Source organism: Columba livia, chromosome 1, assembly GCF_036013475.1.
Source record: "Columba livia isolate bColLiv1 breed racing homer chromosome 1, bColLiv1.pat.W.v2, whole genome shotgun sequence".
Lineage (NCBI taxonomy): Eukaryota > Metazoa > Chordata > Aves > Columbiformes > Columbidae > Columba > Columba livia.
Window position 1 is genome coordinate 92,559,274 of NC_088602.1, and position 72,089 is coordinate 92,631,362.

The following is a 72,089-nucleotide window of genomic DNA, read 5'->3' on the forward strand; positions in this document are numbered from 1 at the left end:
CCTGACCCTCTGGCACATTGTGGCCCATTGGTACCTCTTGTGCTGCAGCTGCAGAATTCTTGTCCCTGCAATCTGGAAGTGGTGAGCAACAAAACCACCTGCTGCTCAGTCCTTCTGTGGGACAAGGAGAAAAGGCTTTCTGTATTTGTAAACTAACCCAGATATCAAAGGCAAGTGTGAGCCACATCACTTGTACTTTCTTCAATAGAAGTGATCCCACAAGGCCCTGAATATTAGATAGTTGCTGGGGCTATGTAACAACTTGTTTGTAGCTTCATAAACTGAAGGGCAATATCATTCCTTGGTTAGTACATATAGGTAATCTTTCTTCTCTGATCACAACTAAGCAGAAGGAAATTAAATCCTGCAGTTTAGGAACAGAAGGTACAGAAAAGTCAGCCTAAGAGTGGTTTTACACCACCTGGAAACAGCATTTTCTGTCAGGTTCCTCTCTGCTTTAACACACGTTTCATGGGAAAAAAAACAGAAGAGTGTGGGCTGACTCAGAGGACGTGAATATCAGACAGGGCACTCAGCATCTGAAAAGCCTTGAAGCAAAGGTACAAGCACCTGCTTAGGGAAAACTGGTAAGACACTGTCATGCTAGGCAGCCTTTGGCACAGCCTCTCAGCTGCCAGCAGCCATGGCTGCAGCTGGCACTCCTTGCACAGCACCACTTATTATTAGGCAAATCCTTATGTCTTGCTGAAATTAGAGACAGTAGTGATCTATGTGAATTAAGAACACATTAAAACAACCGAGGCCATTTCCTAACCAAAAATACACAAAGAAAACCAAAACCAGAGGTAGCACTGAATAACTCTGGATGGAAACCCCTGCTTTGCCATGGTGCTGGGCCCATTTGTTCAGTACCCCACAATACCTCTGAATCATAAATGCATTGAAAATGAGAAGACCGTGACCCCAGATTTTTTGACTACTTTTGCAGCTCGTCCTGAGTTCAGATCCGTCCCATATAGGATATCACACCGTGCCTGTCCCTACTGCACCTGAGCACCAGCTGCTGTGCTAGCAGCATAACAGTGCACAAGAAAGCCCAGTTTTACCAAAAATCAGTAGCTAATTCTCTTCTCTTTCAAATAAAATCAACTCTTGTTTAATACCTACCTGGAATTAGTGCCCTAGGTTCCATGCAGACAGCAACACGTGGGGATCAGAAGCTGGCCATGCTGGCCTGGGGGAAGCAGCTTGCCTGCACATGTGGGGTTGAACTAAACCTGCTGTGGGCTAGAGGTTATGCAAAATCAATTAATTGGCACTTAAATCCTTACCTCAGAGCAGGGCCTGCAACACGGAGGTGAGAAGGAGAGCACTGAAACAAAGCTTAACACACAGGGCGGGGGCTGCTCCGTTCTTCAAGGCAACTCTTTCTCTTCCTTATCAATATCACGTGTTAACTGCAACTTCCTTGCAGCAGAGGCCTCATCTCTCGCCTACCTAGAAAACATCTCACAGAGTTTAGGCATGATGTAATTAGAGGCAATGATTATAATAATTAATTGATTTTGAAGTTATCATCTATCTTCCATGCACTGAACGAATGACAGAAACAGAGCCTCCCAGAAGTGCCAGAGGCTGTATCTCCACCTAATGAAGTTGCTAAAAGGGAACCTCAAATGCATGCTGGAAGAGATTAATTGTGGTAGGTTGGCTGTCAGCACTCCAATCAAACTTTTGTTATCTGTTATTTGGAGACATGAGCCCAAGGCTACTGAGAAAGGCAGAGCTGGAGAACATATGAGCTAATGGCTCATGCAGCTAGTAGTCAAAGGCAGTGATGGGGAGAATAATATTGAAGTGTAGCCCAAGGGCTTCATATTGGTCCACTGAAATAAATGCCTTGATGAGTCACAGTATGTATACTGCAAGCCTTAAAACCCAGCCCCTCAGCTTATTGTCCATTTTTTGTGTGTGCATGTGCAGACATAAAAGAAAGAGACAGAGATATATGAGATGTGTGAGTTTAGCAGAAAGTTCACAAGGAACCAGCACTCTGAAGTTCAGAAGACCAGCTGACACTTGTCATCGTGAAAGGCATGCCCACATAATCTGATGGCTTTCTAAGAGCAGTGAAACATTTTTGTCCTACACCATCAGCTCCTAGACTGGCAAGAAAGGGAGAATCTGCTACCATCTCTGAAGAAGGGAACTGCTGGGCAATAAAAGCTCTGCCCTGCTTCCACCATCTATAGAATTTCCATCTGTAAGAAATTCTGGCAAACCCAAACCAAAGTTGTGTGTGCAGGGAATGCAAACAGTGCCTGTCTGCAGGGCCCACCATCCATGCATGGATGCTGTGGGTCAGCGGGCAAGATGCTGCCTGTGGCGAGCTGCCCACCATCCTCACCAGCCCTACCACTCACTCAGGGCCCTCTCTCTGTGCTCCTCCTCTTCACCTGGGTTTTTTTCTGTCTATGTTTATACACATACACATTTTAGATGTGCACACCTGGTCATTTTCTCCACACACTGCCTATTTTCGCTACTTCAGGCATTTCTTTTCCTCCTAGGCAAACAAGCCTTCCCAGCTTTTTAACTTCCTCCCACTCAAAACAATGGGCTAGACAGAGAGTGAAACTGTTCCTCCTTAAATCAGGCTGTCATGCATTCCACTTGCTTTAAATAAGGGACTATTGCTAAACTCAGAATTTTCATTCTTCCTCGGTCAACAAGCAAGGCTGAAGCCCATGCTCGTTCTCAATTGGGGCTTAAAAAGCAAGCTCTGTTGCCTGTACTGTGAGAAAACATACTCAGTCGCAGCCCAGGGGTGAAAACACTACAAGCACATGGTGAGGTGAACTTAATTGCAACACTTGTAGAAGGGTTGGACTTCATTACCAAGGTGTTTTACCAAATAACTCTGCTCTCCTGCTTTTACACATTCCTGACTGAACCTGTGCATTCTCATTATTGCAGAGCAAATGTCCTTAGAGAATTAGTTGCCTTTAAATTAAAAGCTGATAGCTAAAAATCCAGACAAAAACATTTTGGAAGACCTAGTCTTACTACAGGAGAGCAGTTCCTTCATTGAAATCCCCCGTTGCCACAAAAGTCACAGGGTTTTGAAAAAGTTGTCATGGCAGAAGTACCAGCATTGTCAATACATTTGAACTCTGTTAGCTTCCTGGCAAAACAGCCCAAGCAGGAGTGTGCTACCTTCGGCTCAGCCCCCAATGCCTTTTGCAGGTACATCCCAACCCAGCAAACTCCAAGGACTCCTTGTTGCTGACTGCTGTCCATCCCTCTGTCACACACAAATGAAGATGCTCAAATGAGAGATGACAAATGCCCCATCTTACTACAAGTGAGATCCATGTGCCAAGCAGCAGGTCTGTTTAATTTAGAAAACTGTATATTGTTATAACAAACATTTTCCCCAGGCAGTTGCATTACTTGTCCATGCCATTCATAATGCAGTGATTAAGAGATTTACTAATTTTAAGCCTAGTTTGTTTGTTCCACACTAGCAAATGGAAAATGTGAATTCCTGTTGTTCATCTCTTGCGCCAGATATAGTACATAATTCCTTTTGTTTGGAAAGTTCAGTTTCCAAACACCAACCATTACTCAAACCTTATTAATGCAACAAGTTTACCATCCAAATAGTTTCCAGTAGATCTCACCATGAGGGTGTTTTTTTCTGGTGTTATGACCAGCTACACTCATGCCATAAAGTTCCACTTGGCATCAACTTTTATCCAAAATGTTTTTTTTCTTTTTTAAAAAAAGTGGGATTCTTGTCTGTTTTAACCACCAGTGATTTGCTACCTGTGAGCATCATGGGAACACTCTAGTCAGCCAGAATCACTGGAAACTGCTCAAATGTGATAGCATCTTAGTCTTGGTTATTTTATGTGAACCAAAAGTATTTGGTTTGGGTACTGCAGATCATTGCAGGCTGAATCTGCAGCTGCCTGTCCTGTCCTATGCTACCCCAACAGCCTCTCAGCTTCTCTGGAAGGTTTTCCTCCATTGTACATTGATAGGAAAAAACAAAGTGATTTGGGTTTCCCTCTGGTGAATATTTGGAAACCACCATACACCCCCCAACACACAGGGCAGACCAGGCTGCCCCTGAGGCTGTGTGTCATGGGCTGCCTGTGGCCACCTCGCTTCCAGTTCTGGCTGCAGGTGACTCTCACCAGCTAAGCCCCCACGGTCCATCTTGGAGACTTAGTACCATCATCATAACGCAAACAGGGGTGGGTGGCCTTGTGAGTGTACTTGCTGCTCCTGGCCCAGCAGCAGAAGCAGCAGGTCTCACCCAGCAACGCCAAGAAGAAGAAATCAGATATTTGCTGTGCATTACGCCTCGCTGTCTATGTTCAATTAGTACCCCTGCTGCAGCATCAGGAATAGCGAGGGGCTTACCATGACAACGGCTGGGAGGTGGATGAGTACTAGAATCTTTTGCATAGATGCTGCTGTTTGCTTCAAACTCTCCTCCACTCAGCTCTGCTCTAGCAAACCTGATCTTTACTATATTTAGTGTTTCTCATAATTTACAAAATGTAATAATGCTTCTGATGGCAAATTAATTAAACATGTTGACAGCCATGATTTAATTGTTGGAGAAAAGACAACCTCTTGAAAAAAAATGCCAAAAGGAAAAATGTACTTTAAAGCTTTCTAGGACAAAGCAGTCTCATGAAAACAATACCCAGGGAGGTGTCACAGCCCCAGGCCTGACAGTGTTCAAGAAGAGACTGGACAATGCCCTCAAACACATGATGTGAACTGTGGGGTTGTCATACGCAGGGACAGGAGTTGGACTCGATGACCCTTGTGGGTCCCTTCCAGCTCAGGACATTCTACGATTCTAATATTTCTGCTTGCTCTGTCACACCCAATTTCATCCCAAGTTCAAAATTAACCACTCATATTCCCATGGTTTGTTTTCTTTTGAATCTCACCCAGAAAAGTCATGCACACAATTATATCAACAGGTGTTTGTGATCTGAATGCTGCTGCATCACTCTAGTGAATAAAACAGGACATAAAAGTAACAAGAAACAAAACTCAGATTGACCCAGTTCTTCTGACAAAAATGACAGAGCAAGTAACTCTCTGACATATGGAAAAACAACCAAGATATCAACCTTTTCTTTTTTTAATCAAAGCTTTAATTAAAAGCTGCAACATCCAAATCCTCAAGTAGGAGCAGAGTCCCCTTCGGCAGCAGCAACACCAGCAGGTCTCAGTGACACAGTGCACCTTCACAGTTATGAATGGCAGATTCATGGCCAGGGAAACCTGTTCTGCCTCCTCTCCAGTGTACACAGGACTTCAGATAGGAAAGAGTGGAGAGGCAGCTGAACTGAACTACTCAATATCTGGAAAGACTATATAGGTCTTACACCATTTGCTTATGGTAATGACGTTATTGCCAAGACCAAATACATGCACTAATGAGGCTGCAGATGCTCTCTTTGCAATAAGAACTGCACGTCTGAGATGGCTGGTGATGATGACAGAACCTCATCCTTCAACATCTTCCACCACAGGCTGGGTCAAACTGGTGTATGTTCATTCAAGTGCTGAGTCAATACAGTCCCAAGAGCTGCTGCAGTTCTGCCTGAGCACTTTCACGTGGCTTAGTCCTCCCGTTTAGAGGTTTCCTTTCTGCTGCGTGACCATCATCAGACTTTTACAGATTATAAAAATACATTTAAAGAGCGGGTGTTTATGTGGGTTTCATTTATGAGTTGCTGCAGCCAGCACAGGCACAGCGAGAGCTACTTTGCTGCCAGTAGGCACGACTCCTATGGAAACAAAGGTCACGACAAGGTAAGGGAAGCTGTCAAGCAAGGGCACAGAGCACGATTTAACTTTCTGAGCAAAGACAAACATTTTTGCTCTCTTTGTGCATGCGGAACTCCAGGCAGGACACCAGGGACTTAAGTACCTCTAAACAACAGCAAGGGCCCTTACACAAACTGATCCAGCAGTCTGCAAATACAAAAAACTGATGTTTTTTTCTCCAAAACCTTGAGCTGGGTACCTGTGCCACCTGCCACACAGGGCTTGTCTCCCTCAGCAAACACCCACCGGCCAGCCCCTGGGCACCAGGCAGCCTGCAGGCTGGCACCTTGACACTCTTCTTTGTAGAGCACCTAATGCCAGTCAGATGTGTCAAAACAAAGCTTTGTTTTTTTTACTTTCAAGGTGGGTCAGAATTTACCTACCTTCCCAAACAGCGATCAGCCAACAAAGCAAGTTGCATTCAGAGAAAGGTAAGTGCAAATATTTGGGTTTTTTTCCAGCTGAAAAGGGGAAAAACTGATTTTCCCCAACCTCTCCCAACTCCACCTAGAGCAAACCAAACACAAAAGCTTTCTGTTTAGTCTTCAAAGTAAAAATCCCCTGGCATTTCATTTTGTTTGATAATACGCTGTTAACTGAGGTTAAAACTGTGAAAATATGTCAATTTAGAACACAAAGACTCTGAGCATTCATCTACCAAAATTTCTGTGGTGGCACATGCACTGAGACGTCTCTTCTGCTCCATTTTCTGCATCAACAAATAATTTTTTAAAAAAGGAAAAAAAACCCAAAGATATGGGATAATTCCCATTAAGATGCTCCCAATACACTCCTTCACCTGGGAGTCAGGACATTGCAGGCAAAGATGAAAAGGAGGAAATAAATTCTGTGGCTCAAACCCTGAGCCTTTGAAGTGCTAAGAAACAAAGGAAATGGATTTTCCCTGGCTGGAAAAAAAAGTCTTCGGGTGAAATTATCCAAATACCTTTTTAATAGTCATAGAATTGGATTTTGCACATGGGAATGGCAAGGAGTAGCACTTTGCAGCTTCGAATCTGCAAGTTACAATTAAAAGGCTTTCAAGCAGTCAAGTTCAGCTTTCACTACCAGAAAAACTTTTGTCAGCACCTGTGATTGTGGCTTCTAGTTGTCAGAGCTTGATGGCTGCTGGGTTAAAAATGCTAGCTGGGGAATCTGAACCTGCCAGGGGCCTGACAAAGTGTACAAACTGTCCCACTCCCTCTCACCTCCCCAAGGGGAAAGTTACATGCTCGTTTAGGAGACAATGGAAAATTTGTGAGCAGCTGTTTGTGCTTGAGGATCCATCCGCTGCACCACATAGAGCTTTAACACCCTTTTTGAGACAGACAACATGGGTGTGTGATTTGCTGATAAGGGAAATGCTCACAAGAGGCTGGATGCTCACACGCTTGCAGGTTTGGACTTCACCCAAATGAAAAGGCTGGCCTAAGCTGGAGCCAGCATGTTGTGGTGCCAAGACGGCTAATTCAACATGATTCAACAGTAGATGAGCTCAGAGGTTCAATGCAGTCAGTTTTCCGATGTGTTTATGGGCCTCTTGTAGTGCCCTGAAATAGTTCTGGGTTGGACAGACTGGGACATAGAGCTAGAAAAGAATTCAGACCTCTGTGACCTTGTACACACATGAAAAAGTCATCCTACGTTTTCTACCAAATGCTTTAAAAGCCTCACCATTGAAAAATATCTTTTTTACCTGTAACAGATATTTTTTAACCAATTGTTACAGAAGTAGTAGGATAAACAAAATTTGCTTTCTTATGAATCACCACTCTGCAATTGGATTTTTTAGTGCTTAAAAAACCCCCATAAAATAGCAGAAGCATTTCGGGAAGGCAGGACAACACTTGTGTGCATTTCCCTCCCTCATTTTGCTTCTGAGCTCCACAATGATTTTCTGGTCTCTGATAAATAAAATGTCTCTTTATTCCTTTGCCCTCATTAGAGGCACTAGCAGGCATCTCTCATGCATCCAGCTATTTATCATCTTCTCATGGAAGTCCCATGTACCTGGCCAGACAACCAGATCACCTACAGTATAAGCTTTCCACATGGTTCCTGTCTGAAGCCCTCTTTGTGGAGTTTGTTTGTGGAGTTAGTAAAGAATTTGATGCACCATCTGGCAGTGAGTTATCAAGTGGAGCATGGGGAAATTGAGATATTTGGAAGCAAAATAGCATCTGCAGATAGCAAGCAGTTTCATAGCTGGCCAAGCCACAGTCTAATCAGCAGAAGTCTGCTATTTCCAGACCCTGGTTCAGTGATTCTGCAACATCAGCTGAGGAAGCACTAGTTTTCAAGATGACTGCAGACTGTGCTGCTGTTCAGGTTGACTAACGGTAGGAAAACAGCAACCTTCTCGCTTCCCACTCACCCCAGGCAACGGGTGACAGCTCCGCTAGCATGTCCTCAGGCGATAACGAGTTACCCTGTGGGTAAGAGAGCAGATACATCTCTTCAGTGCATTTCTTTTCCTGCCAGCAGTCAGCATCTATTTAGGTGCACAAGTAATTCTGCATGATGCAGCTGGCCGGGTGAAGGTACCTACTGCTGAGGAAATGAACAGCACTGGCATCTCCTGCCTACAATGTCCCTTCTACCACTCACCACCACCTCATCCCACCCAGCCCACAGAGGAGGCACAACTTCTCAGAATTTAGATCAATTCTCATCTGCTCTAGGGTGTAAGAAATTAATTTCCAGTAGGACTTAATTTTTCAAGTGTTCTCTTAAGCAGCAATGAGAGCTTCCTCAACACTAGGGAGCTCAGTGCCAAGCCATAGACTGAGGCTGTTTCTATCCACACCTCACCTCAATGACAACTTCTTTCTGGCCTCCTCAGTGTCTTTTGTCACATGCCTGGGTGTCTAAGTCCTCTCTGTTCACACTGTAGCTCGACATTTCTTGAGACAGAAACCTTCGTGAGCTCGGCATTTGCAAAACACATGCGTCATCATGAACTTTGGTGAACAATTAATCACAGCTTTTAACCTGAGCAGTTGTTGTTCCTCCTCCTCACAGCCCACACATCTGCCACAGCCCTCAGCAACCCTGATATCTGGTGACCAACATACCCTTAAAACAACACAGCAACACCTTGCTTCTCTATTGACATTTTCTGACATAGAAACTGGGCTGTGTGTAAAAAGAGTCCCAAGATGGCAACACATTGAATGTATAAGGGAGGCAAGGGCCAAAAGAATTTTGGAAACCTTTGCGAACAGAAGGAAACTACATGGCATGTGGATGAGTTAATTCATTGCCATGCTCTATGGAGAGGAAACATTGGGTATTTACTACTAACCAGCACAATACTCCCCAAAAATGGTGTTAGTTCCTTCCCTGGATGGTTCCACAGGCTGACTTAAGCATGGAAAGTTCTTGCTAAGTGTCTCTCCCACACAACACAATTTGGCAAAGTGATTAACAGCAGAATGCAACACACCTTTTTAGTCTCGTTAGGGTGGTGAGGCACTAGAACAGGCTGCCCAGAGCAGCTGTGGTCACCCCATCCCTGGAAGTGTTCAAGTACAGGTTGGATGGGGCTTCGAGCAACCTGGTCTAGTGGAAGGTGTCCCTGCCCATGGCAGAGGAGTTGGACTAGATGATCTTTAAGTTTCCTTCCAACTCAAACCATTCTGTGATTCTAAACATTTTGACTACTAAACCACTCCCCTTTGTCAGCAGTGAGCTATTAGAACTGCTCCTCAACAAGTATGTACTGGAACACTGTACTATGCTCAGGAAGCTTTTTGACCTACCTACAGGAGTTATATTAGAGCAGCACCAGCCTATAATTAAGGTTGTGTCAAAGTTTCCATTCTATAATACTGCCCTGGAAAGAGAGAGTATTCACAGCTGAAGATACCTAGAAAACTCACCAAATTGCATGGGGCTGTTGTTCAGTATTTTTTTTAGTGTTTTTTAAAAATAATATAAGTTATTTAGTACATTCAAGACTTCAAACTTAATACTTAGCTGTGACTCACACAAATGAATTCGAGACCTTACTGCCAGGTACAACAGCCTCATGTCCCTTCTTGAAGATATCCTAAAGCTTAAACTGCATTATTTTCATGAGCCTGTAGTTTTTCATCTTGCCTTTCCTCAAGACATCTAAGGCAGTAGAAGTCTTCACTCTACTAGTGAAGGACTACTAGTCCTCCAGCATAATTAGGTTATCTTTTCCCTGCTTATGGTGAGCACAATGCATCTAAGGAGACTTCCTTATGGTGCAGCAACACCAGTCCTTCAGATTATGAGCTCATCTCTATAGAACAGATCATGAGCATACATGTACCTGCTGTCAGACTGAATTGAGTATCCTCCTGAAAGCAAAAAAAAATAACCTCCCAGAAAATGCTTAAGTCCTTAGCTTTAAAAATAATCTAAGAAGTTACATTTGCTTGTACTTTTAAAAATAATACAATAGTTGTGCTTGGGTGAACCTTGAAATGCGGTGATCCTGATCAGCAGCACCGTGAGTGGTAAGGCCACTAGACCTGTCCACTTGGTTTGAGTTCAAACGGATGAAGGAAGGTCGCTGAAATACAGATGTGCAACTGCAGCATAAGAAAGCAGAGGCTTACTCTCTGTGAACTTCAAAACTTAGGGGCAGGGTAGGGAGTTGAGAGGTACCTGGTGCTGCGTGAGGAACCCAGTGATGTGAAGCATGTGTTTTGGGATAGGAGGGTGCAGTGCCAGGGGCACAGGTCCAGCTGCTAGATCAGAACTGTTATTACAAACAGGGTCAGTGTGATGGTCCCTACAGCAGTAGTGTTGCCTGTGGGTATGAAGAACCTGGAGGACTGCTGCGTGTACCATGAGAAGGCATATGTGGGGGCAAATGAGGAGCAGTGGGAGGGGAAATCTGAGCCGAGCTTGTGCTGATGTCCATGTTTTGGATCCTTCCTACACACAGACTCCTCATCCCACACTCAGGAATCTCTTTTGCTTCTCCTTTTCCTAAGGAGCTCATGCAGGCCTGACACAAGTCAAGGAACCAGGGCCAGCATCCAGTGGCCTCACACTCCAAGCAGCAAGGTGACCCTCTCCTGACCAGGAACAACAACTGTAGTTGCTGCTGGCCATCCTGGTTAGGACACAGGCAGAAGTGAGAGTGACAGACGCCAGTGGGTGACCTGAGATGCCTAACACTTGGCCACCCTGCTGGCTAGCCCACACAGGGGAAATGACAGTGACAGAGTCCCCGGTGTGGTCTGCTGAGGCCATCTTCTCATCCAGGAACCACAGACTATACAGAGGGACAGTGTGTCAGCTGTGCTCACCCCTTTCCCTGCACACAGCCTTGCAGTTCTTGAAGTGGCTTGGACCATGGACGAGGTCACAGATCACAGACAAGACATCATACATCTCAAGTAAAAGACACCAGTGACAGCTTCTGTGTTCACTCTCCCTCCCAGTTTCGCAGTTCCAAATCAGTTCACCTGCTCCTAGCATTTCCTTTTGTCCTCCACCTGCCTCCCACCACCTTTTCCATTACAGCATGCTCCCCCTCTTCCGCCTGTCTCAGTCTGACTGCTGCTTGCTCTTCCTAAAAGTCTCGACATCGGAAATTTCATGAAAAAAACAACCTTTGGAGCAATGGACTTCAGTATACAAAAACTCATCTCAGAGGCCTTTTACACCTCTTTGAATTAAATCCTGTGCATGGCTGAGGAAAAACAAGCCTGATCCTTTCCATCTTTAGTGTATGTCAAGACAGCTTGGGCAGCTACCTCATTTCAGACAGAGCCACCTTACAAAGACTGGAAAAGCAACTACAGGCAAGACTTTTCCCTGCACCTTCCCCCACCGCTCCCCCTTCCTATATAGGAGAAGTAAAAGTCCTTCCAGGTGTCCTTCATCGCAAACTAGCCTATTTGCCTTCAGCAAGAATGCTGCATGTTATGACATGCAATAGTTTTGACCTTCAGTATCAGACAAGGAAGATACTGCAATTCCCTCTCACAAGAGCTATATTTAGCATGTGTATTCTCTTTGCATACTTTCCCTCCTTTGAAAGAGGTACAGAGTACATGCAGAGCATCTAAAATGTAATGTGAAAAAATAATTATTTGGCTGAAGAGAAATTTCCTCGCAACCTTTGGAGTTCACTGGCTGGCTGCTTCTGCAGTTCAAGAGATCAGAAACTGCATTTTTTAGAAACATTAAAACAGGACATAAGATACCAGAGGGACATTGAGAAGATACTAGCAGACACTGAGAGATCTGATGCTTTCTAGAGAAATAAATGCATGCAAAATGTCCTCACATTTGCTTTGGTAAAATGCCATCTGACTGCTGGCTTGAGCAGGGGATTAATCAAATCAGGTGGGAGTGCCCCGGCATAGGACAGAGAAGGGCTTCGGCACCTGAACCATTTCAGTCACTGCCAGGTCCAAGAAGTTTCTCAGCACCTTGCTGCTTCAAGCCATATGAGGCCAGCATGATTCAACTTCATCTCACAGAACTGACAAAAACCTTAAGTGGAAAACGAGGTACAAAAGGCTGTGCAACTGCTTTTTATGTCAAGTCTTCTATTTCCTCAGCTCAAATAACATCAATAAATTGATCATTACTTATCATAACAAAGGCTCAATCCAACATGTTTCAGCTCCAGAGCTAAAATAATGCCACACTGCTGTGCAAGTCACTTCATGCAGCTGGCCCTCTTTGTATTAATCTAACAGTAACTCACATTAATAAATGCTTTTGTATTAACCGATCTGTTTAACTCAAACACACCCAGTAAACTAGCATCACTTTATTTAGTGGCCACAAAGAGCTGGGCACTCGAACTTTACCTTTTATATTTATAACCAGACAGTTTTCACTTCGTGTGTCCCATGTGCCCCTTTAAAGCAAGGCATTTTAAAAAGGAAAGCTGACAAAAATATTTCAAAGATTCTCTCATAATACTTTTCTAATGCCTGTGTAACACGAGCAATTTCTACTCTCACACAGCACAAAGCCAGGCCAGGGCAGCTGGTAGAGCGAATGATAATGTGATACAAACAGAACGACATCCCAGATAGTTTCTATCCTCTGGCACAAAACCATACCCCACTTTTAACAGGTAGCTTCACTGCTGGTTACACTTCCTTTGCACTGGTGCTCTTACACGTGAGAGTTAGAGTAACATGAGTTTGAAAAGCTACGTTATACAGACATCTGCAAAATTACATGCATTAGCCTTCACTGCAAGCCTGCAATGCATGCCAGCCTTTTATAACTTGCTTTTCCTGCTATATGAGCATCGCAGTGATGACTTTTTTTCAGTGATAAAAAACTTCTCTCCACTGAGACGCTACACCCCAGTATGAACAGCCCACACACCAAATGCTTTTATCATTTGGATTAACCCCATGTTACAGCATGCATATGCTTGCTTGCAAACAGGGATACCCAGACAGAGATGTACAAAGTTACTTAACTCCTGGAGGCAACCTTGCTGTGAAACATATTCCACATGCTTTTCAGAGGTTATAAAGCACAAACTGCACAAACAGAAACAAAAGTCTTTTAACACCTGTACTGCATCCTTGTGGCCATCTAACAAGTTGAGATGTGAAACTAACTGCTAGCTGGCTTCCAGTAGCTAACCTGACTGGAAAAATCCAGATTTCTTAGCAAGCTGATTCAAACACCTTGCACGTGAGAACCTTTGCTTATGAGTGATATCAATGAAATCAAGCAGAGCACAGTGCGTGCACTGCGACTTACTACTAAAATGACTCATGATTACCTTTAAAATGTACTTTGCTTCAAGATTTCCTACACACCACAGGTATGTTTCAAATCAACTATATCCAAAGAGATCAGAGACAAGGAATACCTTGCTTTCATAATCTAATAGTGAAATGACTTTTTCTTCCACATCTGCTATTGCAATAGGAGGTTGAGTTTTGAGTTTTCAGTTTTATTCAGTTGTATGCAATGACATTGCTTGATATTTAGCTCCACCTACGGGCGTCTCCACATACCTCCTTCAATTCATTGAACATAGTTATGCGTTAAGACTTTAATCACGCAAGACTCCACTATCTTCCACGCCCAAAGAAAAAAAATAAGAAGATGCACAATTCTGTTGAGAACTGCATTCAAGTTAGAATGTAAGTTATTGTTCAAATCATACAGCACACGAATTGGTTAATGGAAAGGAATGAGGGGAAAAAAGCAACCCAGAAAACTGCATCATAGAAATGAAAAAAGTTCAGGATCTCTTTTTAGAGAAAATACAAGTTTACTTCCTTATTTTCCAAGGTACTCCCTACCGATTAACTCTTTTAAATCAAGCTCTAGTATGCTAAGCAGTGAGTTTTGATGTTTTTTAAAAAAGTCAAAATTCTGACAGCTTTCTTAAATAAAAGCTGACCTGCAACACACAACCTAATTCAGGATCTTTAGTTTATACAACTTCTTCAGATCTCCTAAAACAGCCTGATATGAATTAGTAACTCACTGAGAACCATATATAATTTCATTTGCAGACTGATTCACAAAATAAAAGCATAGAAATCTATAGATCTTAAAAGCCAAGTTCCACTGAAAGTTAGCCAAAAACTTGTAACACTGTAACAAGAAATAGCCAGTTGCTATGAGCTGGTCATCTTCTATTTATTAGAGTTTTCGAATAGTACAGATCACATTTCATGAGGAAAAACTACTTTATTTCATTTTTCTGGGCAAGAGAGAGACATTGTAAGGGAACAACACTAAGCTGACTTCACCAAAATCTATTTAAAAGCCTGGTGGTTTCAAAGATGCATTTCAAAGCTTCAGAAAAACTACTACAGAGAAGGTTGAAAAGATTTTGAGAATCAAGGGACATAAACATGTGATGTAAGGGGGAAGGGAAAGTTCCAATAGGATTTTGGCAGAGACCACAGTATAAACTTTCAATCAGTAACATGCAGATGCAGAAAGCTAAAGGGGCAGCTCCAGAACATGCCTAGATCTCGCAGCACCCCTAGACACCCCCAAAAGCACAACATTCCCACAAAGAAAATTTGAATGAAATAATGATGATGTCTACCTGAATTATCCTAAAGGACCTCTTTAGCATTTTTATAGACTTGATATTGGAGTAACTCCAAATATTCAGTCAGTCAAAAGACATAGTGTTCAGTGGCACAAAAAGACTCAGACACTGATGTATTTTCTACCTCTTCCTCCAGACTTCTGCAGTACCTCAGTAAGCCCTATTCTGTAAAACCTTTAATTCAAATAGTGAGCCTCCAGATATGAAATTGAACAAAACGGATTGGGAAACAATGGAGTTGTGAGTAAAACTCTGGCTGCCCACTGAAATCCTCAGTATCAAACACAAGCACTCTGAAATATGAATAGTCTATCCTGACTAACAAGCATAAGCTGAAAAGCAATTGATCAGCGATACACATTAAAAAGAGACATACAAGTTAAACTCCTGCCAGTAGTCTATGGCTCTTTGTACATTTGTTTACGTTTAAATGAACTTGTCCTCACTGGACTCGGGAAGTGGTAGAGTAGGACAGACAGCAGCAAAAATTCCATGGAGTTGGACAAAGGGAGACAGCAAGCCAGCATGGCACTCAAGAGAGTCTGACTTGTTCCCAGGCCTACAGAAGTATTGAAGGTATGGCAAATACACCCATCGAGATAGGGAAGTGATTATGGTATGGCCAGAGCTACAGATGCATGGCATCAGAAGAGAGTACAACAATCTGCACCAGCAAAATAAATAAAGGATAAGCATGCATAAACGACAGGAGGAGACACACAACACAGCAAACAGAAAACCAGAGAAAATTTCATTAGGATTAATAAAGAATACGACACCTTGGGCATTAGGTGAATATAAGGGAAGTTCTTAGTTGCATTTAAAAGTTTCATTCGAGTGGATGTGCTAGTAATGAAATGGCAAAGAAATTAATTCCTGGCACAAGTTCAACAGCAAGAGAGCACGCACACACTCAGCATAGGTAGTTCCACACAGTCAAAAGTAAAAGACAAAGGACCTTCTTGGTAGATGGCACACAATGAACTTCAATATGTAGGAAGAGAGAACAAAAAAAAAAAAGTGGAAGAAATATTTGAAGATGGTACAAAGATACAAACCCCCAAAATCCCATCCAAACAAATTCACAGTCTATGAAAAGGATTGATACTATGAAGTACAAGCTCTAAAGAGATAATCACCACAAAGAGCAAAGTCGTTATTGACAGACTCCAGGTCTAGCAGCAAGAGCAGCACCAGACTGACATCTACTGACAAATGTCCCACCAGTGCTCCCCCCATGCTGTGCTACCAGCATACAAGACCTTTGCAAAGCCTTTGTAAAGCTTGTGACAGAGCTCTGAAGTCACAGACACTGAGCTGTGCTTATCCTTGGATAAGAGGAAAAAGAAGACCTAGAAAATGCTTGTAAACCTCAGACTCTCAGTCTCTTGGAAATATGGAATAACATTTTGTGTCAGAAGGGCACGATGGGAGCAGGAAGCAGTATTAGGAAGAACTGGTGCTTCTTAAGTTGGTCTTTGAGAGGCAGAAAGTCCAAAACAGAACAAGTGACCGGACTAAAAGAATAGGTAACAGGACTAACAGAAGTGACAATCACAGAATCACAGAATGTTAGGGATTGGAAGGGACGTCAAAACATGCCACTTGATGTCTGTCTCTTCCTTCACCTGTTCAACCTTTCATACTTTAACACTCATCATTTTATGTCTTTTCATACCTCAGCTGGAATGCACCACAATGAAAACCAATTGCCAGTTACTTAAAACAAACCAACAAAACAAGAACCACCAACCAAAAAAAACCACAAACGCAGCAAGATGACAGAAGTTATAATTTTAGGTATATAAATACAGACCAGGTAAGTGACAAAAAGTTTCATGTGTGACAGTCATTACTTTATCAAGGGAAATTTTGGCAGGGAAGATAAATCTGGTCCTGCCAGATCCATCCTGTCACCTAATCACCAATCAAGCCACCTTTGCAATGCAGAGTATCCTGGGGGATGTCTTTTCTTTGTTATTAGTGGTTGCTTTGTTTTCTTCTTTTTAGACATCCAAACATGAATTCTTAAAAGCACTCAGCAGGTATAATTTTCTGCAAAATGTTTCTGTTGGGCCAGCCAGGATAAAAACAAAGATGACAGAGGAAGAGCAACAACTGAACCCAAGACCTAGTAAATGAATTTCTGAACTTAGTCTAGAGTAAAGGTCCAGCCCTTGCTATCATTTTGTATGTTTGAAACTGAGAGAGTTAAAAGAACTTGTCTTCCCAAAGACATTCTTTCTAGTGTGACAAAGCAAGACTTGACTAGGCAGGTGATCACACCTAGGGCAAAATCCATGCTGCTACTGTTAAAATGGTATGAGAAAGAGTTGCTGGAGTTCATTCCTTCCCCACCCTTGACAAGTCTGGGCTACACAAGAACAACTAGTACACTTGTCCAGTATTCCAAACGTCAAAGTTACTACACTTGTTGCTGCTCTGAAAAACAAAACCCTGATTAGAAACAAAATTTAATCTTAGATGTTGAGTTCACCTATGTAACAAGTGAGCTTCTTAATGTAGTTAACACTTGCACAAACGCATAATCCAATAACAGGAACATGTATCACTGAGCTGGCAAGAAGTCTTGCAAAATGACAAATGCTGGTGAGCACTTACAGATGTATGGAGATTATTCATGCTATCCTTATGCAGAAGACAAATCATAGAATCACTTTAGTTGGAAAAGACCCTCAAGATCATCTAGTCCGACCTTTACCCTAACACTGCCAAGTTCACCTCTAAACCATGTCTCTAAGAACCTCATCTACATCTCCAGGGATGGTGACTCCACCACTTCCCTGGGCAGCCTGTTCCAATGCCTGACAACCCTTTCCATGAAGAAATTTTTCCTAATATCCAATCTAAACCTCCCCTGGCACAACTTGAGGCCATTTCCTCCTATCAGTTTGCTACTTGGGAGGAGAGACCAACACCCTCCATGCTACCACCTCCTTTCAGGCAGTTGTAGAGAGCAATAAGGTCTCCCCTCAGCCTCCTTTTCTCCAGGCTGAACAGCCCCAGCTCCCTCAGCTGCTCATCAGACTTGTGCTCCAGACCCCTCACCAGCTTTGTTGCCATTCTCTGAACTCTCTCCAGCACCTCAATGTCTCACTACCCATGTAGTGAGGGGCCCAAAACTGAACACAGGATTCAAGGTGGGGCCTCACCAGTGCTCAGTACAGGGGAACGATCACTGCCCTAGTCCTGCTGGCCACACTAGTTGTGATACAAGCCAGGATGCTGCTGGCCTTTTTGGCCACCTGGGCACACTGCTGGCTCATGTTCAGCCAGCTGTCAATCAACACCCCCAGGCCCTTTTCCACTGGGCAACTTTCCAGCCACTCCAAGCCTGTTGCTCTGCCTGGGGTGGTTGTGACCCAAATGCAGGACCTGGCAAAAAATAATAAAACTTGAGCTATACTTCCGAAAAGAAAAAGAAATTAAGTCTTCTATATAAAGCAGAACAGCTCTGTTGGAATAGCTATTTCACCTTCTGCCTTTTGTTAGATCACTTAAAGATCAAGTTGTTTCTGTTACTCTGTGCAGGAATTCCCCTGGATGGGCTTTGCTATTGATGAGCAGCAGCACTTTGCTATTTCAAATCACTTCTGTGTATCAAACAACTTCTTACAAACATCAATACTTCCCAGTCATAAGTATTGAGAAGAAAGACGAGCTCTAATATAAATAATTCCTTTCTGCTGTGAAAAAAGACTTCTATCCATATCAAGTAAAACCTTCAATGCATTTTTGCATAACATGTCTTGCAACACAAATCCATTTAAATGCTGATATATTTTAGTATTCCAAGAACTTTAAAAATAGAATTGTTGATGCTGCAGAAGAAAACTGATGAGGATATTATGAATGCACAGGGATTATTATAGAATAGTAAGATGCTGACACATATCAGGAAGCATGTCAACTTCAGGCACAGGAGCATCAGTTTTTAACTGGAATATTCCAGATTGTATTTTATTCATTAGTAGATTCTCATACTTTGACTGAGATCACACAAATCTCTTAAGCAAAAGGCTGGAAAGCTTTTTGCTCAATAAATTCATTTGGTTGGTAAGCATGTGACCTAGGACAATATTCTTACCTTTTTCAAACCAGAAGTATTTGGAAGCTTAAAGTTCAGACTTTGTTGGAAAACCTTCAATGTTTCATGCATAAAGACCACAACATTTACAAGAAGACAACAAAATATTTTAATTTAAATATACCCCATACTATACAATTGTATAAAATACCAGCTAAGCATTCATTTGAACATTTAATAAAAAATAAAACCAAAAACAAACAGAAAAAGCAAGCAGCACACCATAGTAATGACAACAGAGGGTGGCACAAGCCAGGATACACAACCAGAAAGACAGTCAAGTTACTGTCTCACAGCCTTTGTTTACAGCTACCATCAAAAGAGGAAACACACTGTAGCCATCCCAAGACTTGCATCGTTTCTAGTGCCCACCTTATTAGGCAGACCGTGTACTAAAATAATGAAAACCATACTGGTATTTCACATTCTGTTCTGTTCAACTGAAAGGTAGCACTGCTTTCTTCAGATTGCTAGGAAACAGAACAGTAACCACCTGGGTTTCTAACGCAAAACTAATGCTTTGATTGGTACTCATGGAAAGATGGAAAAAGGACAGAACAGCAACTATACAAATGATTTTAAATCAAATGAAATGAAACATTAACTCCAGCAGTAATTTGAGAAACATGGGAAAAAAAAATCTTGGAAAGGTTTAAAGGCAGTTGTGGCAAACCTACAAAGTTTCTATGTTTATGTATTTATTTTGTGTTAATAAGCAGTATATGTATCCAGCTGACTGTTACACCTTGGTAACACAAAATAGCCTTATGCACCCCCTGTCCATAAAACACGGCTCCAGCACTAAGTGGCTTTAGGTCTTCTGAACACTGTTAACACGCAGAAAGTACCACTTGAGTTGGGTCCAAGACAGACACCAAGTGTCAGGGTTTGTTTCAGTTTACAGGACATACCAATCAAAACAGGATGATAACTGCAAGTATTACTGAAGTTCAATATGACCCTGTTCTCTGTGGTCACGGGATATCAACTTCTGTTTTGCTAACTATAATGAGAGGCCTCCAATAATACCACGTTAACACTGCAACACAGCTTGGAATGGCTTCATTGTACATTTTTTTTTTTAAAATATATACTATTTATTTAAAAAACAAGGTGTGAACCTGGGCATGTTTGCTTCAATGTTTGCTTCAAATGGCACAGAATTAATTTCTTTATATTATCTCCAGCTACAAAACTCATTCTCAGACCAACTGTGGTGAAAGCAAACCAGTGAACCATGCTTTGACTTCCAAAAACATGTTGAGAAGCTTCAAACAACTCCTTTCTAAAACTCTGATATTTTCCCACAGATATTCGTTACAAAAAATACTGGAACCTATTTCAAAGTGAGGATCTCCATTTTAAAAAGACAAGCAATAAAATACACTTCTGCAATCTTCCTCTGAACTTTTGTCATGAGCTACTGTTCCTAAACATGGACATATAAAAAAACCTTAAAGCGTCTCCCACATACATCCATTACTTAAGTATGCATCGTTACTTGGCATTAAGCATGTCTAAATACCAGCTTATTTTGGAAGCAAAGCTAAGAAAGTTTATATTTATGGACATACAAAGCCAGTAGAAAAAGATACAAGTGTGCAGCTTGTAGAACAGTTCACATCAGGAATGAAGGAGGAAAAGGCACTCCAGCTCTCTTCACTGTTCTACACACTGTGTGCAATGTTTCAATCACTGTTAAACCTTTGCTCACAATAATGCAGATTCACACACTGAGTAGAGTTCACATCTCTCTATTACCATTTGCTTTTCACTGAAAAATTACATTGCTGTGATTATGCAACATTAGCTTTATTTATACATTTAAGAGTACTTTTTTTTTCGAAATGAGAAAGTCAAAGCTACTGAACAAATGTTATTGAAGATATAAATTATTTAAGCTTAAATAATTTAAAATCAACTTATTTAAACAACTTTCCTATTGCACATTTTTTCCATTACTTTGCCAGATAAAACCCTATGTAGGCATTTAAAAGGTTAAAATTTTAAAAGCACAAATTTACATAGCACCAAAATAAGGTGCTGAAGAAATTGTATGCCTTCTGGAAAATGAGTGCCAATAAAAACAAATATAAATATATATTTATATACACATCTAGTAGTAAGTCGGGATGCTGAGATAATAAATACTTTAAACAATTTCCCAGATTTCCAGAAACATGTGAGAAACTATAGAAAATAATGCAAAGTTACTTCAGAAGACCAAGAATACACATGCACAAAGTCTATAAGAAAAAGGTTTACGATTCCCATACCTTAATCTTTAAAACCACCTCTTGTTTTTGATATGTACTCCACACAATGACTATCCTACTAGTTTGAGGATTTATGTGAGACAGAAGAAAGCTTCCCCCAGTTGCTTTATAATGGAACAGCTTACAGCAACCCCGCAAAAAATAAACCTAGTTTGTCCTGTTATGTCTCAAAATGTCATCTTTTGCCTGTCTTTCATTCCCACTGATCTGGGAATACACTCAGGACATCCATCAACTCGCAGCATCACAAATAAGGATGAAACTTCCTATATTTTTTTTCTGAGCAAACTTATATTGGAATTTCTCCTGCTGTAACTGCTGCTACCAAACCTGTGACCTGTTGTTTCCATAGTAAATGTTTCCCTTGCATACATCTACTTGTAACCCTTGAAAACCAACAGCAGTTCAGCTTAAATGGGTAGGAGTATAATCTGGCCTTCTTGTCTGAATAATTTTTGGTTTGGGTTTCTTCGTTTCTTCTTCGACATCGTTTTCCTGGTCACTCTCACATACGTGAACGACAACACTTGGAGTAGTGTCAGTTGCAGCATGTAGCTCATACTTTTCTCCTGAAAGTGAAAATATTAGCAAAACTGGTTAAAAAGGTTCCATACTGTAAAAAAGTATGAAATTACTAAAAAGAAAGGAACTCAAAAACGTTTAAGTTTTACACTCATGACAAAAACCTGATGCCACAACACATTAGATGGTGCAGGGAGGTGCACTGCAAACAGTCACATTATCCATTCAAAGTTTTGTTTTCAAAGCAACATAGCTCAGCTGCTCTCTTAAATGCAAGTTTACCTAAGTTACCCTTGGCATTCAAGAACACATTCTACATGAGCAGTCATAACTCTTCTTGGTGGGTTTTTGTAATTTTAAAGCATACAAGATTATCTAACCACTGTGCCACGCAGACTTTGTTTTTGTGAATGATGGCAAAACCACAGGATCTTCCTTCTTTCCAAAGCTCTCAGTGTTAACAAAGCTGGATGCAGTTTTTCCTACCTCACACAGAGGTGCTCTAACATTGTTCTGGCATTCTGTGGAAAAGCAGAGCTAGACAGCAGGCTCCACACATATATAATGTGAAATGCTCAGATACAACACAGCCAGTGTGTAGAAGTGCTATGACACAAATTTTGTTGACCACTGATCTGAAATCTGTTCGCCCTACAATATAAAGAATTGCTTTTAAACATCTATCCAGGTGTGAAATAATTTTAATCTTAGATCAGTGAAAGAGAAAACTATTTCTTTTCACTGCTTTCCTGATCAGTTCCCCTTAATTTCTTGTTACTCATTACCTCTCAGTGGAGAGGACAAGCTCCATTAAGACCTCTATAGTGATCTGCACGTCAGCTGTTCAGAAGAGCTCACACCTGTGGCAAGCAGCACACTAGCGTGCCAAGGCCCTGAAGTCATCTCTGTTCTGTTTCCCCAACAACTTTAGGAAGGGGAACTGGCACAAAGAGCAGTTCCATAGAGGCTCTTGCCTCCAGTTCTTCAGAATCACACAAGCTATTGTGCTAGACTACTGCATAGAACACTGATGCATGAGGAAAAGTTCTGCCCTACCCTCTTCTCCACCCCTTACTACTGACATATTCCCTAAGCTGCTAGGTAAACACTATAAAAATACCACAATAAAATGATTTAGATTACAGTTTTTATGCTCTTTGGTATGGTACTAAATGTGGCCATTTCTTCTCTCTCCTAAACCTAACAGTACCATTGCAAACAGGTTAAATCAGAGTTGTAGATTTTGGGAAATATAACTTGCACTGATTCTCATTACGGAAGTTGTCTTAACTGAGGTATAAAATGACATCAAGGGATGTGATCATTAATCACTGAAAAGTGGAATCATGTTTAAATAGTTCAGTTTAGTGGAACTTTACATCTATTCCTTAAAGTAGTGTTTCTCCTGTCTGTGGTGTTATTTTTAATAACAGACCTATAAACAGTCTACACAGCATGGTTAGCTGAAATTATAAGCAGCTTATGGGATAGCACTAGAAATAAGGAGTGAGCATACAGTCAATACCTCCTTCAGTCTAGACAGTGAGTTAAAACAAAAAATAAAAACGAATCAAATACAACCTTTTATTGTTCCCGAGGTGAAGCTATCTCAAAGTTTCCAATAAATGAATAAATTGCAACAAATGAAAATTGAGAGCAAGGAGTGGCAGAAACTTCTCCCTCAACTCCAAAAGTAAATGAGGCTGATACTGATAGTTTTCCCTACTACCTCAGTTGCAGAGGTAATTCTAGTAGAGAGCTATAGAGCTGTTAACTGGTTCATTGTCTTTGTCTGAAACAGGATTTTCCCATTCCTTCAAGAGGCATACACAACTGCCTCTTTGTTTTTAGGTTAGGAAGCTGCTTCTTAAATTCTGATGAACAAGCTAACTACTGAAGCTACATTCATGCTCTCTCAATAAATCACAAAATAGATCATATTTCCAAGTGATCCTATGGAATTACCATGTGTGTAAGGAATTGCTTTTTACTAACACTTTTTCTGATATTACAAATTTAACTGGTAGGTATTAAGTCATTTGAAGAGTTCTATAAATTCAGAAAGTTTAAAAAGTGTTTTACTCAATCTAGTGTTTCTACTCCTCCTTACCTGGTCCTAACTTGGAGATAGCATATAAAAGGTCATAGTTAATGACTGGAGTAGCATCTTCTACTTGCTTCCAATCAACAGGTGGTGAGGCAGGAGGTGAAATCAAAAACTGTTTGTCTGGATTTGGTGGCGCCAAATGTGAGCTTCCAATGTGCAAAGTCTGAAAAAAGCATAAAAGCCAAAGCTGTTTCATTATTATCAATGAATCCATCATTCATGACGAATTTTAAGGTTTGAATAGATGTTATGCTCTAACAGGCACTCAGGGTGGCAGCATGTAACTGTATTATTGAAGAGAGTTATATGAAAGACCCAGTATACAAAATACAGAAAAGCCACCACATTCATTAACTCTGATGAAACATGCAATGAAGTATGCACATCTGTATCTTCTCATTATGGAGTTTTACAGAAATTTCACCAGAAAATATCTGCCCTTAAAACACTGAAGTAGCAGGAAGCTGGATATGGGCTTTAAGGCCTAATGACAAACGGTGTTGAAACTCATTACCACAAGTGAGAGTGGTGAGAATTCTAGAAGGTATATAAATAAACTGGCTCCTTCAGGACTGTCCCTAGGGACATCTGAAACAGACACACATAGATTAATTTTCCCATTAAATTTACGGTGGAAAATATACAGCAGCTACCAAAAAGCACCCAAATTAGCAGAACCTGAGAATTTCACATGTTCAGCAGCAGACCACTACTCAGCTATAGAGCTGCACTGATGGTGATCACCAAGTACAAATGTGTGCTAAACAAATAATTTGCAGTGGTGAGAGCAGGAACAACAGGTAGAGTTATGAATGAACATGCAGTTCTGCACTTTGGATTCCCTCAGATCCTACTTGAGCACGCATGCATGTACTGCTGGCAGAGCACGCTTGGCTTCCCCCTCCCTGGTAAACTCGAACCTTGACTGTGCTGATTACCATCATCTGCTCCCTTTCCCCAAGGTTATCTAAACAATATAGAGTGAGACAAAAACGCAAAAGATGTAACAGCCTCCAAACATGTGCAGCTTTGGAACAACCTAGCATTCTTTAATCAAACTGGAAAAGCTAGCAGTGTTCATTAGCATGACCGAAGACCTGTGGAAGCTTATCACAAGCAAGTTATGCTTTAGTACCTTGTAAGGATAATCACAAAAAGACTCACCTGAGCAAAATAGAGTTTTATTTCCTTTCCAAGGAACTCTGTCTTGTGCAACTGGATTCTAGCATCTGCTGCAGATAAAGGGTTACTGAAATTTATTCGTACTCTTTTGAAGCTCTTAAAATACTGAAAGGTGATATCTTTATCGTATGTTCTAAACAGCGATTCAAATTTAGCCTGAAAAGGAAAGACCAGAGAAGAAAGTGAATATGCAACACTCTGCACTTTCTCTAAAAAAATACAGAAATAAAGAGCAGTTACTAGTAGGGCCATACTGCCACTCACAAATATTGATGTATTCATAACAGCTTAGATTATATTTTCTTCTCTTTTTTAATAATGATTTTTTTTCTGACCTATCACTTGTTATCTCTGTAGCAGCTTTTTTCTTCTTTATTAAAAATAGATTATCATAATTAATAAGTGTTGGACATGATATTCTGATTTAGTGACATAACAGAAATAGTAGTATCGGTAAGATACTGAAAAGAAATGCTTGTCTCACTGAATTAATATCCACAGGTCTTGAAAAAGAGTCTGCCAAGCACGCCTTGGTCTAAGTATGCAATTTTCAAGGAAACAAAAACAGTTTTAATAGAGAAAAATGAAAAAATACATATTTGCAAGCCAAATGCAATTTTCCTCAGTGACTCAGCATGCACAATAAATTTCATTAACATTTCCTGTTTTAATAGCTGCTACTTTCATTTAGTAAAATGAACATATTACTAAACTCCAGTTTAACAGCCTCTTCTATTTCTGGAACCAAATTCTAAAGAGGCTCCCACTGCCTCTTCTAGAAAAAATAATAAAATCTTAAGTACTAACCACACAGCTCATGAAGGACTTTTGAAACACTTTCTGTTTTGACTGTGTGGAAAGAGCAGGAACTGGACTAAAACTTCATACCTTCACATATCTGCAGCTGAGTTACTTTGCTGTCCTATCTGTACAAAAAGACTGAAGCACCTTTACCAACAGCTGGCTATCTCCATTTTGCACTTTGGGCTTGTGCTCCCAGGGCATTTATGTAAACCTGACTTTGCTATTTTTCATAGCATTTATGGAAAGTGCTTCCACTCTTCATGATGCCAGACCAAAGGAGGAGAAAGAAACAGGAGGTTCTGAAGCTGCCATGCTCTTGTAAAGTGTTTCAGGCTCACACTGAGGACCGCAGTAACCAGCCACAAGCCCTATTTCAGCAATGGCAATAGATCAAGCATTCAGATTTCTGATATTTTCTCTTCATAAAAGCTTACTAGAAGCTCAATACCAAGCCAAAATAAACAAGTACGTAAAATTGCATTGCCTCATTTCTTGGTTACATTTTGAATTAGTAGGAAAAAAAAGCAAAGATTACATAAGAAGCCAAAAATTACTTCAGAATTTCACTTTCCTTCCTGAAAAGCTCTGCTTCACAAACTCACCACAGCTGTGTACATAACCACTATAATTCAAAGATATTTTAGAATCAGAACTGTCCTGCTTCTTGTTGAGGCGCACTTAAGCTTCTTCAAAACAAGATCTGAAACAAGACCTGGACTTTCTGCACACAAAGCCCATATTTGTTAGCCTCCTGTACTCCAGAAACAGTTGGATGCAACCATGAAAAGCCAAACTCACACTAAATTGCATTTCTAAATTCACACTCAACATTTAAACTCAGAGAGTACCTGCAAGATTCGTGCAATATACACCATTTTTTAAAAAAAAAGTGTGTGATTTTAGAGATCATAGATGTCGTGCTAGCAATGCAACACTAAACCAAATATCCCTTTTGTCCTTAAGGTATCTTAGCAGTCAACAACTTACTGTATCAGGACTGGATTACTTACATTATATAAATTCTAATCAGATAAATACTAATCCAAGGGGACTTCTTACGGTTTTAACATTATGCTGCTAATTTAAGTGCTAGCCAAAAAATCCCAGGAAAAGTATACAATGTACTATAAATTATGTGCATCGTACTACCAAAATTATAATATAAACATTTGCTGAAAACACATATGTAAGTGAAGAATGGACTATACAGACAGTCAAGCAAGTCTGGAGGTAAACTTCTGATTATTTTCAAAACCACATAGCTTAAGATCTAATAATTTCCAGAGTTAAAGTCACTCATATCAGAGCATACTGTTGCAGACTTGTAAAACCCAAGACTCTTACAAACTGAAATTTCCTTACAAGTCAGAAAGCTATCAAGGCATCCATATTTTAAACAATTTGAAACAGCACCTACTTTAGTGTTCCAGTAATTCACATAAATAAAACAAAAGATAAAGCATACCCTTGTTTCTGCTTGATTGAAGACATCGCTATCTGCCACACAGGCAATCAGAGAACTAAAACTGTAGTTAAAATTTCTAAAATGCATTTTGTGCTTCGTCAAAGCAATACTTGCCGTTCCACAGAAACTAATGACTTAAGGAAGCCGCTGGTCCTGCAGGCAGCGTTTATAAGGGAAACAAGTCCAGCCCCTCAAAGGTAAAAAAAAAAAAAATAAAGGCTTCAGAGCATCCTGTATGTGACAGCGAATTCCTGAACAAAGTCCTGCATGCTTTGAGGCAGTCAGGAACAAAATGTAAGCTGCGACTGGAAAGAGGTGACGTCAGCACATTAGTCAGCTTCCCTATGCTAATTACCAGCGCTCCGGAGGATGGAAAAAACAGCTGAGGTTTGCACAGCAGCTGCTTTATCGAGTCTCTTGCAGCATAGTTTCCACTGGTAGTAATTCCATTCAGCGCTCAGACAACATGCTCTTCACTGGAATGGGACAACCCATCTTAAGATGGAAAATGTTACTGCTAAAGGACCCAAGTCTAGAGTAATAGGCTGTAATTAGCCAGGAGGAAAATTTCAAGACTTCAGAAGGGAAAACAAATCCCTCAGGTCAGTAGCTTTTGGTAATTTTGTGGAAAAATACACACAGACTGAAATTTAGAGATCAGGAGGAATGGATTTCGGAAAATACTTTTTGCCCCCATTTTTTTGAACAGGAGCTTCATCATAATTATGCTGGCAGGGTTTTAAGAGACAGTCTGAACTACCAACAGCAGAGAAGAGGTATGAAACCTACACTTCCGACATTTTCTGGTTTACTGATATTTGTATCCAGTTTCAGAACATTTCCCAGAAGGCAGCACAGAACATAGATGTGTTTTTCTGGTGTGTTGGATTTTTGAGGATCTTTGTTTGTTGGTGGTGTTTTTATTTTATTTATTTTTTAAATCAAGAACCATTTTAAAAAGTCCTTACCATTTAAAGTAATTAATTACACTTAAGCTGAAGCTTTTACAAGCTATTTGGAACTCTCCTGTGCAACTGCAGATCAAAACTTAAAACAAAGTTGAAATATTAAGTTCATTTTACTATAACATGGGGCTATGACAGGAGTATCAAGTTTTATGAAACATTTGCAGATACTATACAGCCATAAGTTTAAAACTTTATTTCATAAATATTTATTCACATAAATAGCCTTCTCTATTTTCATGGGCTTTACTTGCTGCCCAGTGTTAAGAAGGATGCTTATTGAGGTTCAGGCCAAAATACCCATTTAGAAGTCAAACTCTCTGCTATTGTAGTTACCTTAGCACAAAAAACTACTCAGACCAACTTCTTAGCACCTTTCCTCAGAAGCTCTCACTCAAAAATGAGCTCAGCTCAGAAAAAGAGAAGGTGCTCTGAAGGACAATCCAACAACTGGTATAGATGCTGTCAGTGAGATTAAACTCAACTCCAACAGAAAGCAACAGGTAACAAGCCACCAGTGCTCCACTAGCGCACTGAGTGCCTGAAGGATAAAAAGACAGGAAGAAACAGCAGCCCTCTTCCTCAGCCTGAGCTCCTGGAAAGATGGGATGCAGTGGTTATTCAGCCACCCAACACTACCAAGATGTGGACTTGGCACACACACCGTGACAAGAGGTCTGAGTTCTCAAACTCACAATGCGTACCCAGAAACACAGATACTTGAGAGGAGAATTCATAAACAGCCATCATGCCAACCAGTGAACAACCTGAGCTCACATAGAAAACCATGCCAAGTATGTCTTGAATCCTGCCACTGCTCTAGAATTAGGTCCTCAAGTGTCTTCAAGACTTTGGAAGTGGAAGCACCAAGCATGACTCCATAGGCCAGCGGTCAGGATTCTCATCTGGAAAACATGGCCATGAATCACCTGAGCACAAAAGGAAAACAGGCTTTCCACATCCTGGGTGAATGCTACAGCTATTGATAAGAAAGTAAAGAAGGTTCCCCCTTAACCTGCTACTGAGTCAGAGTCACTTGGCATACTCCGAGGCTACCGAGGTGACTGAAGCATCTTTGTGGGTGACAGGTGAAAAGAATACTTCTTCTGTAGGGCCTTATAGTGCCTACAGAGGAGCCAGTTTGAGCTGCTCAACAGAATGAAGCCTTTGGCAACCCAGCTGCAGACCTTTATATAGCTAAGTGTGTCAAAGCTTCCTAGCAGTCCAGTGACTGTAGAGGTCTTCCAAAGTCCTATTTTGGATTTCACAGCTTAATGTGGGACAGGTAGATCCTAGGCACTTGCATCCCTTTGTATAATAACTCTAGACTTACATTTTTAGGCTCGGATCCCATGAAGTAAAAGACATGAAAAATATCTCTGATTGCTTTCCTTAAAGCTACCTACACATTGAGGCCATCTTTCAAATATACTTCGTCATCTGAAACAGGACTACAGACTGCTATATTACTGAGTTAGCTCTAAACAAACGAGAACATTTTGAGAACATTTAACATCACACAAAATTTTTTCACACTATGTTCTCCAGATTTAAAATAAATACAGACTAGATTTTTACTTTATCCATTTAAAAAGACAAAGAAGAGAAACCAGCCCTAGTCGGTCCCATTTTACTATTATCATCATTAAATTTTGTAAGGTTGTGTCACCAGTCACTCTTAAAGAAACAACTCACACAAAATACGGTGGTTGCATACTACCACTCCATCCACAATACAGAATATATCAAGAACTAGTATTCTGGGCGTTGAGGTGGGGAAATTACTTTTAAGTGGTCTAATACCCTTACCGCTCTGCGTGATTGGAACAAAAATACAGTCTACAATGTCTAAACTACTGGATTAAGTAAGCTACTTTAAATTATTAAAAAGCAGAACTACTTACTTTCTCAAAAGAAAAAAAAAAACTCTCATTACCCCCACTTCACTTAATGAAGTATTATTTAAGTCAGCAGCCTTATGTTGGGAGACCTGAGATCTGCTGTAGAAACCAAGAGTCAAAGTTACAAAACCACCATTACAAAATCCTGACAGTGTTGCAATGTTTCTTTTGTGGTGTTTAGGTCCTGTAACATTTGTTAACCACTTTCCAACAAACTGTCTGGAACAGGAACAGAGCAAGACTATCTGGACTTCTGGATTTGATGTTCTGATGCTACCAGAGTGCAGTTTTTTGTCTCCCTTGTCTTAAAGAGAAGAAAGCAAGCAGCGAACTCTCTGAAGTTTCCCTAGTGACAAACAGAAATAGAATGAGGGCAAGGAGATCACCTGCTTAAAGGTATATGCTGTTATCCAGATAACAAATGATGTCTGATAGTAAAGAACAGAAACTTCATCAATGCAATGGGATGCTGCTGTACTTCGGGCAACAAGGAATCAGGAAAAACAAATGGATAAGAACAGTATGACATGACAACATCATCAGCCCTGTTTTCTTGGGTTTCATCTTTCCCTTGAAAGGTACAGTTTCTGGGGATTGAGCTTTAAAAGCTGAGTTCTAAAAATTGCAGACAAATGCTCAATGAAGACCTAGAGTACCCCTTGACACCAACAGCACCTGACAGATCCCCCACTAGTAGCACTTTCCAGGCAGAGAAATTTAACAGAAACAATTTTTGTGTTGCTTTTGGCAGTGAAAGGAAAAACAAGGAGTCAAATGTGCATATGGAATAGTGGGAACACAAATGATTTAATGCCATAAATAATGCTATAATTTAATCTTCATATGCCGTAAAACACGTAAAGGCACAGATGGGGAGGAAATGAAACTACAGAAGTAGAAAAGAGACAAATCACAAAAAAAGACTGTTCATTGCCCATAACTATGCTGGCAAACCTAACAATCTGAGGAAGAAAATTAACATGAAATAAACATATTGGTAATTCTGTAAGCTAATAAAATGATCACCCATAAGATATAAATCAGAACAATATAGTCCATTCTTTTCTCTCAACCCTGGCAGACTTTTCCGATTGCCATGGGAGGTTGCTTTTTATGTAATCCCTGTACTCCCACTATATATAGTTGCTGTTCTTTTGCTATCAACATATAGTTTCTATTCCTGTCTTCATGTTAATTATCTTGCCTTAGCCCTTACTTAGGACAGGGATAAACATCTTGGAGTTATCTGGAATTAATAACCACACTTACTGGTTTCATTTTCCTAGGGGCTGGGAGAGGGAGGGGCAGAAAGTATAAACAGCTTCCAGAGCCACCCATGTGTGCCCAGGGTCAGCGAGCTCTGCTCTGGGTGCACTAGCACACACCTGCGTTCAGGTGACCTTCTCGCCTGCACTGTTCCATCAGTGCAGGAGCAGGGGTGCCATGTGTCTGCATGGGACAGGGACACTGAAAAAGATAACAAAGAAAAGCTAATAAATGTTCCTTTCTAAAACTTTCATCTAGAGTGGGGCTTCAGCACACATTCAGGTAAAACCAAAAAAATCCGCAGAATCCAGAGCCACTGAAAAAGGAAACGTATATATGTAAAGGGCTAAATGAGCACACGTCCTTGATGGTGTATTTTCCTCAACCACTTTTAAGTGTGCTCTGCAAACTAACACTGCAGTCAGGAAAGGATAACAATTCTCCATCCTCAGAAAACCTTTTCCCTGCCCTTTGGATTCAAGACGTGGGTTGTTTTTCCCGTGGAGATTTGCATTGTGGAGTTTTTGTTTTGAAACTTACTTGATGTGCAAGAGAAGTCACATCTATGCTGGCCAGCCTAATCAAAAGCCATGAGTGAGGGCAGTGAGTTAAGTCCCTTGCCTTAAAATGTCTGCACAGTTCTCAGTCTCCTTTTACTAGCCAAAAATGAATCACCCACCCCCCAACAAAATATGTTCCTGTTCTCCCCCCAATTCTCCAAAACAAAGACAACTGAAAGGAAACTTCATGCTTGAGTATCATTTTCTCTTCAAAATCCTCACAATCCATTGGGAGACTGACAAACTTGATGTCTAATCCAGAACACTAGAATGGCTAAAGCCACCTATTCATGCAGTCAGGCAGTAATGCAGTCCTTGATTCAGCCATACAAATTTCTCCCATGCCAGGCAAACCCAGATGAGAAAGGCAGGGAGAAGAGGGAGTCGGAACTATCATACAACTGAAAATGTTAACAGTCAGTTTCCTCTGCTCTGTCATTATGAAAAACCTTAAATTTTTCGAAGTCATGCCCCTGTTGATTTTATATTCTACACATTCATCGATCATCAGAAAGACATTAAAGAGAAACAAGTATATGCACTGAGATACTACATCAACAGAGAAATAATCTGCAACAAAACACCTTTTTAACAAACAAGAGTCTTTAGTATTACAGAATTAACTGCCTAAATAATACCTGCAAATTTATTGACAGTAAAGAAATCACACAGAGCACAGCGATGCAAGTACACAAACTGGTTTTCCAAATTACACAGAGCTATGTGCAGTGTCTTAAGTCAAGGTAACACCCACACAATGACAAAATGGAAAAAGGGGCATGAAGCATGGAGTATAGGCTGTCATCATCAGCTCCTCTCATTAACTTTGTTTATAATGCGGAACAGCAAACACATGACCTTCCACTATTTCATATGCTTACAAGTATTTCAGTCACTGATTTTCCAGTCATAAAATAGAGATAAAAATTCACACAGTTTTAACAAAATGTAAGCATCTGATTCCATATAATATGGTACACAAAAGAAAAGCCTGACTGTACTACATCAAGTTATGTCAAGCACTATACGGGAGTGCCATTTCTAAAAAGTATTCAATGGCTATAAAATTCTGAACTACTGGAAAATATTTTCATATCTAAAAAGTAGCTTCTCAGAAATAAAGCTAAAACACTTGTCAGCAATATTTATCAGAACACTGGTTCAGCACAATTATCACTAGCATGCTTTGTATGTTAGAGTAGATAATTATTGCAGATAGACAGGGCTAGACTCAGTTTACAATAAAAATTAAAAGCCACACATCTGGAGTGCCGTGCTACCTCCACTTTAGTCTTTTAGCTGTTCCAGAAAAACCTTTTCCTCTTATAAACAGAAAATAGAGTAGAGGAATGAGTGACCTTTTTCTAAAAAGCTAGGCAAAACACATCAAACCAAGCAGAAAAGTTATGAAGATTCGGCAACTTTACTAAAATGGTACACACACTATGCAAGACTTGAATACCTTTATATACCTAAGATTATAGAAGGATAAATGCCAAACAAAATAAATGGTTTGTTGTTGTTGTTTGTTTGTTTGCTTTTAATCTAACCAGAAATAAATACAGGAAAAATAAGTACACTCACTAACGGATGCACTTTAATTACAAAGTTATCTACAGATAACACATTTACAGTAGCAAGAGCATATCACGAAACACCAAGTCCTTCTGTAGTAATTGGGTGGGAACTGAAAAGGAGAAGGAGAAAGTTCTTAGGAGGTCAGTCATGAAAGTTTACCCCACCACTAAGCGAGAGCTTGGTTTCAAATAATCAAAACAGCCTTCAAAAAAGATAAGATGCTTCCTAAAATTGGATGAGAATACCTGAAAGAGATATTCAGCAACATTATAGTTCAATCCATTACATGTTGGGGGAGGGGGGCTCCAAGAAAAAAAGTCCACAAAATAAAAAGCCAAAGACCAAGATGATAATCTTTAACAATGGCAAATGTAAACGAGATCAATCCTATGGCTAGATGCAGTTGCCACGTTGATTATTTCTATTTAAGGCAGAAAAGGGAAAGAAAAGGTGATGGGGACAATAGTACAGTCTGTAACTCATCATGGAAGCAGTGCACGTGCCATACTAGAAAAGGCTAACTATGGAAAGGGAAGGGCAGGAAATCCTGAAACAACTCTTCCTTCATACTTGTCAAAGGCTTCTATAAATATAGATATCTATATAAATCCTTTCCTCTGAGTGGAAATTAAAGGAGAAAAAATAGGAAATTTCTCCAAGGATCATCTATATTTATTATCAACTAAAAAAAAAAAGAACTAGGGCTTTTAAACCAAAATGTGTTAATAGGTCATTTTGGCACACTATAGAAACTATAAACTAAACTGTAAACTATTTACAGCAGAATTGAAGGAAGTGGTTTATTAAAAGATGTCCCCCCACTCCAAGATATGAAGTAGTATCTCATATGCACTGCGTAACTATGAAATAAAGGAAGCATGAGGTATTCTTCCTACCACTAAAACAAGGAAAAATCATCAGCAGTCTGACCTTTCCAAGGTTATTTGAATACCAGTGTGGGAAAAACATCTAGACAGTAATTAACAGATAGGTGGATTTGCAATTTAAGAAAGAAAGAAGGGACATGCTATACACATCAGCTACTAAAACAAAAACAACCCTTCAGATAATTATTTCTTGAGTGAGCGGGCATCTTTTGAACATGAAGAACACTTTGTTTTGTAAAAGAGGGAACAGCTGTAAAGTTATTTATAAATTAGAATGAGCAGAGGGAGAGGTCTAGGGGATAGGGCACATGCTTAGAGTGGGATTCATACATTCTTCAAGCACGTCATACACATTCTGACACTTAGCACAGCTGGAGTGCTGCGCTCCGATGCTTTCTCTGCACTTCGCCCATGCATTAGCGTGAACTAAGGGGCATTGAGGAAATGTTGGTGCTAGGCTTGTACACTGGTATCTAAAAAAATACCATGTCTGAAGACTGAACAGGAACCAAATTTTAGAGAAATACTTTTAGTGTTAACCTACATATATTTAAATGTTGGCAGTGATGTATATAGAACTATCTTCAGCAGCTGAAACAAGAAGTGATGTGGAGTGAAAGTTCTTGCATAATCATGTCATGACAGCTTGTAAGAAAGGATATAGACAGAGAAAAACCTCATGAAACAAGTTCCCCAAATACCTCTTGTAGTAAGGGGGAAAAAAGACCACAGTAAGTGATCCTGCAGTGTGTCACAATCCTGTCCTACAACCAAGAGTATGTTATTCAAACCCTACCAAATTGAAGCCATTGTAGTCAAAGCTCCCCAATATCCAGATGTTCCAGTAGCAAGTACACCCTTTCAAAATTCCTGCCTTTCCCCCTGGAACTAGAAACAGCATCCACAATGTAAGTGAAAAACGCTAACAGAACACTGAACTTGATATTGGTTTATAACCTTAAAACCCCAAGCCAAGAAGCTGGGATTTGTTTTGATATATACATGTACAGTGATAAAGACAATATATTTTACAAAACAGGAGCTTTTAAAAACTAAATTTTGAGATGATGGGACAGGGTTATGATCCAGATCCAAATACCAAAGACTATGTCTTCTAAATATAGATATATTATTATAATAAGTTAGTTAAAGTAAAAGCTCAATTTCAGCATCCTAGTCTTTTAAATATTGCTTGAGGAAAAAAAAACACAACACTATTTGTCCAGCTCTCTGAAGCAAACACCAGACATCACAGCAGGATTAAAAGGCAGGTGGCATTTTTAGTTCAATATTCTTCCAAATGCATTAAAAACTTATCTGAAAAGACCAAAAAAAAAAGCCAAGATATTTTTATCTCACTTTGTACATTCTAGATAATGAAGGAGATAGATAATGATAACAGGTCAGTACTGAGAGAAAAAGCATAAGGAATGAATCCGTGTCAGGTTATCTTTATTCCCTACTCAACCTCTAAATCAAGAGTTACCATTATAAAGCATGAATCATTTAATATTAAAGCTTCAGATAAACCAATTTAAGAAGCTTCACTGCTTTTTCTTTGAGCAACTAAGGTTTTGTTTTCAAATCTGTTCTGGAACATTAAGATAGTACTTTGGTGGTTTCTGGACCTATAACCAAGTATCTCTTTGATGTGTACTTCAGATCAACTGAATAGACAAAGTTCTGAAGTTTTTTGATGCAAGAAAACTCTGAAGCCAGCTGACATTTCTACTGACAATCTTGGAAGCTACTAGGAGTGTGCCACCAACCTGTGTTTTGGTGTGACTTGCACCATCACTTCTACTCCTTGATTTCAGAGTGCACTGCAACACAAGATAGCTATAACATGCTAAATGAAAATTTCCAAACAAGTGACATTTTATGGTAGAAACCCTAGTCATTCCTGCCTGATTGTACTCAAACAGAACCAGAGTTTTTGAGCTGCAATGAATCTTCCATGATCACACGGGGGAAATCAAATCAGTTCACCATGGTTACTTAAACAAAACAGTAGTAAATAGGGATGGATACAACAGTGTTCACTATTCAGTTCCACCTGTATTTTCCTATTGGAAGGTCTTAATTCTGCAATCTGAAGTATCTCCAGAACAGACGCATGGTCCTCAAGGGCACTGCAAGTAAAACAGGCAGTTTGGGCCATCAGTGCAATAAGCATTCTATTTACTCCCCCAACATAACAGCAAGGTGCTAGCTTTACTCAAGTCAGTGGTCTTGGAGGTCTCTCCTCCCAGAAGCTGTTTCTCAATACTACACTGGTAGACTTTTGAGAATTTGGATATAGTCTTATACCCAAAGGTAATATATGGGTGTCATTCTGTGGACTACTCCCCCTTACATAGGGAGTACAGCTGATTCAAAAATCTTCAAGAGCTATTATTACTCTTTAATGGCATTTACTGAAGTAGCATACTGGCTTGCCTATAGTTTGATTAGTGTAGAGAAACTTTGGAGAGCTTTCTTTTGTATAAAAAAATTGCAGGGAATGGTTTGGAACAGTCAATCAGTCTTTTCTCAAGGGATCTCCAAAACCTGTGAGATAATTTTGTTTACCATTTAATCAATAACTCTTGAAAGTTTCAACCTTATTTCTTCTCCCTTCACTTGAAAATTTCAACTATTAAAGACACACAAATTGCACACCAGGCTTGCTCCAATGAACACCACTTAACTTACTAATTTTCTTTCTCTTAATTCAACAGCTTTTCACATGACAGAAGAAAAAAAGAAAACTTCCACAGAAGGTTGCCTGTATCTATTGCTATTATTTCAAAAGGAGAATAAAGGAGAGATCCTACTCAAATTACAAACATTTATTTGAAGCCTGAAGCTACAGATTGTACGCTGAAGCTGTATGTCCCTTCAACAAAAAGCAATAATGCCAAAGGATCCAAAGTTTTGACCACAGAAGTGTCCATCACCTATGGACGTCAGCAAGGCTTCTACGAAGCCAAGTGGTGAATTCAGCCATTTCTCTCCACACAGAAGCTATCCGCTCCACAATTACTCCACTGAGGGATTGAAAAAAACAAGAACAAAAACACACACAACATTCAAACAACACACTGATGATTTTTTTTTTTTTTAAACACGGATTCCAAAAGCACTGACAAGAAGGAAAGTAGCTGTTTTTACTGAATAGACTCTTACAAGATTTTGTTTTAATAGCAGCTTAAAATATATGAAATGTTGTCATGCTTGCATTATGCAGCCTACGTATGTTCAAACAGAATACAAAGAGCTGTGCTCTACCACAAAAGGGCTATTTGCAGATTCAATGTGTGACAGTTTTCCAGCCAGCCATCTGAAAAAATAAATATCTACAGTGTGCTTATTCCTTCCTTGGAAAAATCCATGACTTACACTTCCATTTCCAAGCATTAAACACTAAATTCCTGTTCACTGACTTGTAACATAGAAGTGGTAATTTGGAAATTCCATTACAGAATATCTGAGTAACCAACCAGACTCATTCAGAAAACTTGTTCATATGGCAAGAATATTCCAAATTTTTTAATATTTTTCAACATGTTTCCACTCCTGCAAGGAATTTACTCAGATCATCCATAGGAAGTGGATTACAATTTTCACCTCATTGAAGTGTTCTGGAAGGGGATGAAGCCAACTAGCCCATGGCTCTTTCTCCAGAGGAGACAAGGAGTGATAATTGAAAAGCAAGTACAGCCTGCACTTCACCTCATCCCTAGCAGGAGGACAACACAGAAATGCGTGAGGCACACATCACCCTGCTCACACATGCTGCACAGGAGCTCCGGTGGCAGCAGCTCCAAAGCTGGAAGGCTGACCATATGGATGCCAAAACAAAAAACCCTTCTTCTTGTAGTCCTCAGATTTCCTTGGCTTTCACTATTCTTTGGATTTTAATTTCAAGCATTTTCCAAGTTGCAAGGGGCACTGTAGGACCTGTATCTTTCCCTGTGTGGGACATCGGTCTGTTTATAGTGATTTTTTAAAGCAGTGTTTTTCCTTTGAAGAAAACAGTATAAGACACACTTTCATACAGTATATTTACATACACTGTTCATATATATATATACACATACTTTCATACAGTATATTTACTGGCAACTGTTTTTCTATTAATAACACCATTCCACCTGGAAAAATAACTTTTAAGTGCTAAAAACCAGCATCCAAAAGTTTGCAAAATTGCAGCAACTAAGTAGAAAAACAGACTTGTGAAAAAAAAAAGTTAGGATTTTATATGCTGAAACTATTTTAGGAGAGATAAGCAACTTCTGATTAATTGAAGTTTGTTTCATTGAGAAAAATATGTTTACTAAGAGGCAAAACCAGAACAAGTAAATAAGCATTGCATAGCATTCTGTCAATCCATATGGACAGATGATACAGAAAGAGACTATTCAAATACTCTTAACACCTGTGCAAACCAACATCTTAAATCGATCATTAATAAACCTGTTGAGGAAAGAACAGAGCCCTCTAGAAAAAAGTCTCCAAGAAACCCTCTACTTTGTTCAAGAGGTGACACTTTGAAAGAAAGGTGTTAACCTGAACTGAGCAATCATGATGCTCAATCATGACGATCATCAATTCACATAATGCCACCTTAAAAATTGATCAGCACTAGAATTCCTCTCCACTCATCTATACCTCAAAGCCACCCTGCACCTGGGAGCTGCAAAGCATTCAGTCCAGAGTAGCTGGTGTCTCTTTGGAAAACACAAGAACAGGGCAAAGAATATTTACGACTGCTGTATACCCAATAAGTATGTTAGAAAGCCCATAAAGCTTGTTCTCACCTGGAAAGCAGAAAACAGTCATTAGCAAATAGCATCTTAAAAGGTTAGGAATTTCTGAGGAGCACTCTACATTCACTTAGAGGATTACTAAGAGCCTATAACCCTATATTCAGACATCATTCAGCAGTAATCTCCTCAGGACATTACTTAAGCCTTTCTAGCATGATCTGGGGGAAAAAAAGGCATTGTTTATTGTGCTTTACTTTGAAAGAGCTCCTTCATGCAACTGTAAATCCACAGAGGAAAAATGTCCCTTAAAGTGATAGAAAGAGTTTTCTCAAAGTCATCACACAAAAAAAATTGACTGTCTTGAGTCTCTTAGCAAGTTTCACAAGCAAGTGCAAGGATAAAGGGTTAAAGGACAGCATTTGTGTTAGAGAGTTGCATGAAAATATCAGGGACTAGGCAGAGAAGGAAGACCAAGGAGGAAGCACCTGGAACTTGGTTGTCAGCTATTCTGCTTGGCAGAAGCCAGCCAGGCAGCTTTTGAGAGTCTTCAGACAAGCCAGAACAAGTATCAGCATATGCCACAGGACATAAAGGAGGGAGAATTCAGAACTTTGTAGAATGTGTTGGCCAATGACACAAATGCAAAGTAAGACAGACATTTGTTCCACAATCTGTGAAATATGCTTAGTGTACAAAGGAATTTGCAAGGTTTAGGGGCTCACTTAATCCACATGCTACAGTAAAATTTCAAAAATAAAAATCACTGGAAGTTACCTTACGAAAAAATTGTCCTGTTTTCCAGGAGTTTATAGATCTCAAACATTAAGAATGAGTGAGGGTTAAGGCCAGTTTAGAAGGACCACCTCCTAACTTGAATGTAAAGGCTGAAATGCATACTGAACAAGCAATGTGAATCTGAAAAGTACATTTGGCACAGCACGCATGCTTTTGGTTTTAAGAATGAGAGCACAAAGGCCAGAAGTGACAGAAAGAACAATAAGTGGCTATCTGGGGTATGGTAAAGGGCACAAAAAAAAAATCCAAATGGACAGAGAAGTGCAGTGATAGGTTCAAGCTTGGTTCTGTATACAAAGTAGGGGAAGACAGTGTTTAGCTTAACAGTGTCTTGTGTGGATAATTAACTTTTAAAAGCCCCTTGTTATTAAATTTCTTCAGATGTGTTTAACTGAAAATGAGGTATCCATCCACTTTCCAAAGAAATTCCAAGTTAAAGTTGCCTAAGTGCTATTCCTTTACATTGCCCACTTTCAAAAATATCCTAGTAAGTTAGCAAGACACAGTTCAGTACAACTAAACTGGAAAAGTAAATGCAGCAGCTTTCACTTACTGAATAACAAAATATTCAACCAATTCTGCTAGACTTAACTGGTCTAATCCAATAACATATCTGTGCACAAGCTGTGGCCCACAAAACAAACCCTCACACAAACCAACCCAAAACCCCAAACACCACAAAACACAAGCCAACTTCCTATGCAGCCTCCTAAAAAAACTTGGAGGCTACAGTCTTTTCAGAGCAGGCTCTTGTCAAGAAAGAGGAAGTAGAAAAAAGTCAGACTTGTCAGTCATTCCATACTAACAGCTTCACATCTATAAAAGAATGTCAGTAGGTCCTAGCAACTCCCTTCCAAACACCAAGAGCTCCCCTAGGCTTTTGGATCAATAGCCCCTGTCACAAAAACAACTGCAGGATTCACTCCAAGGAAGCTTGAAAGCTGTACTCCCTCAACCCATATGCTGGCATTTCTGATATAATGTCTTGTAATGCCATAACCATTAACACTGTTCAGAACACACTTGTCAGTGCAAAAAGCATGGAAGTTCATACACTTCAATGCATTTGCATGGGTGAAACACACAACAGACTCTAGAACTTGGCTGATAATTACACTGATAACATTTAAGAAAAAAATATTTATTACCATCCAGTAAAGAAATACTTTGCCAACTTACTGCATATGAGGATACCACTCTCCATCAGTTCTCTGAACAACAGCAATCAATACTGCAGTGTTCGCACATTACCAAATGTGTAACTTGCGGAGTACCAGTGCAGAAGCCTTCATTTCTATAGACGTTTCAAATTGTGCAGTTTTTGACCTTACTTACCTGTTACCCTGAAAGTAAAAGCCTAACAGGCAAAGGGGAGAAGTCAAGTAACAATTTCAGAAGAGAGAATGAAAATGCCTACCCTTTAAATTATGCTAGAAGGAAAACACAGGTAGAAGAGGCAAGTTTAGAAAAAAAAAGAGAAATAGCCTAAGCATATTAAAAACTTTTCTTAAGATTCCCCCAAATATCCACACCTTTTGTCTGATATTACATTTCATATTTATTTCAAAATCAGCATTTTTATAAAGATATGAGAAAGTCAAAGAGCATCAACTGTAATTGCTTGCTGTTCTAGCTATAGCTTTTCTTATTTATCCCATGTGATTTGCACAAAAATCATGGAAAGCTGCACTATTTCCTGATAGCAGAAGGCAAAGAGTGGTCACTCAAATATTTATTTGCCTAATTCATTCCACTGGATTTTCCATAAGTGATTCATGGCTGTACTCAGCTTTCCTGGAAAACATTTCACAAAGTCTGTACAGTATGTAAAGTAGTATATTCTTGCTGTTTACTTTCTAATTGTGAATCTTTGAGACTCTCCTTTAAAAACAAACAACATGTTTTAGTGACTTCTATCAAATATGATTTTGTTAACGCAAGCACTCCTATACCCAGAATAACTGCCACCGCAGTAAACATGCACACACTTGTTTTCCTAAACAAGTTACTCCAGGCTTACACACAGTTCTACTTCGATATGTAACTAGACTCAGTGTGTCCTTTAATAGTCCGCTTTATCCTCTCACCCATCCTGATCCTGACATCGCTATTTTATGTCTTGATTCTGTTCCCAGTTAAAGTTAATGCCATAACACTGCCACTTTCCTAAATGAAAGGAGGATCAGGTCCTTATCTGTAAGCTCCTCTTAGAAGGGATTTATCACTGGTTAGATGTTGCTGCCAAAATGATAGACCAAAACCCTGAAACTATCAATAAATACAAAGTTCCCTGTTTAATACAACTGAAGGTAAGACTATGAGGACAGGTTACAGCAATTGACTTTATGGCAAGCTCGAAAACCAGAGGCTGTCAGGCTTCAGTGAAAATACAAACAGCTCCTGCAAAAATAAGTTTCCAAGCGCAGAGCTGTCAGTAGATCTAATGCCCTTTCCATTAAGGGCTACTGTGTTTAAACAGCAGGACACTTACTGTCTATCAGTGTGTATATGGGAAGCAAAAATGAACAGTCAAGTATATACATTTGAATCCCTTATCTATAGACACACTCAAACAGAACTGGACTTTCCCAAACAATTCTTCTTGCTTCTTTATAGCAGGGTGGTAATTATAAACACTGGCCTGATTAAAGATTTAGGTGACAACGATGTTCCACATGCCAAAAAATTTACTTGGCCTCTTAAGAAGAGCATCTCTGAGGAGCCCTTTTCTGGCAAATCCTCTGAGACAGAACTCTTGAGAAACTGGGAAAGAGGGTAGACTGTGGGCAAGGGGGTGGTGTATAATTTGATTTTGTTAAAAAATTTTGAAAAGAAATCTAAATGATTATTTTCAATGCTTATTTTTCCTCAAAAATATTTTTAAATGCATATTTTTTACTCAATTTCCTATACATCCCCATTTACTAGAGCTCCAGCCTTAGATGCCCTCAGATTCAGGTTTCTTTTTTTAAAAAGGAAATTTAGAAAGAGCCTCTCCGAATACTTGCATCTTCTATTAAAAGCTTGTTCTTTTCTTGGAAGTCACAACACTACAAAGAGTTTGTTTACCTAGAGGGACTGTGAAGTAATTATAAGTTCCCTGAAACTACTTGCCTGACTGGTTCCTAAAATCCCTTGTGGTGTTAGTCCAACAGAGCACACACCAGTGAGGCCAACTTCAGTACTTGATCAAAGTCTGTTACCTTCCGTCTGATCAAGCCCAAATCAAGAGGGTACTACTTAAACAAATGAGTCTTCAAAGTAGTTCCCAGGACCCTCATCTCCTCCCATTTTCATTAAGAAATTTAAGGGAAACTTAATTTTGGTTGGCATGCAGATAAGCTCTGGGTATAGTGAAACCACATGCAACATTGTTTCACATTATTTACATCCGGGTTGCTGCCTCAAAGCAATTCAAAGAGTCACAGGTTGATTTCTCTCACCAAACATTTTTCCTGCTTAAGAAGGCAATCGATTACCCAACTCCTCCTTTCCCAGACAGTCTGACAAAGCACTACTCACATTTCTCATGGCTTGAATATAACATACAAATTTCATTTTGATGAGAGCTTTACAGTCCTTGCCTCAGGCAAGTTCTGCTGGACTTCCATTAAGCCACCATTTGAAATTTAAGTGGGTTTACACTCTATTCATTTTTACCAATTTTAGAAACATAGGTTATCACACATAAGTGAAACAATGCTAGCAAAACAGGTTCAGTGTTGTAGAATAGTTCCTATTTCCTAGTGAAGGAATTTAAATAAAAAAATTCAATGAGATATTAAACATGGATGTAATTCTCAGGTTTCCTTAGTGCTTTCAAACTTCTTGTTTACTTGTTCTCGTAGTCCCCCAGACCTTGTTTTGGAAAATAAAACCATGAAGCCTTTTCTCCGATCAAGGAAGAAAGGCAGACAGCTCCCTTCAGGGCTCTGCCCTGAGCTATTCTTAGTCTGTTTGCTATTAATGTCACTCTCCAAGGTATTTCCGAGGAACTTCGTTAAGTTACTGCAACAATAACGTCCTAGTCAAAGGAAAGACTACCATTGTATACTTAGCCTTTAAGTAAATATTGAAATAAAGACGTCTTTCCCATGTGAACAGTTAAGGCTTATTTTTTCCTGAAGAATTAGTTTTTGATTGGAACTACTTCTGTAAGAAGCTTGGAGATAAAGTGTTTTATTTCACCAGTTTGACTATGATGAAAACACACTAATTTGCTCAAGTGTTCTTCATAAAAACAGTTTGTGCATGATTAACAGATACTCTTCCAGGAGTCAAAGTTTCATAAATGCTGTATTTTTAACCATTACAGACTGGTCACTTCATCTCAAAGTCATTCAACTCTGACATCCTCTAAGGAAAGTCCTACCTTCCTTCTTTCTAAAGCCAACCCAGAAAATTTTAGCTGACATTTCAAACCTGCCAAGCAGAGCAAAAAAGAGCTTACAACAAGCATTTCCAGTACTATATTATGCAACCTAAATGTTACAAGGTTTTTGCAGATTTAAGAGGAAAATAATTGCACAGTGCTCAAATAAAACAATATGTAATGCAAAGTACTAACCACAACAGTCAGAAAAAAAGTGATACTTAATTTGGGGGGTTAAGGAGGGAGGTGGGAAAGGAGTGAGAGATTAAACAATAATGTGCAAATACATTAAAAGATTGTCTGTTGGAAAAAAGTGAGATAGAATAAAAAAAAAAAAATCTTACCAGCAGTTCCCATAAGAAAACATGGCCTTGTGAATTTACAAAAGAAGCTACATTGTCAGCTGCCTGTTCTGAGGTTCAGAAAATACTAGTTAAATTGAAGATAAGTCAACTTTCCAGGGTATGTTCTTCCTTATAGGAGAGAGAAAAAAAACAAATCAAACCACCCCACATACCTAAACTAGGAACACCTCTATTTTCAATTGCTCTACTGTTTTGTCTGTAATTAAACACAAATGCAGGATGTAGCAATTAGAGTAATTCCTTTTCTGTCTGATACAGATGAGGCTCAAATACACCATAAAATAAATACAATCAGATCACCTGTTTGGTAGTAAACTCTAGTGTCCCACATTCAATCTATTAAAAAAAAAAATATACATATATTCATGTCAAGATTTAAGGTGACCTGGTATTCACTTCAAGAATTGAGAATTACAGCAAGTTGGTTTGCCTGCAGTCATTCTTTGGGTTTAGATTAATAGATTCAATTATTGTTTCCCACCAAACCCTCATGATATGTCACACGGCTAATTTCTCACTCTTCCTAGCCTTTGCTCCCATTAGATATGTCCAACTGTTCATAAAGAACATGGCTGACTTCCTGAGCAAACACCACCACTCAGCATAACTGTTCCCAGCCCTGTACTAACTCCTCAGTGCCACAAGCAGCAGGTTCTCCAGCCAGAGAGCTGCCCTGGTATGCAGGAGCCTGAAAGGGACCTCAGCTCCTCCACTGACATCACCTCAGCTTTTGGGCTACAGGAGTACAAACTGCTGATAGCTTATCTGTAAGCAGCTGTATCGCATCGCAGTTCTGAAAGCACTAAAGTGTTGCAGCTGTTTTTTTGTTCTCCTGCTACCTGGCTTTCCCAGAATCCTTTACCTCATACTTAGAGCTTATATTTGCTGCAAGAACACTTGGGCAATTTTAAGGATGAGATGATGGAGCAATTGCCGTCCTAATAACTGCAGTTAAACTATAGGTTCCAAGCACTGAACTTCAGGAGTTTAAACCAGGTTTAGCCTAAGAAAGGGAGAGATGAAGCAAAGACAGCACAGACTTCAGTAATTTCTACTTTCCAATTTAGAATTAACCACTCAGTGATCAGAAGTTAATTCTTATTCTTTCATCTGGTTCTCCTACAATCTAGGAATAATTTTTTAGTTATTTAGATGGAATATCAAACTTCACTTTTTAAAGCATCACATGCTCTCTGTTTCATTGCTTACCATAGCACTTAAAAGAATGTATCTACTAGAAAAAGCTTTAATAGCTGATTAACTTTGGAGAAAGAAACACTCCTCGAAAAATAGACACTGTCATCATCTGTTTCCCAGACCAAAGGACTCTTTTAATAGCATCAATTCAGGTCCCAGTTATGTGTTACAAGACTCTTCTTCATTGTCGCTGTATCACAAGTTACAATGAGACTTGGCCATTCAGTGTTTCTTTACTTCTTGCACTGACTTTTTTTCTGCAGGAATCTACCACAATACAGTCACTAAAATATTCTTCATGAAAATCTGATATTCAATAAAAAGCTAATTAAGAACATTTTCAGAGATAAAAGTTTCAAAATCTACACGATGTTCTGTAACACCTGAGCATTTGTGCATTATGGAGGGGAAACACGGACTTGCAGCAGTGCATTAGAATTAAGCAGCTGCACATCATTTTATACCGGTTCACTCACTTTGACCAGCAAATATTTTGTATATCTTTTAGGCTTCAAACACACCTTCGGGACTGTATCATCTATGGCAGGCATGTCAAACTCATTTTCACTGGGGGCCACATCAGCCTCACAGTTGCCTTCAAAGGACTGAATGTAATTTTAGGACTGGATAAATGTAACTACTCCTACTCAAATGAGTTCGACACCCCTGATCTATGGGGTCAGAAGTTTATTATAGTAGGTAATACAGTATTATTTTCAGCTAGCAAGTTAAAATTTGCTGTCACTTGCAGTATCTAGAAGGCAGCTCTTCAGAGTTTCCCAAGAAAGAAGCTGGCAACCTCAATATTTTTTCCATTGAGCAAGCACAGATCTCAGAATTGTCATCAGCTTTAAGAGTATGTTTGGCATTTTCAGAAGGGAAGGAACAAGCGCAAGATACCAAGGGGCAACGCTCTCACACAAACCCAGTTCATTCACACCAGAATGTGATGACAGGTTGACAACACTGGACAAGCTTGCACACACATATAACCTAGTGCCTGGAATTCTGCAAAATCCGTGCTATTAGAAGCAACTCGCAACCGCAGCACTTATCCAGCTGTGGCCTTGTTATCGACTTGGCCCACTTCTGAGCCTTCAAAAGTCCTGCGAGATAAGGGCACTAAAGTGCAGAGCAGCTGCTTGGAAAGAACGCTTCTTCCAAGATTGCAAGGCCAGTGTTGCCACGATGCCTCAACAGTAGCCCAACTTATCAACACTTCCCTCATCACAAGACACAAGCAACCTCCTCCTCTCGCTTTCAGTTCTGCTGCCTCTGTTTTCTAAAAGTAAAGTGAGGGCTTGAGGCATTTCTGCTCCTACAAGTATCCTTTGCTGCATGTTGTCACCTATCATTCTGCTACACTCAATATAGCTTATATTTAAAATTCAGTCTGCATACGTGTGCCAAATTTTAACCAAAGTTACCTAGTTTATCCTTTGAAAGACAAAGATAGTTAACACGAGAAACTAAATCCAGATATTACTTTGGCTTTTTTTTTTTTAACCTACAGGATCAGTGTGTATTTTAGTTATTTTTTTTTCTTTCAGTCTTTAGCTGTCACTTCCAAAAAATAAATCAGCAGTTGTCCCAAAAATATTTTTCTAAATTGTTATGTGTTTTTTCAGCTATGTCAGGTACTTGAACTGTCATGCTGACAGAAGATACAGCCACAACCATGATTAAATTTAATGAAAAAATAGTTTTGCAATTAACTACCATTAAAAAAATGCAACTATATTATGCCAAAACTACTACTTGAGGGATTGCAAAGTTAAAAGCAATATAAGGACTAAACTGTATGAGAACAGCATGTGTTTAGGGGCTTTTTAAATGATGAGTTATTTATAGTGTGACAGCAGTATTTAAGTATGAAAGACATTATCACAGGCAAGTTACAAATCCTACAGTGTTCATATTCAGACCACTCTTCTGTGATGTTCCCTATGACTAAGGGAAAAACGAATGTCAAAGAAAAAATATACTTTAACATAGTAGTCTTTATAAAACCACAGTAGCTATTCAGAAACAGGCTGGTATTTTTGTGAACTTTAAAGAATGAAATTTTCCACTGGAGTCAGGGAAGGAAGAATAGAAGATAGTTTCAAAATATTTTTAAAGAATGTTCTGGGTGGGTAGGAGAAGAACAATACAATTGCAATTACTCGTACTTCTAAGAAAATACTAAGCACACCCAGAAATTTCAGAAGTGTTTTAAAATATACTAATAACGATAATAAAAACCCACAGAAGAGGCTGAATTTTATCCTAAATCACATGCATTTTTGTAAGGTTAATGTCTACTGTAGGTTTTGTAAGGTTAATGACATACTGTAACTTTCTAAGGCATTTTAAGTTAGTAACATACTAGATACTACGATAAATTATATAACCTGTATTTGCAAACATACAATATAATCAGTTACAGCTTTTTATCAGTCAAATAGTTTAACTGTCTGCCAAGTTTGTGAAACTTCCTATGTAACTAACCCTTTTGTTGCAGCAGCCACACAACAGCAACACAAGGGCTGATTACTTCAACTGCTAGTGGAAATATCTTGGCTTAAAAAAAAAATCCCAGCAAAACAGACATATGAACATCTGACATAAACAGACATGCCTCAGGGTAATTCTGCTGCTGAGACACTACTGGTAACAAAAACCACTGGTATTTAAAGCTTTTGAGGTACTTAATAGTAGAGCTTTCAGGATGCATTTAATTTCTTTGGTTATATGGCAAGAATACATCTGTTTTGACTGAAGGGAAAACAAAACAAAACACAGTGATAGAAAATAATTCCTGAAACCATTACAGCTTCCTGAATATTCAAGGCAACAGTATTTTGTTTATGAACTTACGCTTCAATTAACATTGCTGAACACCATTGCGGTTCTGCATGTAATCCTATCTTCTGCTTCCTCCCCCATCCTTTAGAAATTTTTGTTTTCCACTTTTTTTCATCAGGGGAGATGAAAACTTCACTGTGTGAAGCAATACTAATAAAACCTATAGTTTTACTTTGGTAGCATACTAAGGAAGAAACAAGGGACGTAGCTGCCACTCAAGTTGTTTATTAAGGAGCAATCTCTCCTGAAATTGCCTCCTGTGAAGAATTCTTGCACTTAGTCTGCCATGGACTAGTTTCCTAATATCGCTTTTAAAGTTTGCTTGGCATATACCAATGAAAAAAAATATTTTAAAATGTGTTTAAAGTTATTATACTCCTCTCGGCTAAGTGACCTTCTCCACTAGTCCTTTCTCAAGAGAAAAAAAAAACTACCAACTCCTGATGCAAAGGCTTCACCTGTTTATGCCTAATAAGTGGGCTCTATTTAGTGTCCTTAAATTATATGCTGCAACGAGGCGTGAACACAGTTAATAGAAGTCACAATGATTTAACCTAGTCTCTGATCCGATTATTCTTTTGGTTATACAACTCCAGGCAAGAGTTATTCATACTTTCCACTGCCTGCAACAGCAGCTGTTTCACTATCAGCCTGGAGCTTCAGGAAAATTCAAGCCCTTAATCACTGTTTCCATTAGCCAACTGATCTCTGCTATCAGCCTGATGCGATATGGCCAAAGTGCCAAGTAGTCTAACTACAGGAAATTGATTAAATAAAAAAAAAGCCATCCTGCAAAGAAGTGTCCACATACCTCAGAAATTGGACAAATACCACTCATGAGTTCCCACTGATTCCCTCTCATACAAAAAATGCACACAAGCTTTCTCCAAAATACTTCACAAGTAGGTATGATCTGCTCAACACAAGAAAACATCTCTTATTGTTTCATATCATAGGCTGCAAGAAATATAGATTTTTCATTCTTAATTGAACTTTTAGTCTTTTGCCCATATTTAAGTTCATCTCCTCCCTGAAGTGAGCAAACCAGTCTGCAATATATACATTCCCACTTTTAGACAAAGCAGGACTAAAAGCAGCCTCAGCTTCCTCTAGTAATGGAGGTATTAATACTGCAGCTTCCCAGCAAAACCACCAGCCCTGAATAAATTATCAAAATTTTATAAAAAAAAAAAATATCAGAGATGGGAGTTGTTCTTAGTACGTATTATTAAATGTGTTATCTAAATGTGTTACACCCTCCCTTTCTCATATCTTCACTTAAGTCCACAAATATGTTCTATTTAACTATATGGATTACAACCAACTCCTTCAACTACAAAAATCTGAAAGGGGAAAAAACAATTTATTATAACAACACAGCTTTTGTCTTCTAGCAGTTCACCAGCTCAGTTACTCTGGCTTCCTATCTCTACAGAGAAAGGAAACACTACCTCTAGGAAAGAGAGAAACAATTCCCCATGACTTTCAGCCAATTTTTATTCAGAAAGTATCGTGATTTTCATCCAGACAGTCTCTTGTTTTGAAAGCAGGCCCAAAACTTCACAGAAGCTCCCAGAATGGTATTCCTTCTATTGAAGAAAATAAAGTGATTTTGTTTTACCGACCACGGCAGCATCTAAAAGTTTAAAACTTTTTTTTTTTTTAAAGGTACAAAAATATAATAATCATTCTTCTCCTTGCCAATCATCTGCCAAATGACTCAAGTTTATAGTGTCACAAACATCCTCCAGCCAGGCTGAAAACAGACAGGAAAAACTAATCACAATACTTTCAACTCACTCCTACTTCACTCTCATAATAGGGCAGTTTGGTCACATTTACCACCCCTAAAACCACTTTTGCGTCAAAGAGACATACTGTCTCACAGTTTATGGTGTTCGCGTGGTGTGTGTGTTGTATTTTCATAACACCTTTCGTATTTGAGGAACAAGAAGTAACTAAACTCCAGTTGTACTCTGAGCTCAACAGATAAGCGTCTTCCTTCCAGGAAATTAGCCAATATAAAAATAAGGCAAAAAAATAAAACCTCAAAAAGGAAAAACAATTAATTCAAAGCCAACTACTAACTTCTGAACTACCTGAAAATCTGCAAAGTGAAGAGGAAAGTTTATCTTGGACAGTAAGGCAACATTTTAATAAATGAAATCCACTGCACACACTATGAGTATTGATAGCTCTGCTTTTATGAGTGATACCAGTAATACATAACTCACATGGTTAATGAAAAGAAGAAAGCCATACTAATTATCTTTGGCAGTAGATGCTTGGAGGAAGGGACAAAAGGTATAAATCCAGGTACATACAGACTACTCTTCTTCCATCTAATTGTCGCAATAGCAATTCACTACCTCTGACGATTAAGTTATACACTGTGCTTAACAGATACTGCTCAAGAATTAATCCCACCCCTTTTTAATGTTAGGGCTCCTGGACTCCCAAACATTCTAGGACAATGACTTCCACAGTTTAATTATGCATAACACATACACACAAAATAACATTTTAGATCTCAGTCCCAAATTCAGGTTCAATGAAGACAGTGAATATTTTGGCTTCACCAATACATTTCTAGCATATTCTTATTTCCTATGAGAAAAATAAGAGTACAAACATTCTATGCAGTGGCTCACTCCCACATCTCCCCTCTCTCATGTAAATGTACCATATATGAACTTTGTGTAACTGTTTTTCATTGTCATTTCATTTTCTGACATTCAGTTAGGACACTAAACAGTATATTCTTTATTAATGACCAATATTACCTGTAAATATAAGTTTATAAACATTGCTTATTACAACTTACCTAACTGAATAGGTGTTTTCAGTAACAAACTGCTGTAGAATTCAGCCTTCTGTATGATAGTTGCTGAAAAGACTGTCTTTTTATCATTTTAAACCTATTCTGCATACGACAGTTCAGTCATTGCTGATCTTGATCATTTTATGTTACATTCTATGTTACTGAGGTGCTTGGGATAAGTTTCAAGTTAGTATCCCATCTTACAGTCTGTAGTTATTTTCATATTTTTGTTTTTACATGAGTATATATGTGCCAGTAATCCTGGAGAACAAAGCTCAATTTATTCCTAAAAAAAACCCACAGATACGAAGAATATAAGGAAATGCACTCCATAGCATTCTAATATATACTAGACTTGTTGGTGTGACCAGAGCACAGTGATTTAAACGAGACAAAGTTCTTCCAAGTTTCCATTTGATTCTCCAGGAAGATTAAAGCTCTTAATCTTGTTGCAGCACAGATCTTGCCTCTGATGTATTTTCATGACTTTGAGCTAGTGGTTAGAGTATTGGATCATATGGAAATATTTTTGTCAATATCTCCAACATCTATGGTATTCATGACAATTTTACAATATTTGTTTTTATTTTTAGGTATTTTTAAGCCACCCAACAACCACCCTGTGCAACATTACTGAAATTGTTCCTGAACAATGACAAATGTGACTGCTGCTTACTCTTATTCTCACTTGATATGTATGACCTATCCTAGCATATTAAATATTATATACCTTTTTAAGTAGAAATGAAATGAAGGTATTTGCATTGTTTGTTCATGGACTGGAATGAGCAGCACACTTCAAGGACTTAACCACTACTAGGATTTTTGACGCAAAAAAAAAGTATCACTATTTTTCACCTGTTCTAGGAGACCTATAGAAGGTCCAAGAGGGATATAAACCCGAACCTGCTTTAAAATACCTTCTCTTAACAAGACAAATATACTCAAAGCTGCAGCATGAGGGTTCTCTGTGAGCTCTTTATTTTATCAAGGCTTCAAACAGTTATGATGCAGTCTGAAACACCTTGAACACAACAAAAAACTACAGAAATGAAAATAATTCTCTCCTCCCTTGCAAAATCAGCCTTTCGACTACCATTTCATGGTATGATCTATATTTTCACAAAAAGCATAACTAACATTCAGACAACAGCTAAACGAAGTCACCTAAGTCACTATTCAATGCCTCAAAGTCCACGTACTGCACAGTCTCTTCAAACCCTTCTACTCCAGCTTAAAACTAGAGCATTCAGCACAAAACTTATTCAAATCACCTTTATGATTTACATTTCATTGAATTATTTATTTGAAATTTATTAAAATCAGCTCTCAGCATCCCACATGACAACTGGGAAGAAGTAACCGGAAAACCTACTCTGGGCTCACAGGCCAAAACCTTAACCCTTAAGCTAAACAGACACACTAAGATTGAATACAACATTAATACTTGGTAATATGTACATCAGTATTCATATTTTAATTCTGTTTTCTTATCAAGGCAGAGGATAGAAAGAATAGACCAAAAAAAAAAAAAAAAAGAAAAGGACAGCATTGTCACCAAGCTAACTACAAGCACTAAAATCTCTATTTACTTTGATTCTATAAAGTGTTTAGCTTTTGTTTTCAACGTGAGAAATACTCAAACTCCACTCTCTCTGGTTATTTCACCTCTTTATGAGGACCTCTAAGGTTTACATACAGAATGTACATACAGTATAAAGTGTTAGAGTTTTTCATATTATTCATAAACTATGCCATCTCAGAAGCTGAGTTTAGGCATCCCAATGACTCTCAGGAGCTCATGTTTGTCCTCAGATGCAGAGATATGAACAAGTTCTGCTTGTTCACTCGGCAGACTGGATGCATCTCAGGAGCCATAAAACTGCATTAGTATGGTATTATGTTCTACTATAACATTAAAGATTATTACATGAGCCATAGCATTATATTTATAGGGCTTCCAGAATTCAAGTCACTCAAAAGTCTGCCTCAACCTGTTAATAGCTGCAAAATAAATCTGCATCATCTGAAAGTACAGGAGCTAAATACTTCAATAAGTTTTATTGCAAAAATAACTCATAATGGAAGCTTTTTTTTTTTTTAAAAAAGCATCCTTAATTGTTCTACTGTTCAGTGTAAAAACAGGTTATTGGGATATGATTTTGAACAAGTGTCTTAACCCTGGGCTTCTTTGGAAAGCAACAGCATAAAAAGAACTATAAATATTGTCATTAAAAAATTATTTGAGAAAATCACTGTCAGAGAAATAATGAAAAACTTCAAAATATAAGCAAAAAAGTACAGATGCTAGGAACTAATTTTCGCATTCCCCCTAGGGGAACATTTTGTCAGAAACAAAGCTGTAGTCAAAAAAATATAAACATGTAAAAACACCTTCTTGAAATTTACCTTTTTTTTTTTTTAATGTAATCCAATGTGATTAACAAACTTTAAGTAAAAGGATTAATGAGGCATGCGACTGGGACAGGAAGAGATTACAAGAAAACCCAAGTACTATTTTGTAAAGAAAGTTTTGTAAATGCTCCTGAGAAACGTAACAAACTTGTGTAATGTAGAAGTAATTCTCTAAGTATTTAAGAAAACACAAAATACATTCAACATCTCGTGACTATTCCAGTAGGCTGTAAGTCAATTAAGAATTTCTAAAAGCATGGCTCATTTAACAACAGGTTTATTTTCAGATCAGCTCACAAACAAGTTTTTCCATACTGAAACTACATAAAGCTAAAGGAAGAGCAGAATTTTAAAGCTATGATAATCATTAACAAGATGCAATATACCTGCTTTTTTCTTGATTATTGGAGAGATTTCTGACCTTATTTAGGCCTTATCTTCAAACAATTATAATCCTTCTATTTATTTAAAAAAATTAAAAAAATAGAAATCCCAGATACTGTTTCACAGCCAGTTCTACTTTTGCTTGCTATTGGAGGTTATGTGAGGACACAGACTACTGCAGAAGACTGGCTCACTCCTAGCGCACTTAAAAGCAATCAAGCTAAGTGAAGTTTTCCCCAGCAAGCTCCAGAAAAAAACCCACCTATTACTATGACATAACTGCCTGTTTCCATGAGTTGTCTACAAATGTAAGCTTTTGTTAATTATGGGAAACATATTAATAGATTCAGTAGTTTGCAGTAATTTGCAAGATTTAGCAGAGTAAGGCAATCACAGATATTTTAAAGAAATTTAAGGAACTCAACCTGTTCTAAGGAAAATTAGCTGCATCAAAAAACTTTTATTTCTTAGCCCTAAAAAACAATTATTTTCTCAGTAGCCTGAAGATTAATTATTTCTGTATCCTCTCTATGTTTCTCTTTTACTCTTCACGAATTGAGTGATACTTGCCTACAATTAAGCTGAAATGGAATCCTGGCAGTTAGAAAAGACCTGGCTAACCTACTTAGCAAGAGGATAGCAGAGCATAAATGAAGTTATTGAGCACCCCCTGTGGCTGTACTCAGTACTTTAAAGTCATCGGTGAAGTGTGCCACATCCCTCCAGGATTACAAAATACAAGCAAGCCTATTACCTACTGGGCTTGCCATTTGACAGTAGACGTTCTATAAAAAAACCTGAGTGTCCTCTACTGACATAAAAAGGCTCTTAAAAATTGAATACCAGTTGAGGAGGATGGAAATATGCAAAAACATAATTGCTGGCTCTGATAATTAGTTACTGACACTTTTTTTTTTTTAATAAGAACACAGGAATACAGTTACAATAGATCAAACTCATCTGCATGTTGCATGAAGAAATACTGTTTTTATCTAAGAATTACAATTCCTCAAGCATAGAGTCAATGTTAAAACTACAAAAAAGCTGTGGGTTAGAGGTGGAAGACATTTCAGGAAAGCAGAACAGAATTTTTTCAAGGTAATTAGCCAACTTGAAGATCAGATAAAACATTTTCATTTAGATAATTTCTTGTCCTTTGGTGAAAACAAAAGAGAAAGCAGAATCTAGAGGTATTCCTCCAACTGTGCTTTAGAAATACTTAAGTATTAAAGCATTCTCTGGAAGATTTTTGAACTAACATTGAAAAACTAGCTGTGAGGTATTTAAGCAAATCAGATTATCTCTTATGAGAAGAAAGCAGAGAACAGAGAACTAGAACTACTACCTTACTTGAAAAGATGGTCTATTTTTAAGATATTAATTGTAAACCAAATAAAAATTCTTCAGATTTCTCAACTGTGACATCAACATCTCATTTAAAAGAGGAAAAAAAAAAAAGGAAGAGCAAGAACACACGACCAGCATTTCAGGTGCAAATCACTGTTTGGGAAGGGCAAAATAGAAATAGTTGTTGTCAGCCATTGCATAGCTGTCCTATCGCACCTTTGATTGGATCAACCCTCCTCAAATAGGGCAATCCAGGATTAAGTGGCCTACTGAAAAAAAAACCAAACCAAACAAAATAATAATAATAATAATAATAATAATAATAATAATAATAATAATACAAACCCCACACACCAAAAAAAAAAAACAAACAAAAAACCACTAACTGTATAGACAAGGTATTTTAGGAGTGTTATATACACTGGAAAAGTAGGAAGCTCACAAAACAGAAGGAAGCACACTGTACACACCAAGAGACATAGAACATCTATTAAAACACTATGTCTAGTGATGTTATATTTTACAATGTCTTTACTTATTCCTTTATCATCACAGAGATAGTTACACACTTTTGCTACATTGATAAGAGCAATTTTAATTTTTCTGTATGTACTCGATAGTAAACTAAGTGAACTTGGTTAAGGAGTTAATTTTAAGAAAGTGCAGCCTTTGAGTTATTATCTTGGAATCACTTCCAGATGCTAAATTGTCACTCTAGACCAGAACACCTTCATTTTCTTGTATATCAGAATCAGTAAATGCCAATATAAAACTGGGTGCATGCACAGAACGCTCTGCAATCTCTTCCTCATTTTTAATACAACCTTATTCTTTTCACACCGTGCAAAAGCAGTATGCCAAAGCCACCTTTCACACATCCAAAATGACCAAGATCCAGTCATAGTGCTGCATCCCACCTCTTCTCTCTTTGTAATTGCCTGACATCTATCTGGCCAACGGAACACATTAAAAAGGTATCCAGCCCATGAATATACTGTTTTTCTACACAGCAGTGGCACATTTGTCTGTAAGAAGTTAGCTCTTACTATTCCAATGTCAGAGATTCATCTGGCCAAAACCTAAAACTGCTTTTTCAATATATTAAGACTGTTGCAACCTACCAAATTTATAAAACACCAGGTCCCAAGCACCTTAATTTTATTTTTGTTTTTAATTTTTGCCTTCTTTACAAAGCTTTGAGAAAGATTTTTCTTTCCTCTTGGATACATATATTTATTCAAGACAATTCTTCCATTCTGTGCCTTAGGAATTTAAATTTTAAAAGCAATAGCTAGGCTGCAGTATCTGTCATCCACAGTTAAGATCAGACAGTTTATGCTGAGATGATTAACCTAAAATTAATTTGTTATTATTTTAAGTAATCTGCATCCTTTCCTACTGCAGCTCTTGGCAAGAAAAAAAAAAAAAAAAGTAGCTTAAACAATATTTTATTGTAGTGCTAAGGATACATAAGACTTTGTCCTGATCTAAATTGTCTGGAGACAAAGATTCTTTGAAATCAAAACAGAAAGAAATAAAAATTATTTAAGTGTTCCAATACCTCCTGGTTTTGCATGGGATTATGCACTTACATTGTCATCCATCTAACTGCTCTTTCAAAACACGCACTTCAAGGTTACATGAATCCATCTGAGAAAATATCATGACTACACGTAACTGATGATACCACATAGAACTCATTGCAGATGTTTCCTGAGTATACTCGGAGTTAATTAAATATGGTCAGTTCCAACAAACATGCCATTCCCATCATACCTGCAGGTGCCACAAGTGATATGAAAGTATTTTGCCATTAAAAGTTATACAACCTTAGAAAGTAACAGGAGAAGCAGCTACATTGTGCTCCAATTTCCAATTCACTTTTAATGCATAATGACTGTTACCAGGGTTGAGCTGTTGGACTACTACTATAACAACTCTAAATAGTTTTTCACGAAATGACAGCAAATTATTTTAGTAGGATTTTAAACCAGTACCATTGTTGCCTAGTTTTTCAAGTCCACTTCATTTAATTTCAATCTGTTTAAAAACAAAACATTTCCTTCAATATCAAAGTTGCTAGAAAATAAAAGCTTGATATCAAAACCAACTATAAAAACAAAGAGAAAAGTTAGCTTCACTCATTCTTTAATACTGGCCATGGCTGAGACAAGCAAAAGGATGGAAAATTAAGATTGATTTGAATATCTGCTTCATCAGGAAGGCCACAGATACCACAAGAAGCCAATCTGAAATATTTATATCCACTTATTACACCCAGGGCTGCGGTTTACTTCAGACAGTTTACAGCATTCCTCAGACAGCTGTTGTTACCTTTTTCTGCTCTGGAATAACGGTTGGTAATTTTGTTTGGTTTTTTTGTTTGTTTTTTAAAAAAAAAGAAAAAAAACCAAACAACAAAGCAGTTCTCAATTCAGACAAACGCTGCGGATCTGTGTGCAACCCCCAACAACTCCCTCTGCCTGCAGGCGGGAGGTTTCTGCATCCCCTTGGACCCCTGCCTACTAACAACTGCCTCCCCTGCCTGTCAGGCTCCCAGATCTCCAAGGCTGCCTTCTGTCTCAAACACCTTCGGGCGCATCAACAAACTGCTGTTCCTCGCTAAATCACAACGCTCTGAACAGAGGTCGTGGGCAGCTGTGGGGTTTTTGTTTGGTTGTATTTTTTGTTTTTGTTTTTTGTTTGTTTTAAAAGTCTTTTGCTCTCTGCACCTCTTTGCCCTGACCTGCGGCTTCAGGACAGCATGCTATGCTGAGTCTCTGGGTCAGATCCACGGACAGCGACCCGAGAGAATCACAGAATGTTAGGGATTGGAAGGGACCTCGAAAGATCATCTAGTCCAATCCCCCTGCCAAAGCAGGAACACCTAGATGAGGCTACACAGGAATGTGTCCAGGCAGGTTTTGAATGTCTGCAGAGAAGGAGACTCCACAGCCTCTCTGGGCAGTCTGTTCCAGTGTTCTGTCACCCTCACAGTGAAGAAGCTTCTTCTCGAATTTAAATGGAACTTCCTGTGTTTCAGTTTATACCCATTGCCCATTGTCCTACCATTGGCTGTCACCAAGAAGAGCCTGGCTCCATCCTCGTGACACTCACCCTTTACATATTTATAAACATTAATGAGGTCACCCCTCAGTCTCCTGTTCTCCAAGCTAAAGAGAAGCCTTAACACACCACGCTCTCGAAACGGCCGGCCAGCCGGGGCTGAGCCACCACGCCACCCGACCACTCGCTTTGTGTCAAGGGAGCGGGTGGGGAGGCAGAGCCGCGGCCTCGGCCCCTCCAACCTCCTGAGGGAGAGAGCGGCCGCGGAGACCAAGGCCCCCGCCGGGGGCCGGGCGGAGGCGGGCCGGCCCCGGTCCCTCATCCCCCCGCCGCCGCCGGCCCGCAGCGCCCGCCCCCGCCGCCGCTCCCCACACACACACGCGCAGCCCGAGGCAGCGGCGGCGCCGGCGGCAGCGGCTCCTCACCGGCAGAGGGAGCCGGCCCGCGGCCCCTGCCCGCGATCCCCCGGCGCTGGGGCATCGGGGGCCCACCCGCCGCGCTCACCCGGCACGGGCCGTCCTGGAAGACGCGCGGGTCCAGGTTGCAGGCGATGGTGGCGGTGGGCAGGTCCCGCAGCGCCACCGCCTCCATCTCGCCGTCAACGAAGCTCCAGTCCGTCTCGGCCTCGGGCGGCAGCGCCTCCTCCTCTTCCTCCGCTTCCCCGGCCGGCAGCGGCTGCTGCAGCGGCGGCGGCTCCTCCTGCCCCGCCGGGCCCCTCCCGCCGCTGTCGTCGCCGCCGCTCTCCATGGCCGGGGGCGAGCGGAGCCCCCGCAGGGCGGGGCCCGGCGGCCGCTGGGGCGGGGGCGAGCGCCGTGCCCCGCTCCTCCCGCCGCCTTGGGGCGCGCACACAAAACTTAGAGCTCGCCCCTGCCCCGCCCTTTTTGTTGCCTTAACCCCCGCGCCGGTTTAACTGGCACCTTACTTCACCCCCTCCCGCGCACAGGCCGCACGGCGCCTTCTGAGCCAATAGGAAGCTGCTTTCACAGCAACAGGTGGCCTGCCCGCGCCTGGCGCCACTTCCGCCATCTTGAGTGAGGGCGGGGGGGGCGGCTGTCTGCGGGCGGTGAGCGAGCCGGCGGGTCGTGGGGCGGACACCCGTGGGGCAGCAGCACACGCACGAGAGGCAAGGGTGGGATGGGGGGCGAGGTGACCCAGCAGCTGGGGTTGGGCACCCACCTGGTGGGTGCGGCCGTCTGGTCAGGGATGGTGGCAGCAACCCAGGGCCAAGGTGAGCGGCCAAAGGCTGCTGCGGTGGCACTGCTGTGTTTGCAGCACGACTGGAGCACAGAACAGCACGTCTTGATTTAGAGGATAAGGGACGTTGTGCAACAAGCAGACGAATAAAAACACCACCTTCCTCAAACACCTACAAATCAGCCGAAAGGTACCATTGTGTACGCGTTATTTCTCTTATCTGCCTTAAGGACCAGACAACCAACGTGATGTTCTGCAAACAGTTGACTGAATAGACAACAGAAAAAAAAAAAAAAAGCAAGCCATTTGTATCTCCTCTGGTTGAGGAATGATGCTAATAATCTTCACCTTTCCTTTGTACTTTTTTTTAAAGGTGTATCCTATTGCTGGGCCAAGACCAAACACATTTTAACTTTAAAATTTGTGAAAGAAGGCACATAAAGCCATGTGTATGTTCTTTCCTCCTTACTTTGGACACGAATGAACCTTTTCATAGAACCTTTCTTTTTTCCCTGTGTCAAAAATGACGATTGCACCTTCCCTGGCTACACTCAAGGAGCTGCTTGTGTCAGACATTACTATGTAGAAGAATAAAGTTTACCTAATGTGCATGGCTGGTTAGTCTGACCTAACTGACCTACAAAATCAGCTTTCTTGCAGACGTGTACATGGCACCACCTTTCAAGAAAAGGCCCAAAAGTAAGCCTCAGAGGTCATAGGTTTTTTTATAAAGTTATTGTGATATTCCCACATCTACCTCAAACATCCTACAATAGTAAAATGATAACCCAGAATAGTAAAAGGCAGTGACAGGATGCTGGGCAGTAGTTGGCAAAGTGCCAACCTGATATTCTACCCCTGCAAGGCTGTGTAAGAAAGAATGTCATCTGAAAAGTGGAAAGAACCACCAGACAGAAACCTGATTTCTCACCTGAGACCTGCTCAAGACCAAAACATGGCTGCTGGCAAAATGTACTTCAGTTCCTATAAAGAACAAGAACTGGTAGCAAAACATGGGAGTTCCTTCTTATCATGAGAAAGCCTCTGAGGGGCTAATGCTGTTCTCATTTCCCGTTACAAGAAACTTCTCAAAGACATGAGGACACAGTTGGCATTTATACTATAGAGCTCAGAGTCCCAGGCCCTACTTGGAAGGTAACGTTTCATCACACGTAGTGATCTTATCATCAGGTGTCATCTCTCTAGAGACTAGAAAAAATTGTTTCATTTCAGGATGTCTGGTATTCTAGATCACAGGTTTTTAACTGCATTTCTGTATATAACACGTATTAGTGCACACTTGGAAAACATTACTGTGTCAAACACAGGACTGGATTTTGTAACCAGACTATAAACATATTAATGCAGGTTATGGTGGGTCACTTGTTCAACAACATTAATATTTAAAACATGGTATGGCAAATATTTTCAGTGGTATTCAAAGTGAAATGCTCTTACAGATCTTCCAAAATGCTGCAACATTTTGGTGAAGTAAAGAACATCTGAAAAACTAATGTTGACAGTTGCAAATGCTGCGGCTTGCAAAGTTTACAGCGGAGGCAACAGCCTTGCTCCTTGAGATACAACTGTTACCCTATCTTCAGTTAGCACTGCTAACACTTCTTTTTTTCAAAAGATCAAAGACTTTAAACTAATGAATTACTGGTCTCAGTCAGTTTTAATGAGATCTTACAGGATACAAGAAGGAGAAAAATACCACATGAAGAGATAATGGTTTGCCTTCTACCTCTTATTCTGTTAGAAGTTTATTCAGACTCTTTAATCTGTTTTGAACCATTTAAGCTTTCTTTTTTTTTTTTTTGGAAAGCTAAGCTCTCATCTTGGATAAAGGATGTTTTTGTGATCAGTTGTGCTAAGTGTCATAAGACCGTATTTTCTCACACCAGTTTTCAGAAAAAAATCAGACAAATGGTATCTTTAAAGAAGACTCACATATATGTACAAGCTGAAATTTTTAATGCTAAATTAGCGTTAAAACCTCCAGACAAGCTAAAGCCATTTTAAACCTTATCCTTTGATCTCAGATTTGCTTCCTGACAGGAGTGGTGACACTTGCTTCTTGAGAAGCTATCTGCCTGTGTTCTCTGCATTGAGAGCTCTGGCCTCCTACAGAAAACCCATCTGAGGAACCTGAATGGAAGTCTGCTCTTGCATATATTTAAAAACTTAACATTAAGAAGCAAAACCTGCTGACAACAAATTCCTGTAATTGCAGTCTGCCATCTTAGTATTATGAAAACCATTGAAAAATACTAATTTACCCACCACTGATCTAACGGCTTAAGCCACCCCCCGGCTGGCTATTGTAAATCAGGTGTCAGATTTGTGGATGAAAATAAGTTATTAATTATATTTGTATCGTAATAGCACCTAAAGCTCAACTGAGATCATTGTCACATCCTGTCAAGTGCTACAATACTCCACAGCTAAATGACCTATCTGCCCTAAGAGCTTAAAAGTTCAGACAATTCAGAGAAAGCAAAATTGCTTTTTCTGAGTTCCAACCCTCAGCATTAATTCAGTCATAGACTTCACATGAAAAGTTAAACCTGAATCTCTGTAATCTTAGGGTTAAATGAGAGATCATTCTTTCTTTTCGTTACATATGAAGGGAATGCAATGTACGCTTTTGACTATAAGAGATGGTAAGCCAAGAAAAAATAGATCTTCGCTCCAATGTTCAGCCTTGGGCATAAACTGCATATTTCAACATAAGTGACAGTGATTAATGCTAATGATTTCTTTACATATAGGAAAAAAGATTCCTGGGGTAAATCGCTAGATCAATGCCATTGAAAAGTTTTAAACAACACACACTACCATCTAGTGGTAGAAATAAAAGCATGAGGTATCTAACAAAGTCTACTTATATTACATGCATCTGCAACAAAAATCCTCATTTCTCAAGTGTAAAGTAGCTAAACAGAACGAAATTTATTTTTTTTTAATTTTTTTTAATATTCGAACTATACAGAACTTTATTATAACTAAATGGAAAACGTTTAGAGAAAGACTGAACATGTGGCTCTATGGGAAATTTTACTTCTTAAACATTCATTTAAACCACTGGCTTATTTAATATTCCTCAGAAGATATTTTCATTGCACCCATTTAATGGCTACACATAGACAGATACAGTTAGCTGTTTAAACACACTAATATCAGTGACAATACTTCCAGAAACTGATTTTTTTCCTGCATAGAAGCCCATTCAGAAGAGAGTACTACAATCACTCCTTGGCTGTGGAATTTAAAAACATATCTAAAATACACATATAATAACACTGAAGATTAATTTTGGCTATCAATAATAGTTTTCTTTTCATTAAAATAAATTCTCTTTCATTACTCCCACATCCTTCGAGTACAAAAGCCTGTGTTCTCAGCTGTTTCCTTACATTGACATTGAAGTATTTGTACTATCAGTTATTTGCAGATATATGTGACAGAAAAATCTGGATTTCTTAAACCTTAACCAAATAACCACCTTGATTTACAATAACAAATATCCAACACATTCAACAGGCTTCAAAGCTCGAAGCAACCCAACCATCTAGATGAGTCTAAAAGATGGTCAGAAGTATTTGATCCATATTCATACTTTGCCCCCAGTCAAGTATGGCACATCACTGTATGATACGGCATTTTAGGTATTCACTTATTTTCTCTTGTTAGATTGTATGAACTTCATAAAAGCCTGCCTGGTCCAACCACACTGACTTGTGGAGATCTGCTTTATTAACAAGGTTTGAGAAAGGGGTTCTCAAACTCCCATGTGGAAGGGCATACCTTAAGTATGCCAGTCATGTTTCAGTCCATTTGCTCCAAATCTAGTTCTTTTGGAGGGCAAATGCCCATCCCTGATTCCTTCCCAGAGCCAGGTGGATTTTTTCACACAGTGGTGGCTCCTTCACAAATCCTATTCTGTAAAGGCTTCCATTTACCTCTTTCAAGGCTTATCTGTCAAGCAGCCCTTCTGGGTTAATTTATCACAGATAGACTTATTTCCCTTAAAAGAGCCTACCACAGACAGACAGAGGTCTGACCCTTTTTAAGGCAAGCTGGTCATCTTCAAGTGAATATATAAACTACTCAAAATCTCACTGCTTTTATTTTAAACTTAGTTTGAGCAAAGCAAATGCCCCCAAAAGAAAACAGATATAAAGAAAATCCCCAGTCTTATTTAACAGTCTGTTCTGATGTTGAAGGCTCTTAAGGTATGTTTTCTCTCTAGCTTAAATTTGCCTGGTTTTCACTTGTAGCCATTTGTTCTAGTTATGTTTTTCTCCACTGTAATAAAAAGTCTCCCAGTACTTCATGTTTTATGTTGGAGTCCCTCCTTGCTATTCTTTTTGTTCAGCTGAGCAGATCCAGTTCTGCAAATCTCTCAAGAGTGTTTTCCTCTTAGAGCTGCTGAGAGTGGTTTCACGCCTGGTCCATACTTATCCCCATCATGTTCCCTTTCCTTCCCTTTACTCAATCCAGACATCCCAAGGGGTTCCCTTTTCTAAGTATCATCACCCTTGCCCTCCAAGTGGCAGGATGCCTCCAGAGCTGCTTGCCAAACTCCTGCTGCAGCATCGTGCCCCCACCCTGCCTCTCCTCCTGGATGCCTACGATCTTCCCAGCTGCTTGTGTAGCTCAGCCTCTGTCCTCCAATATCTGCAGCAGCCACAGTAACCAGGTGACCTGAGCACAGGTACTCCAGACGGATGTCCTTCCCCAAGCCCTACCAAGGCAAACTCACATCTTAAAACACTGTTACTACAGGTTTGATTTTTTTATTAGACAAGAACAATTCATATATACCACTTGTCTATACATTTTTTTGGTCTTTGTAGCCAGCAGCATTCAAGGATTTGCTATGACCTGTATCGCATCAACCATCTACATTAGCTGTTTCCAGCTGTGTTTGTGGGGGACTACGGTGGGTTTGTGGATTCCCTGACGGAGGGTATGGGAACAGAGATTGGCTTTGAAGATAAGAAGGGAGTAAAAGAGTATGCAGAGATATTAAAGTGTACCCCTGAGAAGGAAGGGAGTAATATGTTACTATTGCAGCCTGTAACCAAGATCAAAAAGACACATGAGCTGGTAAAGACTATATAAAAAGGCATTTGTGGAAATAAATGGAGACTGCTTTTTGTACATAAGAACTTTGTCTATGTCGTTTGTGTGTCTTAACTGTGACATGTATTGACTGAAAATATCTCATGACTCTGTCTCTCTTAGCAAAATGTCTTGAACAGCATAACCTAGAGGGTTATTTCTGATAGGAGTTTGGTCCTCTGCATTTATCAGTACAATACACCATCATTTTTTCTTTTTCCTTCTTTAACTTGCACAGATTGATCCTCTTTGTCTCAAACCGCAGTAGTGACAATGAGAAAGTAGAATAATAGCCTCTCTGTCCCATATTGTGTAGATGGGTCTTTTGTAGAAGGATGTGGCACCTGCAGGAGCAGTAGGATTAGCTGGAGTATTTTGCAGAAGAACTGCTAATATTTGGAAGAGCAGGAATTGTTCCAGGGCAGAGAACAAACATACAAATAATATGCTGTTAAATAAAATAACTACAGTGAAACTAAAGTTTCTTTACCTTGGTATTGGTAGGAAGCTAAAAAAAAAAAGGTCTTGAGGTGCAGAAATTAAGGCTTGTTAAGGAGTCTTTAAAGTGGTAGGTAATGTGCAAAGCTCCTGTAACTGATTCAGATCGGTTGCTTTGTTAAATGTCTATCAGCACAATCTCTTCTCCTTTATATGTACCTCCCCCTGCTCGCACAGTTCCTTATGCTCCTTTCCTGCTGCCATCCTCAGTCAGGTGGGAAGTTGCTCTGGAATGCGCCTTCCTTTATTTGCATTGTACCTGGCAGGGTTGGGCTCCCAAGGTCACCGCCACCTTTGGATGCCGCCCCAGATCTCACAAAGATATGCTTTTCATTATAGTAATGAAGCAGGTTACCATGTACCTCTTACTGATTTTTAAACTACACTCTGGTATGTCAGCTCCTAAATTAGGTAGAAAAGAGTAATACATAGTAGAGGTAAAAGAGCCATTTATTTCAGGAGCAATCGGTAATAATCCTGGTTACTGATTTACTGTAGAGCTCATTTACAAGTGGTGCAGAACAAATGGATTTTGTTGGTAAGCGCTTTTGAAAAGGAACAACGAATATAATAGAATTTCAACAAAAACTGTGTCAAAGCTGTCTATTAACAGAATTAAAGAACAAGGTTGGATTCCTAATCTTTAGAAAAGAAAAATGGAAACAGAAGAAGAAGAGGAAGAAGAGAAAGAAGAAGAAGAAAAAGAAGAAGAAGAAGAAAAAGAAAAAGAAAAAGGAAAAGAAAAAAAAAGAAAAAGAAAAAGAAAAAGAAAAAGAAAAAGGAAAAGGAAAAGGAAAAGGAAAAGGAAAAGGAAAAGGAAAAGGAAAAGGAAAAGGAAAAGGAAAAGGAAAAGGAAAAGGAAAAGGAAAAGGAAAAGAAAAAGGAAGAGAAAAAGAAAAAAAGGGATTGTGGCATAACCTACATGCAAATAAAATGAACATTAGTGAAAAATGGACCCAGGCGCACACTGAACAAACTGCGTAATTCTATCCCAAGGCAGATGGTGCTTTCTTTCGTCTACAGTTTCCCACCCTTTATCATCACTTCTTGAGCATTATGCACCAAAACCAGCTTAGTTAAACACCCCCTGGAAAAAAAAAGATGAAAGGAAAAAAAAAGGAGTCAGCTGCATAGATGTTGTGGGAATTCTACATCTGAAGCAAACAAAAGGAGAGTAGGGCTGAAGAGACCTCTGGAGATCACCTATTCCAGCCTCTCACTACAAAGCTGCCAAAACATACATTTCTTTACTGTTTATATGAAAAGCTATTTTCAAGACTATGACAGTGTAAAAAAAAATTCAGAAAATATTTCTGAAGTGAAAGCTATATATTAATTTGTAGAGAATGACATATAGATGTGATCTGTATTTCTAATGAACTGGGTATTTTAACAGTAAGTGTAACAGGCAGTATGCAAATACTGCAACACTGGTAATAAAAGGCAAATGATCACTATACTTCTTGATTGCAGATGTAACTTATATCAGGTAATTATTAACTCAAAAAAATTTATGAGTATTATGCAATATTCTAAGTTTTATTCCCCAAATCTATATAATTTTAAAAGTTTTCTGGGTTTTGCAAGAGGAACTGCATTAAAAGCCAGGTTTATGTGGAAAGAGTACAGAATATGACTCTGTTTTACATGAGGGAAAAAAGTTTTTAAGAGCTATGAAAGGTGAACTGAAATTTGAAACACAAACAAGAGTATGAAAAGATCAAATGAACTGTGATTAGAGATCACATTTTAAGAAATCATTTCAAGATGCTACAGGCCAAATAAAATAGGAAACTAATTTATAATAAATGACAGATTAATGTAATAAGAATGAAAATAATAGAGGAGTTCAACAAAATCTAGACACTTTGGTAAAAGCACAGAAAGTCTCTTGAACCTCAGAAAAGTTTTGAGTTATTACCAGGTTCCACAGTAAAGTGCTGTGATGGATCTACTTGGGAGTTCATATGTAATTTTGTAAACCAGGTCAGTGTGAAAAAAGCAGCATTTGTAACACAGATATAATAGGAACAACCTATGTATTTTATCCTTTTAGTTTTGCATATAAATATGTCCTGGGAACTTTGCGAATGAGGTAAGGGCATTCTTTCTTCTCCAAAGAGCTTATATTTTAATAACCAGTTCTCAGATGCCCTGAGCAGATGAAGTTCAGCTACAGTTGGGGCAGTTCATCACTTTTGAAAACTCACACCCCAAATGCAGTGCCACACTATGTGTCAGAAAATAGAGGGAGAAACGATGAGGATGACAATAATGAAATCACAGTTACTTAATAAGACCCAGATCCTTGCAAAGACTCTTAGCTTTAAACATATCAGTAATCCTATTGAATCATGTGCAAATCAAGGTGGTCCTTTAAATAGTGCTATGTGCACACCCTTCCCTAAGCAATGGTGCATGAGGTTGGGGGCAGGAATGGTTGAAAGGTGTTTGAAAGTGATGGGGAGGCAGGAGGCAGTTAGTTCAGTGAAGTAAATTCGACTGGGATTAATTACCCAAGCAAAATCAAAAGCCTGGGCAGAGGCCTGGAGTATTCCAAGATGAGAACAGGTCCAGAGTTCAAGACAGACATACCATTAACAGCAAAGTGAGTGCTGAGCTGGCCTTATTTAGCTAGCAAATGAGATAGTATGAGGCTACAGGACAGTCACCAGACTTTCTAGGACCTTGATGCTTCTGGGGCACGTTCAAAGTTAATTCCAAACCACTTTCTATTGAATTAGATATGATACTTGACAATAAAAAGCTACATATAAGGTCTGTTTATTATCTTGCCTGTGGCACATGAAGGATGTTATTGTTTCATTAAGATAGTACTGCTTAACAAAAAGTAAAAGAAAGTCAAAAATTCTTGGAGAATTAACATATTTTAAGTACTTAAAAAGTAGTAAGCAGTACAGACTTCCTTTTTTTGGACAGCTTTGTTATCAATATTCTTTTAATTTTTTTACACACTGCGGAATGATTCATTCAGAATTTACATACATGCTGACGTGACACCTGCAGCTTTGTAGGAAGCTGGGAATTTGGGGAACTGAGTAACAAAGCGAAGGAAACAGGGACAAAGTACCTGCCAAGAAGGTGCACTTACTTTTCCTCTCTGCTTTTTCAGCCTTGCTTAAAGGTAGCTTGACTTTCTGTGCTTCCTAGCCCAGCACCCAGGCTGTTTCACTCCTTGCATGTCTACCTACCTTCCTCCTTCCCAAGCAGACTGCCTCTAAGCAGCTGGGAAGGGAGCCGATTGCCCCTAAGCAGCTTAGGGCTGGGAAGCTCAGAACACTAAATACAGATGGCATCACCCTCCCAACACAGACCATGCTGCTGCGATTTTCAGCAAGGCATCTCTCCATCTTAATTTTGTTGGAGTGGACCGAACACCCTTTCAATCACAAAGCAGTAGAAAGCTACACTGGCTTCTTGACAGAAGTTTAAGAAACCAGATACAAACCTGGCAAAATATATGTATTTTGAAAGTAGTAAAAATTATAGTCCTACAATACCATTTTTTCACTTACAGCTTTTCCATAGTTGAAATAACGTATTTGAAGTAGGAGAATACAGAACTGGATTACATACAAATGTTAATACAATTCGGGGTTTGTTTTTTTCCATCACAAAGGGCTAGGCAGTCATATTCTTCTATGCCGAAGGTTTTATACCACAAGTAGTTTGTGGAAATTCCAGTTAAACCACCAGCTGCAATAAAAATAATGTAGACTGGGGGAAAAAGTAATTGGGCTTTGACCTACATTTTGCTGACTGGCCATTTTCAAATTTCAGTGTGTAAAGGAATCACCTGGGGTGGGATTAATCTCATATGAGTTTAGATGTGTCCAGCAGAGACATTTCCCCATGAGCCAGTCACCCTCAGGTCCTTGTGCTGTCAGTGTAGAGAAAAAGGCACTTTTCTGTCAAGGACCGTCTGATCTGCTTTAGACACCTGTCTTGGTATGAGAAGAATCATTTCACTGACTCTGCCCACCAGATCTCTGTCAACTCCAGGGTCTGCAGTTATGCAGTTTGTTCCTGTCTATATCTACTCTGATAAATTCCTCCCTCTGTCCCATAGTGGGGAACTCAACTCAATGCCACCCAATTTCTGGAGACTCTGCTCACCCCTCTTTCTCACTGAGTTCAGTGCAAAACAGTAGTTACTCAGCATCTGGCAGAAACAAGTAGAATTCAAATTGTGTGCAGGCAGCTTTTGGCTTGGGGATGTGTAGCTTCACTTTGGAAATGTGGCAAATCCCAGGAGGAGCAGATGCACACACTTGATTGAAAAGCACGACTTCAGCCGAAGCAGGCACCAGGGAACAGGCAGAGCAGGCTTCTGTGGGAGGCAGCAGCCTGCACAGGGAGGCAAAAAAAAGGCTTGCTGACTCCGTTATCCCAGTTCACTTAGGGTGAACCATTAAATATTTGGCATTCATGTATTGGGCACTGCACAGAACTGTGAACTGGAGTCTCAGGGGCATGAAAAAATACCCTGGTCTGCTAGCTAGCTAACTCCCCCGTCCCAGGAGTTAGGCAGGCTGGTGAGAAGACCTCTCTCCAAGACCCTTGTAATGCAAGAGCCATTTTTTGCTTACCTCAGGCTGCAGAAACTACAGTCTTGGTCTGCAACTCACTGTACAGTCAGGAAAAGGAAAAGAAATTACAATAATCCAAGCAAGTACAGCTTGATTGATAACCCCCAGGGATATAGCTTGTTCACTAACAGACTATAAAGGGATCTTCATGTTGTCCACTAATGTCTAACATCTGTGATATTTAATTACCTGCACTCATCTTTTAAATTAAGAAGTTGTGCAGTAATCCTTCCTGCAGCTGAACTGAGAAAATAATATTTATTAGCTGAGGGCCTATTTTAGAAACAGATGGGTTGTAAAGAGCTTGAAGGTAGTGTACAGGAGGAGTGTGAAGCAGGAGAGATTAATTGTTAAGTAATTGAGATGGAGGGGAAGAGTGTTGAAAGCAGAGAGCACAGAACAACAGATATCCAATGTTCTGGGATTTCACTGGGACAGATTGAATTTTAATTGCATATTTCCAAAACTGCCTTTGTGAAACCATGATGCTGAAGAGTGACAAGGAGTCATGCTGGGCTGACTGGCTCTTCTCTGAGCTGTGCCCACCCCGTCCCTCTTTACCCTGTACCCTGGCTCTCCAACATCCTCCTTTGTCTCCTGCTTGCACGAGGACCTCATGGCATAAGCACCAGCAGAGTGGCCTGCTACAGCAGCAACATTAACCCAGTGCTTGTGCATGTCATTGCCAGGACTTGACTCCAGCAGAATTAGAAAATGTCTGTTCCTATACTGGAGGAAAAACTCAACAAGATCTGTTGCAAACTATTCAATCATTTCTCCATAAAGGTAGCAACTGTATAAAACACTGTACCTTATACTTTTCTCTGTCCTACAAAGGACCTGCCTTTGTCAGACTTCCATGAGTATTTAAAGAGCCTACCCATTGTTATGCTTAAACATTGCTCAATGTTAATAATCAGTCAGTGTTTATGACTGAAAAGATTTTTTGCTGGCCTTGAAATCCTCAACTTTTTTTGAACTAAGAGCTACAGAGCAAGGAATAGGCAGATAACGAAAAATAAGATACTGGTGTTACAGCTGCTCTGCAATTAGTAAGTATAGATGAGATATCATCATCTCTAATGTAGTTGCATCAGATCAGCTGGATGCAAGTCCCACACCAAACTCATAACCTGATCAAAACCTGAAACTAATACTAAAAGAGGTATTTATAGAAGTGGTGCGGATCCAAGGGCCAGCTGAAAAGAAGAAAGACTACAGAGCAGGCAGCTCCGGTGAGCCAGAGGAAGCTGTGCCATATGGGGCTGCAGAGGGAACCCCACTGTTTGGGCCCATCAGACACCAGAGCTGAGCAAAGCTGAACTCAGGGAGACTGGGAGCGGGAGAGACCTGCTTAGGCAGTGCAGCCAGACACGTTATGCAAACATAGCCAGCTGACTTCAGTGGTTATGTCTATAACCTGCAACCATTTATTCTGCAAAATTCCCACCGCTTTTATGGCATGGATGTTGCTTCACTATTCATTCCCACTGTGAACACCTGAGGTGATCCTTCTTACTTCCAGGCAGTGTCCTATCAACTTTTGGACACGAGACAACATGGCAGTGTTTGTGGATGGGGTGTTTGTCTCACATCTGAAAGTTTTGGAAGACGGGATTTGTATTGCAGCTGGGGCACGTGGCCAGCCTTCAGGCCAAGGGTTCATATGAGTAAATCAATATCATCTGTGTAAGCATAGAGATAACTGGCATGTGTCATTTTAGTGATATCAGAATCTGTAACATAGAAATTAAATAATTGCTTTATGATGGGTCCAGCTGCAAGACCTTCACTGCCAGATGCTGAGCAT

At 39.6% G+C, this 72,089-nt stretch overlaps 2 protein-coding genes across 4 annotated transcripts in view; both read right to left on the reverse strand.

The window, feature by feature from the left end:
• KCNE1 (potassium voltage-gated channel subfamily E regulatory subunit 1) overlaps positions 1-1,946 on the reverse strand; it is a 22,199-nt gene extending 20,253 nt beyond the window's left edge. Inside the window, exon 1 of one of the 2 annotated variants that reach the window (XM_065067217.1) lies at positions 1,293-1,946. The gene's annotated coding sequence lies outside the window, so the exon portion shown is untranslated. Of the gene's footprint in view, positions 370-1,292 lie in introns of those variants that run through there. The other variant, XM_021299895.2, reaches the window with a different exon arrangement.
• A 17,113-nt stretch (positions 1,947-19,059) lies between these two features.
• On the reverse strand, positions 19,060-59,748 carry RCAN1 (regulator of calcineurin 1). 2 transcript variants are annotated; one of them, XM_065067195.1, is made up of 4 exons: positions 59,352-59,748; positions 25,044-25,217; positions 23,883-24,042; positions 19,060-21,819 (listed from the first exon to the last, which is right to left on the reverse strand). In XM_065067195.1, the coding sequence occupies exons 1-4, from the start codon at positions 59,592-59,594 to the stop codon at positions 21,656-21,658; spliced, it is 741 nt and encodes a 246-aa protein (XP_064923267.1). In that variant the 5' UTR covers positions 59,595-59,748; the 3' UTR covers positions 19,060-21,655. The 2 variants fall into 2 exon arrangements, with proteins under 2 accessions (XP_064923267.1, XP_005511426.1); XM_005511369.4 differs by lacking the exon at positions 59,352-59,748 and adding an exon at positions 27,331-27,614.
• Positions 59,749-72,089: the final 12,341 nt, after the last annotated feature.

What these genes read in the sequence shown, in the direction of transcription:
- RCAN1 (XM_065067195.1), bottom strand. Translation starts at nt 59,594, where the DNA reads ATGGAGAGCGGCGGCGACGACAGCGGCGGGAGGGGCCCGGCGGGGCAG. An exon ending in TCCAGGACGGCCCGTGCCGG is followed by an intron (nt 25,218 to 59,351) that starts GTGAGCGCGGCG and finishes TTTCCTTTTCAG; the next exon opens with GCTAAATTTGAATCGCTGTT. An exon ending in TATCTCCAAGTTAGGACCAG is followed by an intron (nt 21,820 to 23,882) that starts GTAAGGAGGAGT and finishes TTTCACTTTCAG; the next exon opens with GAGAAAAGTATGAGCTACAT.